This window comes from Glycine max, chromosome 10 (assembly GCF_000004515.6).
Source record: "Glycine max cultivar Williams 82 chromosome 10, Glycine_max_v4.0, whole genome shotgun sequence".
Taxonomy (NCBI): domain Eukaryota; kingdom Viridiplantae; phylum Streptophyta; class Magnoliopsida; order Fabales; family Fabaceae; genus Glycine; species Glycine max.
Genome location: NC_038246.2, coordinates 25,095,158 through 25,167,246, shown reverse-complemented (window position 1 = coordinate 25,167,246; position 72,089 = coordinate 25,095,158). Strand labels below are relative to the sequence as shown.

The 72,089-nt window shown below is 33.8% G+C and overlaps 2 protein-coding genes across 13 annotated transcripts; both read left to right on the top strand.

The window, feature by feature from the left end:
• The first annotated feature begins 14,108 nt into the window (after window positions 1-14,108).
• LOC100781123 (amino acid transporter AVT1C) lies at window positions 14,109-41,846 on the top strand. Of its 4 annotated transcripts, none has more exons than XM_006588881.3 (13): window positions 14,109-14,234; window positions 14,713-14,932; window positions 16,283-16,575; window positions 26,960-27,174; window positions 27,303-27,326; window positions 27,964-28,144; window positions 32,481-32,706; window positions 34,085-34,220; window positions 34,861-34,880; window positions 35,551-35,696; window positions 37,469-37,512; window positions 37,790-37,852; window positions 41,437-41,846. In XM_006588881.3, the coding sequence occupies exons 2-13, from the start codon at window positions 14,754-14,756 to the stop codon at window positions 41,536-41,538; spliced, it is 1,629 nt and encodes a 542-aa protein (XP_006588944.1). In that variant the 5' UTR covers window positions 14,109-14,234; window positions 14,713-14,753; the 3' UTR covers window positions 41,539-41,846. The 4 variants fall into 4 exon arrangements, with proteins under 4 accessions (XP_006588944.1, XP_040861977.1, XP_003535879.1 ...); XM_041006043.1 differs by lacking the exon at window positions 14,109-14,234 and adding an exon at window positions 14,340-14,425; XM_003535831.4 differs by lacking the exon at window positions 14,109-14,234 and adding an exon at window positions 14,372-14,528.
• Window positions 41,847-56,512: 14,666 nt separating this feature from the next.
• LOC100781669 (uncharacterized) lies at window positions 56,513-64,191 on the top strand. 9 transcript variants are annotated; one of them, XM_006588884.4, is made up of 7 exons: window positions 56,571-56,667; window positions 58,350-58,433; window positions 59,428-59,479; window positions 59,607-59,758; window positions 60,346-60,387; window positions 62,615-62,687; window positions 63,744-64,146. In XM_006588884.4, the coding sequence occupies exons 3-7, from the start codon at window positions 59,440-59,442 to the stop codon at window positions 63,929-63,931; spliced, it is 495 nt and encodes a 164-aa protein (XP_006588947.1). In that variant the 5' UTR covers window positions 56,571-56,667; window positions 58,350-58,433; window positions 59,428-59,439; the 3' UTR covers window positions 63,932-64,146.
• The last annotated feature ends 7,898 nt before the right edge of the window (window positions 64,192-72,089 follow it).

The following is a 72,089-nucleotide window of genomic DNA, read 5'->3' as shown; positions in this document are numbered from 1 at the left end:
AAAGATTTCTTTAAAACTATGAAACTGCAGTAAGAGGGAACGAATAAAAGAAATATAACCTTGTCCAGTTGTTCATAAATTTTTGCCTCAAAAGGCCTTCCACATTGCGTGTGTAGCCCCATTGTCACCATCCCTAGAATAAATATTTTAAGAGCTCAAAAGTGGTTATTGGCTGCAAAAAAAGACTTCAATTAACCAAATTTATTCAAAACTATCACTAAGCAAATTTCTCTCATGTACAACATTGACAAAAATGTGTTCTACTTCTATGTGGCTATTCCAATTTCCAAATTCAGTTTCTAAAACTTTGAAGAGCTTGAGTGAATAGTGACCTTAAAAATTCATATTTTCAGAGCCAAAAAGCAGTGAGTTATGGCACTCTATTACTTACAACAAAAAAATGGAAAATACTTGTTATCAAAAGGGAGATAATAATTTGAATGCCAAATAACTGATGTAGTTGAACTCTGTTTAGCAGGGTCTTCTCTGGCATTTTGCTAATCTACAGTTGTTGCTTGCACGACTTCAGAACCTACACCTCAAAAAAAGAGACTCAGCAAATAAATTTTTATCATGATCAAAAGTCAAAACAATATAATGTATCAGGTGTCAACGCAGCAACTCTTGTTCATGTAATACGGTACTTAAGCCATTCTGATATAGGATTTCAGCATTTTGCTTAAAGGCAACAACAACTTAGCAATAACTCTATCCAATCATGATCCATGTCGTAAAGGTTCAACCAAGTTTTAACTTGTTCGTAGGTTATTAATTGCCTAACACAAGCTAGGAATCAATTATGTAATAAAGAGGAATTGACAATCAAACAGAGGACTGCAAAGGGGAAGAAATCATCAAACAAACTATGGAGTATGGAATCTGTTTCGTAGCACACAATGAAGATTAACGTAGGTAGTTAATCTATAAAAAAAAGTAAGCAGGAAAATCATGCAAATCATGGGAATTAAGAAACAACGATCACAAGTTTCATGTCAATTAGAATTGTTACCTTCCAAAGTTTTTAATGATTCCAATCACAGTGCGGTTGTTACGGTGTCAAGTGGTGTAGTAGCACAAAGTGGAAGAGCTTCACTTTCTTTTTGTATTGGTAATGGTGTGAGAAAAGACATGACCAGTGCCTCTGTACACATTGCAGACTCGTGTACCAATGAAGAAACACATTTAGGCACCAATAATGAAAAACTCGAAACACAAGCAAAAATGATTATGAGGTACCTTTTTAGTATGAGTTTCACTTTAGAAGAATAAACTTGCCCATGATGAATCCACACCTCATATTAGACCCATGATGAAATCTGCATGTTTCCCAACACCTGCAAAATTTGGAAGTTTGCTTCCAAAAAAACACATATCCTACCCCCGAAAACACTGATTCCAAGTACAAGCCATTGGCTCAATGTTTTGGTGCATACCAAAATAAAATGAACAAATATCTATTTTTATTCGCAGATAATAGTCATTACAGCAGCAAAATTGTTTATAACACTTAAAAAAAATACATGAAAAATACCAAAGTGGTTGTTTGCATCTCTTCTAAAGCTTTCTACATTGGATGCTTCTAAGTCCTAAAAAAAATGCAGCCCATTTTTTCCGTAATGTTGTCATGGTCTCGATGTCTAGTGGCATGCCATCACCAAATCACTACACATTATAAAAAAACAAGGAATTAGAGAATTTCATTTAATAAAGGAATAAAACATCAAGATTTCCTGTCAATCTTTTGGGGATAGAAAATTTACCATCATCCAATCATTCTTCAACTCCCTGTTGATTATGTTCCACATCCAATGCATGACATAATAGTCACACTCATAGCCTCCGCTTTGAATATGACTCTACATTCAATGGGAAAAATAATTCAATGTTACAATTAAGATGTTTAATAACACTATCATTTGCAAACATTGTTTAATTGTATGACTAACCTTCACTTCAATCCACTAGGGTGTAGTTTGTTCAATTCTTCCGTCAGAAGTCGTCTTTAATGTCTTAAATGCATTGCATTGAAAAATTAATATGATATAAATGTGGGGAACAATATTTATGTATCCATGTTTAAAATACATTGAATGATTTAAAATTTATTACTTAACTTGTTAATTGCAGCTTTTATATGAACATCAGGCTTTTTACGCAACGAGCAAAACCACACCACAACATTGTTTGTAGGACACAAAACAACCACCTGCTAATGGGCCCTGCAATTGACACAATAGTTACGTATGACTGACACAAACATTCTTTATAAGGATACTATAAATATACTTTACTTACTGGTTCAAATAAGCTTCTAGGTAGACCTCTCGGTGCGATTCCTTAAGCCATTTTTCTATGTAATCTTGACATTGTCCACGTCTATCCTGTGCATTTTGTATTGACTGAGGCTTAAGAAATTCATACACCGATCCATGACCCAAGCTATTACTCCACTCATCCATATACCTAAATGGGGACATTTCAAAAAATAAATTAACATCATGTATATAAAGAACCAATTTGCAATTAAATAGTCAATGGCATGAATTTTACTTACATGGTCCACAACTGTAGTATAGCTATGTTCAAACATTTGTCGCCTGATATTATTTCAGTGACATCAACATATGTTATGAACAAGGGTGCATCTACATTTGGAATCCCAAATTTACTAACATCCCACATTAACTAAATAGGCTTGTCAGAAATGTCAACCAGGCTCCTAATCAACTCATGCAAGGGGTCATCTCCAGCAACATCATTCACCCGTTGAACAGCTTGCGTCACTTTATTTCGAGTAATGCTTGAATCCTATATGATGCAAAAAAAAATAATTAAACTAATGTCAATAAGTAATTTATATATATGTACAAATTTATTAATCTGGAATACAACAAAGCTAAAATACCTCATATGATACTAGTTTTACAAGATGTATTGGCCATGTAATGAATGTGTCAAGGGTCTGCCTGACGTACTGAATTTAGGATGTTGGCAACGGGACTTCAGCGTCACCGTCAATAACTTTTTCAACACTGACCCTTACGTCATCATCTACATAAGCCACACCGAGTATGGTAGAGCCTCCCTCATATATTTTTCCCAAGGCCACCAACTGTGTAGAATGTTGATGTTGGACATACAACCCCATAGTCGATATGACATGAGCAACATGTTCTTCCCCAAATGGGTTCACACCAGTTTCAACATTGCTCCCCTTTGTGCTCACTCGTGCACCTAACACATGTATATCTGCCTCAATAGGTACTGAGAACTGCGATCCCTTTTGCGACATCTCAATTATGATGGCGTCCTTCAACTCTTGTTTCAATATCTCTAGACTTTGTTTGTTTTCTTCTTCAAATTCATTCCTCCACTCTTCCTTAAGGCTTCCTATGATTTCAGCCACCTGTTGTTGGCTGATAGATGTGGATGAGCTACTGGAGGCTGTGACACCCTCTACCCCTCACATATATACTAATAAAGGAATAAAATTCAAATATTAATTAAAAGTACTTTTAAAAAAAAATTGACACAAGTCTTTCAAAGGGGAAAAAGGATTACATTCATTTTCTTCTACATCATATTAAAACTTGTCCAAATAAATAATAAAGTAGTCTCGACTCAAACAAGATCGTCTAAGCTTCATACAATTAATATAGAGTCTACATCCTAATGTCACATCCTATCAGAGCGTTGTGTTCCCGTGTCCTCTAGCATGAGGTTCTTCATAGTCATCCACCTATTCATCTGCTCCCCGAACACAAGTTCAAGATCATCACAGGATCCAAACACAATAACACACAGGGAGTGAGTTATCACATTCCTAGCTAATAGAGAAACAAGACAATTAAATATACATATTATATAAATGAGATACCACTTGCTTAAACATAGCTCACGTAATTTTACCACTTTGTCATTCAACATTCACTTTTCAATCATCAATCACATTACACAAAATCCCACACTCCGATCAAGATATAATAACACATCAATTTCATAATAAATAATTAGCAAGCGTATGCAACAGTTATGCTAAGACTCAATCCTATATGCAATATGGTACCATGTCAGTGAAAAACCACCCTAGGGCGCTTAGGAGTACATAACAAGACACACCACATAATGGGTTTGTCAGGTCACTCTCACTAAGTAAGATCATAGGGAGACCAGTCAGGGTCACGATGTTTTGTGAGAATGCTCCAACCATATGGGATCAGCATAGGCTTAAAGGAGCACTCAAACCGGTGACCCCCAAGGCCTACACTCCGAAGAGTCCGTCAGGGCCTCTCCCTCCTGATTCAGGTCCAACCCCTAAAATCATTTAGCACACAGACTCTATCTATGAACTGTACAAAACACACGACTCCTCAATTATTCTCAAAATAGTTTTAACTCGTCGCCCTTTAAAGGTCTTAGCATTAACTCGTCGCCCTTAAAGGGACTTAACATTAACTCGTCGCCCTAAAAAGGACTTAACATTAACTTGTCGCCCTTAAAGGGACTTATAGTCGTGTGATTGTACAATTCATAGTTTATAACTCAATGCACACAACATCTCAATCACGTGCATACTCAGTTTATCACATACACTTGATCTCAATCACAATGGTATAATCTCAATAACAATACTATAATCTCAAAGCAACATGTTATTCCACAATTCATCAGATATTTCATTCATAGACACTGTTCATGAATTATACAATACTCACGACCTCACACTCGTGTTTTCAAACACGTTTAACACATTGCGCTACAATTTAACAATGGTTCCTAAATAGGAAACCTACAATTTCTCTTTAACACTGCGCATCAACACTTCTTTTCAATATCAACACTGGTCGGGTTATTGTACAATTCACAGCTCACAATGTAATCATTGTCACATAAGTGTTAAACACACACACTTATTTGCAACCAAATATTATTCCCACAATTTAACATCTCATAACTCATATACACATCACACAATAATCATATTTGCATGACACAAAACATATATATATATATATATATATATATATATATATATATATAATAATATATATATATTGAGAGAGAGAGAAAGAGTAAATCAAGCTACATTATTTTCAATCAAAAGAGTTTTATAATAATTAATTTAATGTTACATCAAAAGAAATTATCACTGGGCATTAACCTTACAATTTTATTTAATTTATTATTTTAGTATTACAATAAATATATACACACAACATGTTGATCATGATTGTGGAAAAATATAGAATAAGGTAATAATTCATATAAAATAAGTCATTAAAAATAATATTTTAAATAAGTCACTTTCTCTAACATCAATGTTTAAAATTTTTAGAAGCTGGGAAGTGGATTATTGCCACAATAATGTGCTAACCTTGTCAAGTAGTACATATATGAGATGCAGTGATATTCAACACCATATTTTGCTTCTCCTGGTCATGAATGAATTTCAAGAGCTTTGCAAGTTCATGAATTATATTTATTCTCTGAAGCCAAATCAAGTTATCTGCCTCAGCAAAGTAATTAAGTAAATCATTTATCTTTGTTTCCTATCATATATCAAGAATTCAAGGACCAAAATAATTATTGTGAGGAAGCCATCGAAGCGTTCAAAATGCTAAACCCTAACTACCGCAAGAAGAAAAGGGAGGAAATGGGACTCACCGAGGAAGAGTTCTACGCGAAGCTTTCATCCAACTTCGATCCATGTTTTTCATTTGCTATAACACTTTATCAAGTTATCTAACATGCATGTAAACCTCACTTTTTTTTTATTAAAAGTGTGGTCCTATCGGGAAGACTTTTTTTATAGTAGATTCAATACTACAAGTTAATTGTCTTTTCTAAATTTGTCAAAATTTTGGCAGCATTTCACCTAAGTCCCCAAGTACACGAGACGCAAGTGGTGGCATGTCATCATTCACCATATTCAAGTATGCACTCGGAGAACAAAGTGAAATGAACTATACCGAAATGTTGACAAATTTAAGAAAACACAATTAACCTATACGTATTAATCTACTATAAAAAAAAATGAGTCTTCCCAAACTGTCCAAACGGACAATTCAAGATTGAATACCTCGATTAATGCAAACTTTCCGTATTAATCTTTGTATACAATCTCAAACGAGAAACTAAGGTTCACTCTCAATGCACATAATTGATTATATAATACAAAATAATCATTATAAAGAACCATGTAATTATCATTGGTGTGAGACAAATAAATACATACCTCAAAAATACGGTCAATAACAACAACTACGCGTGGGATCAGAGTAGTGGCAAACCAAACATAGTAGTCTAAATTGAAGTCCTAAGTAGGTGGGACAAAAGTTGACTTCCTATGTTTTTGTGTCAAGCTAGTACCTACAACCAAAAAACACATTCTCAAATATTCAAACACATTATCAATAGAAATGAAGTGTGTGTAGTGCAATGCAATGATGTAACATAAATATAAAGGAAGAATATTAAGCATGCTATAGGGGTTTATTGTGTGGTAATTCTCAGGAACTGAATTATTAACCTACTTTATTGTCATCATTTAAATGCTTAATAGAAATTTGTTATAAGAAAGTATAAAGGAATAATATTAGGCATGCTATAAGGGATTCATATTATCTTTCTCTAAAGGAAGGAACCTTGTAAAATCTCTGTTGGGACACTGACTTGTGTTTGCAATACTGTGTGGTATATTGTGTTGACTTTACATGTATTTGAGTCAAGAAGTTAATTTTTGGATGAAAATTTATGACTTTGTTCTTCTTGCGTGATCTTTTCTATTTTTGGTTCATGTCATGGACTCTACTTTTTTCTTTTATATGGTATCTTAACCTGTATTGTGTATTGGTGCATTGGCTATATCATAGGTTATAGAAAGTAATAGAAGGTGTATTATTCAACTCAAAAGTTACATCCAGAATGCTTGGATACTTATAGGTATTAAGCTAACAAAACAAAAACAGATTCTATGTAGGAATTAACTAACAAAGTGAAATAGCTATTATCACAAAAACTGAAACAAATGCTATTATCTACAAGTATTTGAAATAGATGCTATTACCTAAAAGGAAATCAGCAGAATAATAGAATCATAACAGCATGATATGATCTTATGATGTACCCAGTGCACCAATATTGTGTCCAAGCGGTGATGACACTATAGTGTGGGTATTCTTGGCTTCAACCTTTTAATACACATTCTTTGTTGTGAAATTTAGTTTTTCTACTGCGGGAATGGAACCACCCCCTTCCTTCCTTATGCTTTTTGGTACAATCCTTTCCAATTTTTTTTTGAAGTTAGACGGTTGAAATACTTTCAATCGTAATAAAAAAGCATTTGTTGCATCTTTTTGTTTTCTATGTTGTTTAAATATGCTTAGTTTCCTTTACTTGCTTCACTTGAGGGTGAAAACTATAGATATTGCAATTTATGGTGTATATTGATTGCTAAACCAATAGTAGATCCATTCATAATTGAATTACTAGTTATAAGGTTGAAGGTGTTCCTCATATAATGGCTTAGGCTGGTTTTTGCTACAAGTATCTCTAAGGATTCTAAATTGCCTTGCTATTTCCTATTTAGTAGCCAAAACATAACCCAACATTCTGACTAAGGATAAGCAGGTTGTAAACTCTTGTAGTTGACCATATCCTTATGGCAATGAGTAATGAAATAAACAAGGAAATTCGATGCAACGTCAAACGGATTTGACAGATATAATTTGTAGTTGGTAAATGCTAACTAGTACTGTTAGGGTATCAGGATGAGATGAGCACTCAAGGTAATGGTAAGTGCGTGCGTGTATCTCTAGAGCTTAGCATGTTTGGGCCTTGTGATTGCTCCCCAGGTGCAGAGCAGCAGTGGTAGTCATCTCTAACAATACTCTTTTAATAATGCCCATGCTGAACTTAGTCAGTGATTTAACACAGAAGCAACAGAATTGAATGATGCATACCTTAACGATAGTAGATTTTATAAGCGTTGGGTGGCATGAATTTGTAAAAAAAAAAACAGAATTATAAAAGGGACAGACCCTTGTCTTGTGTTATTAAGCTTGAATAGTCATCTACTCTTTAGAAGTATTGAAATATTGAGTTGCTGGTTCATCCAATGAGCTATTGGATGAATCGATAGAATCACACATACACACTGAAATTAGTATATATATTGTAGTGATTTTTGTTAATTTTGTCGAGTATGTAATCGACTGGTCTCAAGCTCCATGTTCTCAACTATGGCATTTATATTAAATATCTATTACAACCGGTTCAATCATGAACACTAACAGCTACTTAATCCAATCGAATTAAGGCCAGTTCATACTAATTCGCATGCACAACCAGTCAAATAAGCTACTTGGGTTAATTACTTGGCCAATTCAGATAACATATTTTTTATCCTTTTCCTGCATGTCTCAAATGTTTAACATTTTTAATGCAATTTGATTTCCAATAGAACATTGATCACAAACCTTTTTATCTGGGAATTAGGTTAATAAATTGTTAGGAAATGATGCAACCATTGTTGTTTGTCTGAATCAATCATCATCAGAAATTTAGTGCTTATAATATTCCTGCCTCTACTGCCACTTTTCTGCATTCTCAGACTAGGAGCATATTTCCATTCAAATCCTCAAATGTTATGATTGGTGAAGGTTCAGTTGAAGGAAGCAATGAAAGCGTTGACAGTGTTAACATGCTAAACATAGAGGTGGCATCTTTGACGGCAACTACTGATTCAGTGACAACAATGGTTGCAGCAAAGGAGGAAGTAAAGCAGGGTGTTGCAGATGATCTGAACTCTACACATTCAACACCCTGTGAGTGGTTTGTCTATCATGATGACAAGAGTGCTACAAGGTGTATCGCTATTCAGGTAGGGAAACTTAATTGAGTACATACTATTGCTTTTTGAACTATAATTGTACTTGTTGGTTGCACCTTGCAAGTTTGTTGTAATTTGCGAGAATTTGCAAGCTTAAATATGATAAAATCATTATCATGGTGGTTCTCAACATTTATTTGCATTGGAGAGAATTTGTGAGCTTAAATATGATAAAACTGACCTTTTAATGGTGTAGTGGAAAATCAAGCTAAACCTTCAAATGGGTCAGTGGAGAGAGAAGCTGAACCTTCAAATGGAGAAGTAGAGAGTGAAGCTGAACCTTCACAAGGTGCAGTACATAGTGAAGTTGAACCTTCAAATGATGCAATGGAGGGTGAAGCTAAACCTTCACAAGGTGCAGTGGAGACTAAAGCTGAGCCTTCACAAGATGCAGTGGAGAGTAAAGCTTCTCTTTCAAATGGTGCATTGAACCGTGAAGCTGAAACAGCAAGTGGTGCAATGGAGAGTGAAGCAAAAACTTCAAGTGGTGCAGTGGAGACTGAATTTAAACCTTCACATGATGTAGTTGAAAGTGAAGCTAAACCTCCAAATGGTGTAGCTGAGACTGAAAGTGAACCTTCTGTTGATGTGTGTCAGACGAAAAAAGATGTAGTGAATAGTAAAGCTGAAACTTCAAGTGGTGCCCTGCAGAGTGAAAGAGAGGCTTGTGTTATGTCTGAGATGAAAAACAATGCAGTGGAGAGTGAAGCTCAACCTTCCGTTGATGTAAATCACAAGAAAACAATCGCAATTAATAGCGAAGCTGAACTTTCAGTTAAAGGTGGGCTTTTTGTTGAAAGTGAAGGTAGTAATCAAGGAGATGAAGATTCAAGACTTGCCTCAGATGCTTTGGATGGACAGAATGTGGGTACAAAGGTAGTGAAAAACCCATTCTACTATTTGATCAGGGTTCCCAGATATGATGATGATGAAAACATAAAAACGCTCTTCACCAAGTAGAGGAGAAGACTAAAATTCAAGATGCTATTCGAATCGAAAGGCAGACTATAAAGGTAATATTATTTTGAAGGCAACAAAAGATGTTTCTTTGTAAAACAAAAGTTTGAGACTAATCTTCATAATTATTTTCAATTCTACTATGTCCAGGCCACTTGTAAGGATTTCGACCAATAGCTTAGGGCTACAATAGCAGCCCATAGAGCTGCTCGTGACTTGCTCAAATCCAAACGGTGGGAAATAGATTTAGTCCAATCCATAATGAACAGATTAAACAATGCAATTTATGTTGGGGATATAGATGGCAAGGTATGCCTTCAAATTTGATCCTGTAGATATTTATAAGGATTTGAATCTTCTGCCTGTTTTGTTGTGTTTACTTGTCTAGATATATGACTTATTGGCATATAAGAAGCATGGAACACATGATCGAGCATGAAACTTTGCCTCTAAATAAAGAATAGCAATTGATATGCGAGATCAAACAATTGAAGTAGAACTGTGAGGAGTTGTCTTCTAATATGAAAAAGCGGGATCAATCACAACAATCTGTAGACAAGAAGGATGACAATATTGAAGAGCACTTTAAGGTACCATATGAAAGCTTCTCTTTGCTAGATTTCCTGAATTAAATACCTGATTGCATTTCCCAAGCACTATTGATATCAAGTATGGGGACTTATTTTTAGGGGATTTGTAATATCTTTGATAATGCATTAATCAATATTTCACTATTTTCAGCATTTACAGCTTTTGAAGAAGGAAATGGAAGTGTTTAGAAATAATGTTCTAAAGTCAGATACAGAAACTAAAGCCGCAAAGAAGAAATATAATGATGAATGTGATAAACTGGATAAGTTCCCTTTTTACTATACACACTAACATTGGTTTCCACCTTCCATCTCTTGCAACCACGCTCAAAATCGAAACATAATTATGGCTATTATTCCAAAAGTTCATGTTAGTATTCTCAAATTACATAATTAAAAGCAGAACACTACATTTTGCACCTGCCCCTCTCCCTTTCAACAATAAATAATAATAAATAAGACATAGCAAAAATCTGAAACACAAAATGTGGCAAGCAGATACTGGAGAATTATGAGTCCAAATAGATTCTTACCTGCAGTAATGATAATAGCCACACCAGCCCATAAAGTAAGAGTGGAAATAGCAAATATGGCCAATGATAATGCTCCGATATATATAGCTATCACAAAAGCAAAGAACAGAGCCAAGAAGCCTCCAGCCACACCCAAAGCAAAAGCTTTGTCACTTTTGACTCCCTTCAAGAGTGTTTGTCTTCAAGGAAACCTTCCCCAAATGCCTCTAAAAAAATATTAGGAATTTTCACATTAAATAAGCACAAAGGCCTTTTCATGGGCATTTATTAAAATTGGACAAAAGCATAACAGAAAATTGCATTCCTTATAGATCTCAAAATGTTAGTCATTCACATATGACATTCTTCCCCTCATTCCATTGAATCATCACTAAGTTCACTTATTAATTTCATATAAAACTTATATGAAAATAAACTAATATTCAAGTAAAACAAAGATAATAAATAAACACCAATTGCCATCATTGTATGTTAACTTATAGGAATCAATAAATTACAGGCATTAGCTACAACTGGTGAACACCTCTCAAATGCATAATCTCATTCAAGCTCCCTACTATATAAACACAACATATTTTTATAAAACCAGATAACTAATTGACAATTTGACACAGATTAATCTACCTTTTACATGATACTGCTACATCATAATGTCAAAATAAATGAAAGTAGAATTATATCTCACACAAGAGATTCATCCTTCACAACTATATACAGCTGAGGTTATGGATTTGAGAGGGACAAATAGAGAAATACTTATTTGTATAACAAATTTTACAATTAAAAGACAAGGACAGAAAAGTGTAACATGTAATAAATGAGGTTATGGATTTGAGAGGGACAAATACAATCAATAGAGCAAATCCTCCTAAAGTCTTAAATTTGTGAGCATTGTCATAATAATGTCTAGAATTAGAAAACATGAAATACATTCCTGAAATTAAAATGCACAACTTTGAAAATATCAGATAAAGTCTTAAATTAAAATTACTGCCATTGTGGGTCCTAGTTATCCTAAAGAGATGTTCATCTTACTATGATCAGGCATTAGCAAATGTTTCATTATGATACATGATAGCCACCAAAATGTTTCAGTCACGAGATACCTTCATCGAGAACCAAAAATAGCCTATAATCAACGCATTTGAGTGTGTGTTCTACCCTTTAGGCTTTGGTCCAATGGATATATGTGTCATTAGCTAACATTATCAAGTAGTGTTAGACATCACAAGGGTGGTTTTATCCACATGCCTTGGATCTATATGAACAATATGTTACTAACCTTTCCCTTCTCATTTTGCAAACAAAATTAGTGTAGTGATAAACTTGTCGTGAACATATAATGTAGATATATTTAAAAATAATAATAAAACACAGATTGAAACTACCAACAATCAACAACACCCAACAAATATTGGCTATAGCCAAATTAAATTTCATTATTGTCTTACCAGACATGATCGCACTGTCCATAATTTTTAGTTACTTTTGCTTCAATGCTTCAATAGAATGTCAAATATGCAGGTCCCCAACTGCTTAGGAAGCTACAAAACGAACATAAATATACGGTGAAGTGTACAAAATCATTGTACCTTACCTGAAAAATAAAGCAGGACAAGTGTTCTCATACCTGGGTACAGCTAGCGACCTGAGCTACAACCACTACGTACGACGCAACCTAGGGTGACGGCCACGGCGTGAGGTCCAGTGAGGTCATGGCGAGAGCTTGGGTGAAGCACGACACGTGGTACATTGAGGGTATGGTGGGTTATGAGCGCGGGAATGTTAACATTCATGGGTATGAGCACGCAACAGAAGGAGGGAATTTGATGAAAACTATAGTGAACCAAACACGCCAGATGCTAGGTCACAAACTAATTAATTAAAATATGTTCAAAATTAAAGACGGGTTTTATATTAAGACCGTCGTTGTCTTCTTTCCTTCAAAGATGGTGTGAACCAAACACGTCTTAATTTGTTTAGACTTAATGGATTCTAAGACAGTCCTGCAATACTCGTTGTCGCACTTTTCATTCGAAGATGGATTAGTGTGACATCGTCTTCGTATAGCAATTCAAATTTAGGAAAATGTCAGTGCCGTATTTATTGAAATGGTTTTCTAATGACCGTCGTAGAATATGCATCGTAGAAAAAACTTTTTTTAGTAGTACACCTATGCAATAAAAATGTATAATATGTATAATTATTATAAATGATTGTTAACCATCTTCATTATTATGATTATAAAAAATCCGATTGCAGCTGATTAATATGTTTACATTATTATATAATTTAAAATAAATTATTTAAAAAAATCAAATTGATTTATTGTTAAAAACTCTTAAAAATATAATGTGTCAACGTTGATTTTAAAAAAACATTTTCATATGTATTATTATAGATTAAAATCAATTTCCCCCATTTCAAAACAATATACCCATGAATATGCCCACCAACCAAATGTTATAATGCATAAAATGAAGAATTTCAAATATCTAACTAATTATTATTCCTTTTGACTGCATTAATTATTGTTCTTTTACCGTAAGGAATAATTGTAGAAATTGTGCCAAGATCATGAAAATAGTACTCTGCAGTCTGCACAAATCCCAATTTTTTATACCAATCATTAGATCACTTGTGGTGGTCCACTCCACGACATGTACTAGTACTGATGTACACGTGACTTCGTAAATATAAAACTTTGCGAGGGACATCACTGTCTCAAAATCAAACTTGGCACACACGAACCATTCTGTTCTTGTAAATAAAACGTCACATATGTGATGGCCACTAATCAGTGCACGTGATTGTCACATGCAGTATATGACCATCTAATATTAGAAAATGCAACCAACGGTTGATACAGATAATAATATATTATGTTTCTTAATTAATAATTAAGTGATTTAGAATTTAATTAATTCTTATATATATAAAAAATCATATTAAAAAGAAAATAATTATTTTATATAAGTTCCAAGTTTTCGATAAAAATAAATCACCATTTTTTACTGGAGTGACTCCTATCCAATAATTTTTCTTAAAAAAAGAGCATGTACGGTTCAAGATTTATTATTTTATTCTTATGTTCCACCGGATTTGGACATAAAAAATAAGAAAACAAGTAAAGTACGCAAGCTTTTGTGAATTAACGTTCGCGTTCAAGAGGAAAACCTTCGTTGTATATATTAATTAGGCAGAGACGTTAGTGATCCAATCCAACATTGGACAAAGAGAAAAAACGAAGGGCACATTGAAAAGGTGTAGCTCATTGTTTCTGATTGATCTGAACACACCCTTTGGCGTGATTTGGTTCGCTGTTTGTTTTTATTCATAATAAACAAACAAAGCGAAGATAAGCATGCACGTTATATATTAACACTTGAGAAAACTAGCCTCGTATATTTCTGACTTGGATCCATGTCACATTATCACACATCTTTATAAGGAAGGTTTGAAATTTTTACTTATAAATAAATTTGGGTCCTACCCACGTTAAGTTTTCATTTTGGAGTGGCATTTTGATCCAAAGGGGACAAACCCAGATTTTGAATTGTAAGTTTTGTTGAGGTATATAACAAATCTGAAGCCAGAAAATTTTCTCTGATCTCATTCGCAAGGGCGAGATTTTGTTCTGCTCTTTGTTTTGTTTTGTGATTTGTGATTTTTATGATTCTGGGTTGTTCAGTTTTTGTGATAATTTTATGCAGTGAATTGATTTTTTCCTTGTGAATCACAGAGAGTGTGTTATTGGTTGAGGGAACCAAAGCCTTAAAGAAGATGAAGAACTCAGCTTCAGAGAGCGGTTTGTACATAATTGAGAGCGATGAAGATGTGGAGAAGGATATGCAGAAAGACGAAAACGATGGAAACGATTCGGATTATTCGAATGATTCCAATGGAAACCTGTCAATGAGGAAACCCAGCAATTACAGCATCGCATGGCCTCAAAGTTACAGGTCAGCAATTACAGATGTGTGTGTCCTGTGTTTTTCGATCTGGCATGAGTGTTTGTGGCCATCATTTGACTTTTTTTAATTTGTCTGTTTTTTTAACGTGAAAGGGATCCTTTACTTTCAACTTTCAAGGTAAAGTGGCTATTTAGGGTTAGATGGAAACAGGGGAAAAAGTGATAGTGAATTAAAACAAGTGTGAAATAAAGTGAAATTAAGAGGGTTTGATTCAAGAGAAATAAAAAAGAGAAGTGATGGAAAGAAATTAAAAAAGATTAAAAGAAAAACTCAATTGTTAATCTATTATTTACTATGTTCGCAGTTGATTATTACTTGTCATTTGTTAAAATCAATTTTTGCCAATGGATGATTATGTGTTTTTGACTGTTTATAAAACCATCTTTAAAATCATCTTTTCAGTAGTTTATAATCATGCCTAAAATTGTTCCAAAATTTTTGTGCTAATGGGCAATCAACTAGAATAACCAATTATTGTCATTTGAAAAATATATTTATTGTTCTTTTTCGTGCAAATTTGCAAAGAAATAAAATGGTGTCAAATTCATAACTTTTTATTTCTTTGTCCCACTTTTTTCTCTTTATCAAACATACTTATTTTTTATTTCTCACCTATTTTTCTTTCTCGATCTCCTCTATTCCCACACCATTTCTTTCATACAAGACAAAGTGTGAGCATATTTAAATAAATCATAGAAAAGGACTTACATTTATTTTGACCAATTGACGAATAGAAAATGATTTTGTAAAATAAATCATAGAAAAGGACTTACATTTATTTTGACCAATTGACGAATAGAAAATGATTTGTAAACACCCACTTGCTACGGTACATTCATTGAGAGATAGAAGAAAGACAAATGTAGATGTAATAGGTTATGCAACGTGATAAGAAGATACTGCCGGAGAGAAATGAAGGATGTCTATATATTGGGTGCATGTAGTGCGAAAATGTTCAAATATCATTATCCTTGTTGAATTTAGGGAAAAGTGCAGGCTCACACCTTAAACTTTATGCCTTTTAGAAATAGGTGCCTTCAGTTTTCTACCCTTAAATTATAACTATTGTTCCAAACGCTATTCTGGGGTACTAATTTGAGACAAGACTTAAACAACTTCTTAACAAATCAGTTTATTAATTATTTTACTTTCTTAAATGATGAAAAGTGAAAACAGAATCTGCCTTTTTTTTTTGTTCATAACTCTTGCTGATTGAATTTTTTGTTTCTTCATTTCTCATTTTGGCATCTTGCTTATTACAAAAGGAAAGGAGGGGAGAAATGAATCTGATATGTATCAACTTAAGTACGTATTTTTATGTAATTCATAATGTTTCAGGCAATCCATTGATCTATATGGTAGTGTGCCATCACCAAATATTGGGTTTCTGGGCACCACATCACTGTCAAGATTAAGCAGTTCTTTTATTTCTTCATCTTTGACAAGAAGGCACACTCTTGAAGTATTACAACCAGAGAAAAAACCACTCTTGCAACCCACAGAAGAGGAGCAACCGCGACATACCTTGCTTCCTCCCCAAATATCTAGGAAGTCTTCCATTAAGATTTCCAAGGTTTCTCATGAACCTCACATTCCTGGCCAATGCACTTTTGGACAAGCTGTGCTTAATGGTAAGTACTGATTTGTGGTTCTTGGATAAAAAAATATAAAACAAAAACAAATGAAAGAAAGTAATAGTGAAACTATATTAAACTAGAAATGCTAATAACATATTCTTTAATAGTCTTTCATATACATTATTTTTTATTGGTTGAATTTCATGTGAATTCCACTTATTGAGAGTAAGACTCACTACATAGGAAATGATACCCACATGAATTTTGTCTCATAGTAGAATATGATTATCAATCTCTCGAGTTAACTTGTTAACTCTTACGAGTTTACGAGTTTACTTATCTTCTATGAGTTGACTTGTGTATAAACTTTTTTTTTTTAAATTTGATTGACTCTGTAGTTTATGACCAAGTCAACGAGTCAACAAGTTAAAAACATTAAACCAAAATCATGCTATTTTGTTTTTTCTTGTACGTTTAGGATTCAACATATCTCTTTTTTGCATGATGTTTCTAAATCAAATAACACTCACCTCTAAAAACATGAAACTCTTATTCTCTAACAACATGAAATCATTGATGAAAATGCTCTACCACTAATATCACCTCCACAAGTTATTATCTAGTATTGATGCATTACTAGACTTGATTATTTAACTATTGTGAAATTTATATTGTTGAAATGTTTATTTGGAATGTAATTTATAGGTATTTTTGTTATTATTTTTATATGAAGTAAACTTTTATGAGTTTATGAGGTAAATTTATGCAGCTCACCTGGAAAGTGTGGCGAAGAAAATGTGTTCATATTATTTTTCATATCATAATGAAAAGACAGGGAGTAATATTGATAGCAACAATCCAAGGCCAAGAAGAATGACGAAAAGGCCCTCAGGATGGGAGAAGTTCATTCACTAAGCAATTAACATCAAAGGACAATATAGGAATTTATCGTGTAGTGCTTGATTTCCCTGAGTATCATTAGTGCCTATCCCTGCTAGTGCTTGTCCCCCATGATCCAATCTGTTATGGCTTGTCCCCTGTGTGCTGGCAAGACCTTTAGGATTAATCATTATCATTTTCATATACACTCACTATAAATATATGAAATGAATAAAGGGAAGGCAATAAGAAATTTTAGAACTTCTATCTTCTCACCTTTCGTTCTAGAGGAAGTTCCTGGCATCTAATTCAGGAACAAAGCTTTATCTATCAATTGGTGCTCTCGTTGATCCCTCCCATGGCCAACAACACCCACTCCCAAACCTTATCCCGCTTAGAAGAAGTCGTTACCCTCCTTATCCAAAACCAAAATACTCTTACCACCACCCAGACTTCCCTACACTCTAGGCTCGATGAGATTGTATCTCGCCTTCAAGCACTGGAAACCGCCTCTCCCACCCATTCACCCAGACCACCTCCTCCTCGCATGAATCTTGATGTTCCTCGATTCGACAACACCAATGCTCCTGCCTCGATATTCAAGATCAATCAATTTTTTTGAATATCACCATACTCCAGAGGACGAGCGCCTTTGGGTTGCTTCTTTTTGCTGCACTAAGTTGGTTTCAGTGGATGTATCGCAATGATCAGTTGCCTTCCTCCAAGCTTTGGAATTGTGTTTCACTCCATCCCTGCACGATGATCCTCGAGGAGCCTTGTTCAACTTATCACAACACGGGTCAGTAAATTTATACCTTGCAGAATTTGAAGCTCTGGCAAATCGCATCGTGGGTCTCTCTACCCCTTTCCTCCTTAGCTGTTTCATATCGGGCCTCTCACCGAACATATGTTGTGAGGTGCTTGCCTTGCAACCTTTGTCCCTAGTCCAGGCGGTAGCTCTAGCCCAGCTTTAGAAGGATAAAATTAACGATGGCCATCGCTTTTCTCGTCCTTGTCCGTTAACCCCCTTTCTTCACCAGCCCTTCCTCCCCTTTTGTCGGCCCCACCAAGAACCACTTACAAACGCCTTACCCAAGCGGAGATGGCCTCTCGCCGCGAGCGCGGCCTATGCTACAACTATGATGAGCGTTACGATCCAAACCACAATTGTCGTGCCATGTTCTTCCTCCTCGTTGCTTCCGAGGATGATGAGCCCTTGAACTCAGACCCTCTTGCTTCTCTGAAGGAAACCCAGCCCTCTCCTACCCCAATAGACCACCCACCAGCTCAATTAAGCCTTCATGCCTTGTCCGGCCACCCTGTATCAGCAACATTGCGCGTCAAGGGCAACATCTGGGGTCATGAGGTTGTCATCCTCGTCGACGGCGGGAGTACACACAACTTTGTGCACGACCTCCTAGCCCACTTCCTTCACCTTGCTACCCAACTTATTCCCTGATTGGCCGTCATGGTTGGCAACGACACCGAGATAGCTTATGACATGGTGTGTCGTGACATTGCCATTTTGATTCAGGGCCACGAATTTAACCTAGACTTATACGTCATAGTGTTAGGTGGTGCAGATTTAGTTCTGGGTGTGGCCTAGCTTAAACTCTTTGGCCCAATCACTACAGACTATTCACACCTCACTATGATTTTTGTATACCACGGACATGCCATCACTATCCAAGGCAGCATCACACCAGGCCCATCTGAATCACTCATGGATAGGTTAAGCGCCTCGTGTCCACACAGCAAGTTGCGACCCTATTCCACCTCCAACTTCAGGTAAGCGACCTAGTTACTTCCAGCAACCCCATTTTTCCACCACCACTATGTTGCCTCCTTGCCAAATACTCCCACCTATTTTAGACACCAACCCATCTACCTTTATCTTGTCCTACAAACCATACCATTCACCATGAACCAAATTCGAAACTCGTCAATGTCCGCCCCTACCATTATCATTATTACCAGAAGTAGGAAATTGAACGGCAAGTGGACGATATGCTTCGGCGCCAGCTAATCCGCTCGAGTCACAATCCCTATTCTTCTCCGGTACTGTTAGTGAAGAAGAAGGATGGCACATGGAGGTTTTGCGTAGATTACCGTGCTCTGAATACCATAACCATTATGGATCGCTTTCCTCTACCAACCATTGATGAACTTCTGGACAATCTCGGCCATTCCTCCTGGTTTTCGAAGATGGAATTGGCACAAGGTTTCCACCAAACGCATGGCTGAGCATGATATCCTTAAGACAACTTTTCGTACTTATCAAGGTCACTACGAGTACGTTGTTATGCCCTTCGGCCTCTGCAATGCACCCTCCACATTCCAAGCTACAATGGACGCTGATGTGATACTGACTAAGAGCGGATCGCTTGATACAGGCTACGGAGATTTTGGATGACGCCACTTCCAGTGAAGGAAGATAAGTCAGGATAGACGCCACGAGGATTACCTTGATAAGTCTGAGATTGGTTCAACAAGGAACCCAGAGAGAAGCTCTCACCAAATTTTATGAAAATGCCAAAAGTTCTTTTTTATTGAAAACAAAAACCAATACTTATAGCGTATATGAACAAATAGATAAAAATAGACATGGGCCTTTAAAACAATTTGGGCCAAAAAAAATTAGAACATATTTATTATGGGCCTTCAAATTAATTTGGGCCTTCAGTAACAATTAATAGTCTTGATAGTGTCTCTGCCACTTGCCCTTCATCCTTTTCCACTTGGGCCTTCATCTTTCTCCACTCGGGAGCTTTGTCCTTCTCCACTTGAGCCTTCGTCCTTTTCCACTTGGGCCTTTAGCCTGTATTTGGCCAGTTTCAGGATTCTCATCAATCCCTCCTTCTTGGAAAACATTTGCCCTCAAATGTCCAGGATCATCACCGGGTTCAAGTACCACTTCCTTCCTTTTCTTGTTGGCTTGCTTGGCATAGCTTTCATTCTTCTTTGCAATTTGCACCTTCACTTGGTCATACAATCTTTCACATACTCAACTTTGGCTTGTGCATCCTTATGCTGAGTCTCTTGGGGCTTGTTGTTGTAAGTTGGCTTGTTAGGCAATGAAGCTTCTGGAAGGAGATCAACTTGATGTTCTATGCTTCTTGAAGGTGGCAGTCCATGAGGAATCTCCTTGGGAAAGACATCTTTAAATTCCTGCAATAAGGGTTGAACACTAGGAGAAACATAAATAGTTAACTAATTAGAATTATCACTCTCTCTCTCTTGTGTATCACTCCATCTCTCAAGTGTATCACTCTTCCTTTTTTTATTCCTCTGTGGTGCCTCACTATTGTCTCTCTCTTGTTCTCTCTTTCTCTCCTTATGATTTGGTCATCACACACTTCTCTGAGGGATAGAGGTTTAAGAATAATTTTCTGGTCATGGTGCTAGAAAGAAATCTTGTTGGTGAAGCCATTATGCACTGCTTTGGTGTCCTCTTCAATGTTGGCCCTCCCTAGTGTCATCTCCATCTCCTTGTCCTCAACAATCAAACTTCCCTGGGATAACCTCTGGAGTTTCTGTCGCATGGTTCTACTGTAGCTAGTTGGAACATACCTCTTTCACATAACCCTTCTCATCTCAGTCCATGTATCTATCTCCCGCCCTTCTTCTCTCTTCATCTCTCTTTGATTTTTCTTCCACCAAACAAGGGCATAGTCTGAGAATATAGCTGCTGCTAACTTCACCTTCTGCTCTTCAGGATAATCATTGTAGGAGAATGCATGCTGAATCTTCATCTCCCAATCAAGGTAGGCGTCTGGGTCACTCCTACCTTTAAAAGAGGATACATTGAGTTTTACTCCCTCAATTATGTCTTGCCTCTCTATTCGGTTCGATCCATCATTGACCCTTCTGTTGCCACCATAAGGTCTCCCAACATTTGGATTCATTTGGTGCTCTAGTCCTTCTATTCGCCTGTAGAGCTCTTCATTGTTACGGTTCAACAAACGTTGCATTTGTGTAGTCATCGCGTCCAGTAATAAGCGCTGAGATCCGTCCAGTTGATGATATACACCACCATTGTCATCAGCTCCTGCCATGATTAAGGAACAAAGAATTTTGTAGTAATTTAAAAAAAAAATCTAGGACCTCACCACACTCTACTCACGTGTTTCTCTCTTTGATGGTAGTTCACTCATGTTTGATGCTCTCAATATAGGCTTTTGTGTGATGTTTTCACTCTTGCCTTTTACCACTCACTCCCTCTTAAGTTCCTGGATGAATTAAATTAGACACACAAGGTATATAACAGGAAAAATAGTTTAATTATCACAGACTGTGTAGTAGATTTAATTTGGATAACAAATCAGATTTGATTTTGGTTAACAGATTAGATTTGATTTGGATTTAGATTTGATTTGGATAACAAATTAGACTTGATTTGGATAACAGATTGGATTTGATTTGGATAACAGATTAGACTTGATTTGGATAACAGATTGGATTTGATTTGGATAACAGATTAGATTTGATTTGCATAACAGATTTGATTTGGATAACAAATTTTGATTTGATTTGATTTGGATAACAGATCAGATTTGGATAACAAATAGAATAAACAAGGAAGATAACAAATAAGATAATAGATAAGATAACAAATAGAATAAAAAAGATTTGAATAACAGACTTGCAAAAAAAAAATGCCTCTAACTGCCTCAATTTCGTGTTCAAAGATCAAACACCCACTTTTTTTTTCTTTTCTTCTCTTTTTTTTCAAAATTTCTGCAACTTTTTTTTTAACTTGAAACAAAACTCAAACGGATTTTTTTTTACACAAAGTCTGAAAGAAACAAGAAACAAGAACAAGAACAAGAACAAAAACGTGACAAGAACAAGAACAAGAACGAAACAAAGACACAAACAAGAACGCAACAAGACGCAAACAAGAAAACAAATAATAGAACAAGGACAAAACACGAACCTGGACAAATTACAAAGAAAGAAAAAAAGAATTGGATAGGATAGAACTTGTATAAAGAGCCGAAGCTCTGATACCAGATGATGTGATCCTAACTAGTGGCGGATCGCTTGATAGGCTACGGAGATTTTGGATGACGCCACTTCTAGTGAAGGAAGATAAGTTAGGGTAGACGCCACAAGGATTACCTTGATAAGTCTGAGATTGGTTCAACAAGGAACCTAGAGAGAAGCTCTCACCAAATTTTATGAAAATGCCAAAAGTTCTTTTTTATTGAAAACAAAAACCAATACTTATAGCGTATCTGAACAAAAAGATAAAAATAGACATGGGTCTTTAAAACAGTTTGGACCAAAAAAAATTATAAATAAAAAATTAGAACATATTAATTATAGGCCTTCAAATTAATCTAGGCCTTCAACAACAATTAATAGTCTTGATAGTGTCTCTGCCTCTGGGCCTTCATCCTTCTCCACTTGGGCCTTCATCCTTCTCCACTCGGGGGCTTTGTCCTTCTCCACTTGGGCCTTCGTCCTTCTCCACTTGGGCCTTTAGCATGTATTTGGCCAGTTTCAGGATTCTCATCAAACGCCCTGTTCTGACCATCCATACGTAAATTCGTATTGATTTTCTTCGATGATATCTTGGTCTACAGTCACGATCTACAGTCACCTCGGCCATCTCGATTGTGTCATATGAACTCTGCAATAGGGGGCCTTTCACCTGAAATCGTCCAAATGCATTTTTGGCCAACGTCACATCGAATATCTTGACCATTTTGTCTCTCTATAGGGCATCGAACCTGACCCCTCTAAAATTCAAGCCATGTTGCAATGCCAGTATCGTCTTCCCCCAAATCTCTGCACAGTTTTTTGGACCTGACAAGGTTTTACCGGTGCTTCGTCAAGAACTATGCAGAGATTGCAAACCCGTTGACCCATTTACTGCGTAAGGACCAATTCAAATGGTCTCCCGAGGCTCAAATGGCATTTGATGCTTTGAAACAGGCCATGACCACCACACCGGTGCTATCCCTGCCAGATTTTAGCGTTCCATTTATCGTCGAGACCGACACGTCGGGGACAGGAATGGGAGCTGTGTTGATGCAACAGGGCCACCCAATTGCTTTCTTCAGTAAGCAATTTTGCTCCAAATTTCTCCGTTCTTCAACGTACATTCATGAGCTGCATGCCATCACCACCGTCGTGAAAAGATGGTGTCAATACCTTCTAGGTCATGCCTTCGTCATCCTCATTGACCATAAAAGTTTGCACGAGCTCATGACACAACTAGTACAAACACCAGAGCAGCACATGTACCTTGCTAAGCTCCTCGGATATAATTAGACAATTCAGTACAAGGCGGGCCATAATAACATGGTCGCCAACACTCTTTTGTGCTTACATGAGACTACCCCAATGGCGGAAGCTTTTTTCATTCTGAGTGCCACACTTCAAATTTCTCAAAGATTTAATGACTGAATTATCTGCCTCGGAAGAATTTCAGTCCACCATGACCTGCGTTCGTGACGAGCCTCAGCAACACCCGGAGTTTGATATCAGGGACATCCTCCTCTTTCACAAAGGACACATTTGGATTAACTGCAACAATTCTTTTATCCCTCTACTCCTGGAAGAATATCACAAATCCCCGTTGGGCAGTCACATGGTCTTGGCCAAAACTCTCAGTCGCATCAAACAAAACTTTTTCTGGGAAGGAATGTGACATGACACCCAACAATTCATCAGGCAATGCACTGATTGCTTACAGACCAAATATGTTCACCAAAATCCGGCGGGTCTCCTCCAACCAGTTCCACCGCCGTCACAATCATGGGAAGATTTGGCCCTGGACTTCATCACAAGTCTACCAAACTTCAAGGGAGCCACGGTGATTATGACCATCGTTGATCGCTTTTCTAAAGGCCCCCACTTTGGTACACTCTCTACCCATTTCATGGCTCACATGGTGGTGCAACTTTTCATCAACCTTGTCTGTAAGCTTCACGGCTTTCCTCGGAGTTTAATATCTAATCGGGATCCCATCTTCATAAGCAGGTTCTGGTGCGAGCTCTTCCGATTAAGTGGGACCAAGTTGCGAATGAGCACCGCCTATCACCCTAGAGCGACGGCCAGACGGAGGTGCTCAACTGCATCGTGGAACAGTACCATGTGCCATTCCTCCACCAATTTGTCCCCATACGAGGTTACTTACAACAAGCCTCTTTCGGGAATTCCAGATTACCTTCCGGGTTCGTCCATAGTGGAAGCAGTGGACTTCCTTCTCTCCTCTCGATAGGACATGTTCGAAGCCCTCCACCGGAAACTTGAGCGCACTCAGACACAAATGAAGAGCTACGCCGACTCTAATCGTTGGGAAGTCTCTTTCAAAATTGGTGATTGGGTCTATGTCAAGTTGCGACCATACCACCAGACTTCCATCGCTGACAAGTTTCAAAAGCTAGGCAAGCCCTACTATGGCCCTTACCAAATCACGAACTTAGTAAAAAAAAGTAGCCTATCGACTGGCCCTACCACCAATGGCCAAGATCCACCTTGTGTTTCACTGCTCCAAGTTCAAGCTTCATCAAGGCCCATTAGCGTCCGAACATTCCCTCCCTCCAACTTTATGGGACAATAACCCCGTGGTTGAACCTTTGACCATACTCGACCATAAGTGGGACAGCCACACGCCACCTCGCCTATCCGTCCTGGTCCAATGGTCTGGCTTGCAACCAAAAGATTCGACTTGGGAGAACTGGTCTGAACTCCAAGACATCTATCACCTTGAGGACAAGGTTTTCCTCGATGGAGTAGGGAATGATAGCAACAATCCAAGGCCAAGAAGAATCACGAAAAGGCCCTCAGGATGGAGGAGTTCATTCACTAAGCAATTACCAGCAAAGGACAGTATAGGAATTTACCGTGTAGTGCTTGATTTCCCTGAGTATCGTTAGTGCCTATCCTTGCTAGTGCTTGTCCCCCATGATCCATTCTGTTATGGCTTGTCCCCTGTGTGCTGGCAAGACCGTTAGGATTAATCATTATCATTTTCGTATTCACTCACTATAAATATATGAAATGAATAAAGGGAAGGCAATGAGAAATTTCAGAACTTCTATCTTCTCACCTTTCGTTCTGGAGGAAGTTCCTGACCTCTAATTTAGGAACAAAGCTTTACCTATCAAATATACAAATTAGTCTCTCATATAACTTCTCTAAAAGATGAAAGAAACTTCTACAAATTAGTCTCTGTATAAGTTAGTTTGATCTTATGAAAATATTTATTTCATTTTTTCCTTCTTATTTTATTCTCATAGAATAAAAAAAATATCGACATGTGAATAGATTTTGTATTTGGAAGGTATAATTCTTAACTATTAGTGGTCCCCTCTTTTTGTAAGGAACTTATTTGCAGAATATAGGCTTGAGGGAATGTTGCGAGCTTCAAGTAAAATGTGGTAATAAAGCATTATAGAAAATTGATTCATGCTTGTTATCTTATTTCCATGTATCGTGAAAAAAAAAAATTATTCAATTGAAAAAAAATTATTTGATTGTCCCTAGTAACTTGAAATAATAATACACACCACTGTTTAATATTCCAATCAACAATGGTTATATGAATATAATCATGGAACATTTCTGTATCCTGCATCTTGTGATGCTAGTCCATCTCTCAAAACCTCAAATATAATTCTTCCCTTTGACTGAAGGGACCATCTTAGTTATCCAATGGTTTAAATTATGCAAGTTTATCAGCCCCAGAATACAATAACATTTATAGAATTTACAACTTTCAACAATGCCTGTAGAGAAATTGTACATGAATTCATTCCCTCATTAGTTGAACATCATTACACATACAAACACTTAGGTAACCTTGAGCCTCTATTTGTTCTATTTTAACTACACGTTTATGTTTGTGAGTGCATTATTAGAAAATGCAACAAATCAGAGAGACAGAAATCATACTGTACTACTTAACATATCATATTTATATTTTCTAAGTTACTGTAGCCATTTATCTTATTCTCAAGAACCAATCAAATATATATGTGACAATGAAGTGATTATTTTGAAGTGAGCTAATCCGGTTCCCACTAAGAGGACACAAGTCCAATTATGAGTCAGAAGGTTTTGAACTCCGGTTGGCAGTCGCAATCACAGTTTTGTCTCAATTCTTAATATTACTCACAAAAGCAGCCAATGCTACTGCAACTGCAGTTGTGTTGTGGTCGCAAAGACCCCAAAAACCTCAATGTTATGATCAAAATTGTGTTGTGAATATTTTTTTAAACCTTGGAGTCAATGTGTATCTGAATGTTGATGACTAGTATAGATTTTGTTCAACTTTCTTTGGGCAATTGAAGATTTCCTATTGCTTCTTGTCACTATTGGCTTAAATTTGAGTTACATAGTTAATTGAAGTTTCAGAAACCCTTGATATCATAACAAATTGTGAATAAATATTTTTTTTATCTTAGGAATTAAAGATAGGTACTAGGTGTTGTTGCAATTGTTCTTGCGAAAACCTTGATATTGTAACTGCAATAACAATTGCAACCTCGATATTTTGGCTAGAGTGTATATATGATTTATTAATTATTGTTTTGGCTTTTTGTAGGGATAAATGCCCTTTGTGGCATTGGAATCCTTTCAACCCCTTATGCAGCTAAAGAAGGTGGATGGATTGGTCTTTCTATATTGTTATTGTATGCAGTTTTTTCCTTTTATACCGGGTTGCTCTTGCGTTACTGCTTGGATAGTGCACCGGGTCTTGAGACATACCCTGACATTGGCCAAGCAGCTTTTGGTACTACTGGACGTGTCATCATCTCGGTAATTCTTGCTCAAATATCCTTAATTTTGTTTGAATATGCTTTAATTTTTCTTTCTTCAACGGTTAATTTCAAAGCATTAGTCTCTAACTGGTATTGTTTTTCAATTTTCTCTTTTTGTGGATGCAGATAATCTTATACATGGAATTATATGTAAGTACATATTTGCCTTCACTCTTTGAGTATTCCTTTGAAGTCTCACTTATGATGTGTTTAGTAATTAGTAGGAAAGAAAAATATAGGTGAGAAATAAGATATATGCAAATGGAGAAGACAAAAATAAAGTGAATGGGAAATTGGAAATAGATGAGAATAGAGTGGAAATATAGGCATTTGATTTTAAATAAATAAGGAAGAAATAGAAAAGAGAAATAAAATAAGAAAAAATGAAAATGAAAAATCATTGTTCATTGATTGTTGCAACAATCGATTGCAATGTGTGAATATCAATTAATATAGGTTTGTGGTAGTTTTAAATCGGACGGTAAATGCAAAAAAAAAAAATGTCACTAATGCATTATTTCTAAAAATTAGAACCAATAGAGAGGGAAAAACAACTGTGGCTAAACATAAAAAATTGTCGATATATTTATAATTTCTGATGATTTTTAACCACAAATAAATAAACTGACTCACAATGTGTGGTTGCATCTTTTCAGCTACATTTCTGGGTATATTTTTTATTTTGCTCCCCGCCTATTTTCGCACAACCAAGCAACTTCATTTTTTTCACTTGTCCATTTAAATATTTTTATGGGAATCACTTCACCTACTAAATATTTTTATGCAGGCTTGCTGCATTGAGTACATAATTGTGGAGAGCGACAACTTATCTACATTATTTCCAAATGCGCACATTAGTTTGGGTGGAGTTGAACTCAATGCACACATTTTGTTTGCAATATTGACCGCAGTGGCTCTTCTCCCTACTGTTTGGCTACGTGACCTACGCATTCTCAGTTACATCTCAGGTACAAGTTTTTTTCTTTTTCTTTTCTTTTGCAAGTAAATGTTATATAGCAATTTTCTATACATGAATCTATTAAGAGCCTTGAATATTTTTCTTAATGTATGTTACGTACAATCAAATTTTACTTTGACTATCTATTTTTATATGATAAGTTTAAATACTATTAAATTTCCATTGTCTTAATTATATATATATATATATATATATCGTTCTCCACACAAAACTTTTTGAGAATGAAATTGATATTTTAAAATTTTATTTATTTTTTTTTCAAAATTTAAATTATTATCCTTACGAGTATTTTTTTTTCAACAAATAAATTATATATTATAAACACGGGCATATGAAATACCCAACCAAACATCACAAAAAAAGTAGTTCCAGATTGGCTCAAAAGGTTACATCATATTTGTCATGTTATAAATGACAATATTTAGTAACCAATCACCATCTACTATGCCTATGTCTCCATATAGAATTATACAAAAATTAAAAGGCATATTTACCCATATCCTTTCCAAAAAGTTAGCATATTATGAGTATGTTATTGTGTGTAAATTTGAATTAAATTATATTTTATTTTAAGCTCTAACAGATCATATTATCTTTGAAATATTATTACATGATTACATTAAAGGACTTTCACATTAGTTTTAGAGAAGTTTTAACATCGATTCTAAATCTAATATTGAAAATTATTATCTATAACGGTTGTGATTGAAATTGATGTAGAAATGTAATCAAAACGGTATATTCTAAAGTGCTTTCTATATTAGTTCTAAAAATTGATGTTGAAAGTTATATAACATTGATTTTTTGTGAAATCGATGTTGAATGTGCTTACCACATCGGTTTTGACCAAAATCGATGTTGAACACGCCTTTATAACATTAATTTTGGTTAAGATTGATGTTGTAAAGACACTTCCTACATCGACTTTAGACTAATTGATATTTTTTTCAACAAATTTAATAGTAATAATAATAATAATCTTCAAGTTGCCTGGTTTAATATAGAAATAGATTAATAAATACAAATTAAAAAAAAATAAGAGATAGATGACCATAAAACTTATTCTTTTGCTAAGAAAAACAGTACATTTTATTGATATTCATGTTTCTAGAATTTACCGAATCCTAGCACCAAATGCAAAGAAATGAGTCTCGGTAGAAAAAACATATAAAAATAATAAAATGAAATAAACCGCATAATTGTTCCAAACTAAACCATTAATTCTCCTAAAATAATTATATATGTGGATGTGTTTGACAGTTAATAATAAACCCCCAGTCAAACTAGCATATTTTCCACCAAATGCTAAAAGATAACAGAAGAACACAAGCACCAACTCTCAAAAGTCGGAACCATCAAAATACCTTGTCCGGTTGTGAAGTTTGCATCCGTGTATCTGCAAAAAAAATCAAGAATGGAAAAAGAGAAATATACATGAGTAATAAAAAAATCTTTAAAACACTTACAGTCACTAAACTGTAATAAACCCCATTCTAGTCCCTTAGATTGTAAATGTCTATCATTTTAGTCCTTCACTTCACATATCCTCATTTTAATTCCTAACTTGGAAAAAATTCATTCATTTTAGTCTTTTTCCACTGTCATTTGCACCAAAAAGGAATGATGCTTTGCAAGCTAAGGGACTAAAGTAATGAATTTAGGAAATACCATTGTATCTTTTGGCATGTAGACTTGGTAATCTTGGTTTTGGTTTAGGTTTACTTTGTCTAAACAAGATGAAAAATTGTCATACAACTTAACTATTTTCTTCAATACGATAGTATCACTTACACGAAAATAAAACTATATTCAATACAACACTTCTAAAGGGAAAGCATGTAGAATTTCATCACAACTTAGCCTATAGTAATTACTATAAATTGTTTAAAGGGCCACATATTGAAATTTTGTTGGGAAAAAATAAAAAGGAATGATCTAGCACCTAGAAAGCAATAGCAGATAAATCAAGAAATCAAAGTAAGCACATGCAACAAACTTACTTTTGCAAATAGGAGAACATTCAGTCCTTCCTCTGATGACCCTAACAAACAGGCATCCTTTTGAAGAAAAGAGACTAAAAGAAATGGAATCAGTTTATAACAAGTAGGTCTCATTGTAAAAACTATTAGCAATAACAAACTTAATGAAAATTAAGTAACTATGTTATCCAGGCCTACCAATGTGCAGGGAACTCCACAAATAAGAAATCTCATGTTCACATGATCATCATATATCTTTATAGTAGAAATAGTCTCTGATGAACCTTCCTCTTCCTTCATGTCTGCTACACATGGACTAACATCAATGTTCGGGGGAACACCAATAATTTGTGGCCCCAGCTTTCTAGCACCCTTATGGTTGATAGAAGGTAAGACATTGTTTTGTATACAATATAGTCTAAAAGATGCCAGAGCAAGCTGAAAAGCATCCCATGTATAGTTGGATGTACTACAAATGCATAATATCAACAATTAGAAACATAATATTGTAAGATACGTGCATGTTATAGTGATTATACAAGTATGTTCTAACCAATACCTAAGTAAATAATAATAAATAAATAAAAATAAGAAAACCCTGTCCAATTGTTGGAACTTGCCACATTGAAAATTAAATAGACCAAAATACTGACATTCCTAAACATTTTATTGTCAAATTGCTTCATTGGTAGAAGCCAAAGTTAGTCTGTAAGAAGTGTGGTGACTGTCATTTATTGCTACCCTTCAAAAACAGAAGCACAACTAGGAATTGTTCATATATGCAAAGCATGACAGCCAAGAAGATAATAGATAACTATACCTCTCTGCCACAGAGAAAAAATAATGTCGAAAATGCAAAGTTGGATACTTTGAAAAATCATTTTTCCAATAGATAGTGTATGGAACTCCATGCAAAACCAAAAAAAAAAAACCTTAATTTAATTATTTTCCACGAGTAAAGGAACATAAAAACCAATATATTGGAGTGTAATGTCTTTAAAGTTCTCATTAAGTCAGCTAGTTTAACCCATATTTACTAGGTTCACAATACTCTTTGGTGGTACTGGTACACGGTATGTGGCCTTACAAAGTATTTGTAAATGAGGGCTATACACTATACATAGTTAGCAGGTACGCTGTATAAGTTCACAGTATGCTCTAATATATTAATTGATACATTAACAATAAAATAATTTCACCTAATTAAAAATTGCATAATCCATAAGCTAATTTGGGAGTATCAGTACCTTGAATTGAGATACAATTACCAATTTGCAGTCTAAGGGAAAACTAGCGATTAAGCATGCTGATATTTAATTAGATTAACTAATTATAAGTCATCAGTCCGAGTAATACTCGACTCGGTCCTCTTAAGTAGGATTTTAGGTTAGAATTTTGTGAACGAAAAAAACATGATTGAGAGAGGAAAGCTCTACTAAAGGTGATCAATCAAATCCTCAATGGAGATTAGTCATTGACAAAGTTGGTGGATACTTCACACAAATAACATGGTAATAAAAAAATTAGATTAAAGAAAAAATACAAAATATATTTACAATAAAAATCAATAGTAACTAATTAACTTTTTTCCTGAATCTGGAGGGGAAGAATCTGAAATAGGGGTTGAGAAGAGAAAGAAGAAGTGTATGGAAGGAGTAAAAGGGGTGTGGGAAAAGGGGGTAAAATAGGAATTTTAATTAAAAAAAGATATAGGATGTGAGGATAGAAAAGAATTGGTGAGAATAATAATTTCCTTCCAGATCATAGGATCCTTTATGCCTAGATCCCACAATTGATTCCAGTCCTTTCAAGTCCTATTATCTAATTAATTAAGAGCCAAAACTTGGCATAAAATCAAATCGTTATTCACCATACTCCTATCTTAGCAGTTTGGTCCTTAAAAATTAGCAGTTTTTTTTTTTTTTGGTGTAACAACTCTCGTTGCAAATGGTTTGATGGAATTGAGACACTATATGCAAAATTGGTATGTTAATTTGTATACCTATATTTGTATATATAGTTTATTATCTTCTTTCTATAATGTACTATTATCCATATATTTATATGATTTCTTATTCAATATCCATCTAATCATCTCATATTGGATTGATTCATTTTGAAATATGGTGATATTTCTAGCTGCCACTTTATTATGTCAAGCCCGGATGGAATCTTGGACTTTGGTTAAAGAACCCAAGTGTGAAATTATTTGTACCAACAACTTTTGGTTTATTATTCATACATTTGCTTGTGTTTTATAGGGACTCAGCAATCAGATTATTTTACTTTGTTACCATTCGTTTGGAAAGACCATTATAACCATTTTTAACATTGTTGTTGTTGTAGCTTGCGGAGTTATTGCAACGATTCTAGTGGTTCTCTGCTTGTTCTGGGTTGGTTTGTTAGACAATGCTGATATTCATACCCAAGGAACAACAAAAACATTCAATTTGGCAACTTTTCCTGTTGCAATAGGTCTCTATGGTTACTGCTATGCAGGGCATGCTGTGTTTCCAAACATCTATACTGCCATGGCAAATCGGAATCAATTCCCTGGAGTGCTCTTAGTATGGTAAACATATCAAAATCTTCTAGATTAACCATTGACAATCGTAGCAAGGGGGTCTTTTTTTCAATGTAGAGAAAAATAAATATTAATTATTAGAACTTATCATAAACAGTTAAAAGATTATAATATACAGGTCATGGGTTTTTTAAAAAAATCGTACAACTGATTTAATAGTTAAATAATATTAAATCTTGACACTAGTATAACAAAAATCTTCTTTTATATCAATTAAAACGAACCTTTACATCGGTTGTAGGTAAATACTTAAAATGTAAAATGTCAAAAAATTTTAAATCGATTCTAAAAAAACTGATGTAATAGGTATTTTTCTACATCGTAATACTTTTCAGAATTAGGAGAAGATTCACTTATGCTTTCATCAAATATTCTATATAGGGAATTGCCTATCATATCAGGGTTATAATAGAATGGAGGGATTTTAAAAGCTTTTTTTTCCACATTGGTTAAACTTTTAAATCGGTCTAAAAAAAGTATTTTACATCTGTTAAACGTTTAATCGACGTAAAATGATTTCTTATATCAATTAAAAGTATAATTATGTAAAAATGTTCACATAAATCACAAAAATACCAGCATGTAAAAAATGTTGGATTTACACTACTAAGACTATCCATATAAAATTATATAACCGGGATATATTTCACCTACCTTCATATAAGAAATCTTATTATTATCACATAGTTATTAAAAAATATGAATTTCAAAAGAAATATATATTGAATTGGTGTAATAAAAGATTATATCTCATTTTTAGAACATGATAGGTGTAGTTTTTTAAATCTAAATTCATTAAAACTAATTTTCATGCCAACCTGGATTAGTGAGACAGAACCACTCTTGAACACTAATTGTTAGATTGCTGAAACTAGGGTTATTCTAATTTACCTAGACTAGACAATAAAGAAGATAAAAAGAGAAATAATGCCATATCTTTTATTTTTTTTCATTCATTAATTTCTTCATAGAAAAATATATTTATATAGTCCTAATTGATGCAAACCAATGAATATTATCTATTCATGGGTCAACATTTCATTATTTAAAATAAAAATTATAATACAAATATCTAATTTCATCTTATATAGTCTTTTAATCATTTAACTTTAAAATCATATTTGAGTTTTTTTAGGCCCATCCTAACACTAATAGGTCAGTTTGAATGTATAATTTGTAAGTCCTCGTTGAAGAAGGGTGTATGTTAGGACTTTGGAATGGAGCAACCTTAAACTCTCCCTAAACTTTAACACAACCCATCGACCCCCTGAAAAAAAAATTAATTTTAATAATTTAATTTCTGTAGAATATGTTTTTCAGCATTTAATATTTATCTAATTCCATGTGCAATTCCTTTTCCATGTAGTTTTGCTATTTGTACAAGTATGTATTGTGCAGTGGCTATTATGGGTTACACAGCGTTTGGAAAAGCAACACTCTCTCAGTATACTCTTAACATGCCCCAACACTTGGTGGCCACCAAGATAGCTGTGTGGACTACGGTAATAAGCTGATTCTAGATTCTATTGTACACATTGTTTGTAATGAACTAAGATAGTGACCTTCTTCCACATGCTTTATTTATGAATAATTGATCACCATTGGTACAATTGGGTTAGGATTTTAAATAAATTATTCATTCAAAATATTTAAGAAAGCCTTTTTGTTTAATATTAAAAAAAGTGATTCTGGTATAAAACAATCTAGTAATTGTTTTTTAGATATATATATATATATACACACACACACACATTTGTTTACAATCGTATAAATCATTTTTTTAAAAAGAAACAGATATTTTATGAGAAGCTAGTAAGAAACTACAAGAAGTATTAAAAAGGTCTGTTCTTTAAAAAAAAAAAAAAAAAAACTAACTGTAACAAACAGCCCTTAATGGGTTTACCCAGTGTCTTACCAAATTGCTACTTTTAATTTTCATATGTTACCTTAAAGCTAGTGAAGAGGAAATGTATTGTACAGCAAAAAAAAACCAGACTAGTCTTATTCTTTTTCTAACTTGATTACTATTCTTTTAACTAGTTTGAGTTGTTAACCTAATCTATATATATCACCATATTATTGATATTTTTTAATCAGTCATATAAATTGCTAATTTTATTATCATGTGGTTTGATTTTGCAGGTGGTTAATCCATTTACCAAATATCCTTCATATGCGTCGTAGAAATTAAAGCATTTCTGATTGCTAACCTAAATAATGCGCTCAAGAATAATAAGCGACACAAGAATAATATAATTTGTGTCATAAATGAAAATATATATAAGAGCCAACAAACTTGTTTGGTTGGCACTAGCCAAATCCTTCCATTTTGCACCACGTAAGTAAGGAAAGGTACAAAATTAAGAATGTTTTTCATTAACATTATTTCAGACTTTGATTGTTCAAAAAATCACGACCATATAAAAGCCCAAGATATTTTGCATAGTGTTCCTTTTCATTTAAAAATAATTGAAGAAATAAATTTGTGGCATTTATTCGTTGAGTGATTCTACATTAATAGGGTGATTAGAGTCAATGAGAGAACCACAAAGTAAACACTTACATGTTTTAAAAAACAAAGGAGCATTAATTAGCTTGAACTGGAGCACTTCTTGAAATTTCATTGTAATTTTAATTAACATTTTACCTGATTCTGTTTGTTTCCTCTGTTACGGCAATCATGCAAATAGAGCATTCAAATCATGTGGACATCCTAACAATACCCTTTTAATTTTGAAAATGAGTTAAGACAGAATTAAATTATTTCCGTTTTTATTTTTTGTACCTACATTGTGAAGATAAAGATAGATGTTTTTCTTAACTAGCACCCACATATGCATTGAGTCTATCTCCAGTAGCAATGTGTCTAGAGGAGTTGATACCAGCCAACAGTCCCAACTTTTTCATATATTCCAAGCTCATCAGAACAGCTCTAGTAGTTTCTACACTGCTTGTTGGTCTCTCAGTTCCCTTTTTCGGTAAGTTTTCTTCTTCCTGATATTTCATTTTTATAATTTTTAGTGCTTAGAGAAGTGTCTTAACAATATTTGTCAACTGACTCAAGAAGTAGTGCATATAAGAAGGAAATATGCTAAGAACTAATTTGAAATAAATTTATTGAACCAAGGTTTCCTGTTTTTTTTTTTTCTAGTAAATACACATTTTTTCTCCTGTTTTTTTTTTCAATCTACATTATGTAATTTAATTTTCAATATACACTATTTGAGACTTTCTCTTTCCTTTTTTTTTAATTTAAAATATTATATTATATAATTTTTTAACTGGTTTTAAAATTGCTTATTTATTAAATTAAATTTTATATTTTTTTAAAATTTTCTTAAAGAAAATAATATTATTAAATATAATTATTTTATTTTATTATTTAATTTACTTAACATATTTTTTAGGTGAATATTTTTATTTAAAATATAATTTTTATAATATAATTATTTTTAATATAATTATATTACTAAATATAATTAGTTTGTTTATGTCATTAGATTTAATTAAAAATGAGAAGACTTTTTTTTATTAATTTATTTATAGAAGAACATTATATTCTATTATCAATAAAATACTTGAACAACACTTGGTTAAAGAAAAACTTAATGGATATATGTTAGAACAATTGTTTCTGTTATGATTATGTTGTCGGTAAATTTCACATTTTTTTCTACTTTCCCTACTTACTAGTAGGAATGCGAGTTGAAACGGGACGACACTTTGCAGTCTTCTTTCTCCTTGGATTAGGACCCCACTTATCTCGTTCATATTCTTACCGACCCTTTTATTTTCAATATAGGAGTTACTACTCTTTGAAATTTTATATAGATAGATGTATCAATTATTTTTTTACTGTATTTTTTAGTTTATTTTAATACTACTAACTAATTTTCTTATTTTTCTTAATTAACGAACATAACAAAAAAATATCAACAGCATATAAATTTAACTACAAAACTACATACAAAGTAATTAAAAAATTGTACTTTAATTTTATTCAATTTTTTTTATTTTTTTATCTGTATATTTTTTCTTTAAAAAAATAAAAAAACAAAATTATAAAATTTAATTTAATAAATAAGTAATTTTAAAACCAATTAAAAAATTATTAATATAATATTTATATTTTATAATATTTTAAATTAAAAAAAAAAAAAGAAAGAAAGTCCCAGGTAGTATATATTGAAAATTAAATTAGAAAGTAATGTAGATTAAAAAAAATCACCAGAGAGAACGTGTATTTACTTAAAAAAAAACCAAGATTTCCTTCCATCTTCTCATTCTTATATCCTCTCAAGAGACATATCTACGTTGTCATTCATGGGGGAAATTGCCGCCATTATTTTTTTTACTTAAGTATATTAAATAATTAGTATTTTCTTCATAAAAAATAAATGTTGTCTCCACAAAATATTTTTTTAAAAAAATAAAAAAATATAAAAGAAAAAAATAAATTGATACCAATTTAATCCACTTTATTCTTTTAATTAAATCTGTAGAAACTAAAATATTTTAATTTTTTCATGAAATTATATATTTTATAAAAGCTAATAATACTTTTTTGTCTGTGAATATATTATAAATTATTTTTTTCCTTCACTAAAAAAATTTCTGATCCGTCACTGGATCCTCTCGCCTTTCTTTATGGCCTGCTAGTCCCCAGTTACAAATTTCATTAACCTATTAGCTTTGCCAAATCATTTTACTATTGCATAGTTGGATTATGAGTCTCATACTTTTGTTGTAGGTTTGGTGATGTCATTAACTGGATCTTTGCTCACAATGTTTGTGGTAAGTGCTGTTTAGTTCATTTTTTTTCTTTTTTAGAAAAAAATTATATACTAACTGTATAAAAAGTTTACATCATTTAATCATAATTCGATCATATATGATAAATTTATTAATTTTTAAAATAATTATTTTAAAATAATTCAAATTATAATTTATAATTAAATGACATGATAAAACTATTTTACAATATGTGAGTACATAAATATTAAACCTTTTCATTTTATCCAAGACTTAGTAGCCAAAGTTTTCATTTGAATGTGTTCAACCTTGGATGCAGTCCTTGATTCTTCCCGCTGCTTGTTTCTTAAGCATAAGGGGTGGCAGAATCACGCGCTTTCAGGTATGATTATTACCTCTTCACAATAATATCAAATACAAGCTTCATAGAAATTTAAGATTTTTTTTTTCATTTCATGAAACTAGCTTTCAGCAGCCAAATGGCTAGAATACAGAACAAAACATCCTACATGTAATGTTACAAGATAGACATTTAGTTTGTCCAGATGTGTGAAGGCACCGAATAGTAAAGCCACCTTTTGTGCCATAAGTTAACAAAGTGAGGATGAAAATTTTAACCCCTACGTGCATAGATCTGTGAAATGGTTGGGATGTAGAAATTTTCTACTATGCATTATTGACCAAGATTCATCCTTTATTATACATAGCACCTCCCCCTTCCATTATTTTGTATCCCACTACAATTGTAGTAATTCCATTTGAGAGAGTTAGGAGTACTAATGAGGTGTCTGTTCTCCTATTATAAGAGAGAGTGAAATTGTTCTCTCTTTATATTTAGAGAGAGATTGTAATTTTCTTTCACTTAGTGAAAATATTTATTGGGTCTTACCCGTGGTTTTCCCCTTATCTATTGAGGATTTTCCATGTTAAAATATTGTGTGTCAATTCTTATTTTTCTCATTTCTTATTTTAGTTGTGAGTGATTATTTTGTTACTTTGGTACCCAACAGTGATATCAGAGCTAATAGGTTGCTGATATTATTCCGTTGCAATACACGCTGGTATGCTTGTATAGTGTCGAAGAAAATTCTTAGTATGCTCTACGGTTAGGGTTAGTCTAATCTACCACATTAGAAAAGAATTATTCTGGTTACTAGATATATAGAGTGGTAGTGAAAGTACATGTCTAGGAAAGTTTTGGCTAAGGAAAAACTCGGTATTTAAGCAAGTTCATTGCTAGCACACCTCTCTTTCTTGGGAACTTACCTGGTGTACTAGTTCACGGTCTATAATCACTGTTCTAGTAGGCAGTAATACTGTACATGACAAAAGTTGTTTGAAATTATGGCAGCAACATATGAGATAGAGAAGTTCAATGAGGGTAAATTCTCCTAGTGAAAATTGAAGATAAAAAGGAAGGACAATTGCTCAGATGCAATTGAAGGCATACCAACGCATATCATTGATGAAAGGTCGAAGGAGATGGATGAAAATGCAATCGCCAATTTGCACTTAACAATGGAAAACGTGAAGGATATTTGGGATACTTTCCACAAATTGTATGAGATCAAGTCACTTCAGACTAGAATATTCTTGAAGAGGAAACTCTGCACTCTTCGAACGAGTGAGTCCACTTGGGTGACATACCACATGAAAACCTGAATACTTTATTTTCCCAATTTCCCTCATCAAATTTTAACATAGAAGAAAACAAACGGGTAGAGCTTCTACTTTAGAGTCTACCAGATTTATATGATAAACTCATTATCAACATAACAAATAATAATAATGTCACTTGTCTAACCTTTAATGATGTTGCTTAAGCTATTCTTGAAGAAGAATGTAGGCGAAAAAATAAGAAAGATAGACTGGAAAATTCCAAGCAAGTAGAAGCTTTAACAATGACGAGAGGTAGATCAACAAAACGTGGCTCCACTGGGAGTCAAAATCATGGTAGGTCAAAGTCTTGAAGAAGGAAAAATCTCAAATGCTATAATTGTGGCATGAAAGGACACTTAACGAAGGATTGTCGGCATAAGAAGAGTGAATGCAAGAACTTTGAAGCATAAATCTCTTAAGATTGTGTTGCTAGTACATCAGATAATGCAAAAGTCCTGTGTAGTGAAACAACAATTGGTTCTAGAGGCGGAAGACAACTCATGATTATTGGATATTGGATTTTCATGTGCAACTTGGCACATGACTCCATGTTGAGAATGATTTTGCACTTATGAAACTATCTTGGAAGGATTTGTGTTCATGGGGAATGATCATGCCTTGGAAATTGTTGGGGTCGGAACTATCAAATTAAAAATGTATGATGGTATCGTACGCACAATTCAAGGGGTACTCCATGTAAAGGGTTTGAAGAAGAATCAATTGTTCGTTGGGAAATTGGATGACCTCGAGTGCAAAATCCATATTGAAGGTGAGATCTTGATGGGAAGCTTTATGTACGTCATGATTTGTACTAAACCAAACATTGCACAAGCCATGAGAGCGATTAGTAGGTTCATGGTAGATCTTGGTAAAGAGCATTGGAGTGTTGTGAAGAGGATCCTTAGATACATCAATGGAACCTCAGGTGTTGCATTATGTTCTGAAGGATCCAAATTTATTGTCATGGGCTATGTCAATTCAGATTTTGTAGGTGATCTTGATTAGAGAAAATCTACTACTGGCTATGTGTTTACACTTGCAGAAGGGGTAGTGAGCTGGTGGTCCAAATTATAGACTGTTATAGCTTTGTCTACAATAGAAGCTAAGTACATGGCAATTACCGAAGCTTGCAAGGAAGCTATTTGGATTCAAAGTTAATGGAGGAACTCGAGCACAAGCAATAGAAGATTAATGTGTGACAATAGAGTACCTTACACATTGCAAGAATTTCGGCCTTTCATTCCAGGACAAAGCACGTATGTGTTATCACTTTGTCAGAGGAGTAGTAGAGGAATGAAGCATGGATATGCAAAATATCCACACCGAAGATAACTTACTAGATGCTATGATGAAGCCGATTAATGCAAACAAGTTTGTATGGTGTTGATTCTCATTTGGCCTATTAGAAACATAAGCAACAAGGAAATGACAAGATAGAGAGATCATTTTTTGAAAGCACACAAAAGTAACTTTAAGTGGGAGATTGGGAAGGCACCAAATAGTAAAGCCACCTTTTGTGGCATAAGTCAACAAAGTGAGTATGCAAATTTTAACCCCTACGTGCATAGGCCTGTAAATTGGTTGGGGAGTAGAAACTTTTGACAATGCATTTAATGACCACGTTTCATTCTTCGCTATAAATAGTATCTCCCTTCCATCATTTTGTATCCCACTACAATTGTAGTAATTCCATTTGAGAGAGTTAGCAATACTAGTGAGGTGTGTGTTCTCTTATTATAAGAGATCCAGAGTGTCAATTTGTTCTCTCCTTATATTTAGAGAGAGGTTGTAATTTTCTTCCATTTAGTGAAAATATTTCTCTGGTCTTTCCCGTGGTTTTTTCCTTATTTGTTGAAGGTTTTTCACCTTAAAATATTATGTGTCAATTCCTATTTTTCTCATCTCTTATTTTAGCAGCGAGTGATATTTTGTTACTTTGATACCCAAGAAGATGAATGTCAAAACATCTCCACCATATAATATTATTGAATATAGAAACATAATATTGTCTCATCAAATTTAAGTAAGCTACTTGAGGTTTTTTAAACTTACAAAGTTGATTCAATGAAACTTAATGGGAAAATAAATAACGAAAAATGAAAATTTGAATTTTAACATGTGCTAATATCAATACAACTTTAAAAACATGATGCACTTCGATTATGTAGCAATGTTAGACTATAAAATGTTTTTGTTACCGAACCAAATAATTTCAAGTTTTATTTGCTTGTTCTCTATTATGATTTTATGTTTACCTCCAATGTGACTTAACCCCCCCCCCCCCCCCCTCCCCTCTTATTTTTGCAGGTATCAATTTGTGTTACAATTATTGTAGTAGGCATTGTTTCAAGTTGTTTGGGATCATACTCAGCCCTCTCCGAGATCATTCAAGAATTGTTTAAATCCTAGACATTGAGACATGTAGCAACCAAAGTCTAGTGAACCTATTATTCTACAAATTTTTATTTCTCATTCAAAATGTTGAGTAATTTTTTCTTGATAGTTTATTTCCCATTGTAGCTTAAACTATGTTATCTCCTCCCTCATCTTGAAGAACAATATGCATGATCTTAGCTGGAAGCCAATGCTTCTACCCTTGTTGGGTGTAGCACATGTCTATTTCCATGGTTTTGCTTTGTTTCATTGTTCTTTCTTCCTTTATGTAGAACATATAGACATGGCTATTTCAAGATGGAAATAACATCACTTTAATGACAGGAAATAGCATGTATGGGAGAGCTAAAATGTAGATATGCATGGAAAAGAATTCATGTCATTGAATTTAAATTTATAATAAAATTTAAGCAGGATTTCTATAGTTAGCATAAATGGAAGGGAATGGAATTATTTAAAATTGCATGAATTATTTCAAAAACAATATAATAAAAAACTATTTAATGAAATATATTTTATTTTATTTTTTATTGCTAATATTTTTAATTTTTTCCAACTTGGAGAGAATGGAATGGAATGAAATGAAAGAAAATTTATTTATTTTTTCATTTTCACATCACTTTTAAAGCAATGCACAAGATATGTTCCAAAATGAATTTTTAAAATGATCAATTTTTCCAAAACATATTTAAAACAAAGCTATTAAGAAAGCATATTTGGCACAAGATATGTTCAAAAACATTCATGCAATCAACAAATTACAAAACAAAGTATGAAATGATCAATTGTTGACCAACACCCGGAGCACCAAAAGAAAATCCACCAGACCAACGAGGTTGACATAAGTGATAATGACTTGTGTTTCTTAATCAAATGGTCTATGGTTTATGTGATAATCCTCGGTTAGTACCTTGGTGCATTTTCATGTTTGATGGCCTCCTCCGCATTCTTCACACATGATCAATTGTTGGGGTTTCTTGGAGATTGTTGGACAAGTGGCCTCGGATATCTTAAGAAGGGGGGTTGAATTAAGATATCACAATCTTTTCTTAAAAAAAAAACTATTTTGATTCTATCCCAACAACCCAAGATTCCTTTTAAAAATGAACTCCTAAATAATCATGCAAATTAATCTTACTAAATAGAAACAATAAGCAATAAACAATAAAGGAGTTTAAGGGAAGAGAAAATGCAAACTCAGATTTATACTGGTTCGGCCACACCCTTGTGCCTACGTCCAGTCCCCAAGCAACCCGCTTGAGAGTTCCACTATCTTGCAAAATCCCTTTACAAGTTCTGAACCACACAAGGACAACCCTTCCTTTGTGTTCAGATTTCTTTACAACAATAGACCCTCGATCTCTTAATCCCTTTTGAGAAATAGAATGAAGAGAAGAAGAAATCTCTCTTGAAAGAGATAGATTGAACAATTGAGCACTCAAATAATTCCTTATTGGATTGCAAGTGTATTGGCCAAGGAATTTCTTAAGAGGATAAAATGATTTTTCTTTTTGAGAGGATAAGACTTTTTGTTCTGAAAAACTCTGAGCAAATTCGTGTTCCAAGTCACATATAAAGAGACCTTTGATGGCCATGTAAAAACCATTTGAAAACATTAATTATTATCTAGTTTTTGGCTTAAATCTATCATATAAACATTGTTAACTCTATACCCTATATGCTTTATATTTGTATCATGTTTATGTTCAATAAGGTATTTTTGAGAATCAAATGATACTAGATAGCCCTTATCACATAATTGACTAACACTAAGCAAGTTGTGCTTAAGGCCTTCAACAAGTAGAACATTTTCAATGGAGTTTGAAGAATATGTACCTATTTTCCAACTCCAAGAATTCTACCTTTGTTGTTATCACCATAAGTAACATGCCCACTTTTCTTGGGAGAGATATGTGTGAATTTTGATGAATCTCTCATCATATGCTTTGAACAACCGCTATCTATGTACCATTTCTTCTTCAAAGATACCTACATAATCAAGTTTGTGACTTAGGTACCCAAACTTTATTGGGTCCTTGTGTGTTAGTATTGACTAAAGATCCTTTTGGGACCCATATCATTTTGATATTGTTGCAATTTTTCTTAAAATAACATGTGGATGTGTCATGCCCTTTTCTTCCACAATAAAAACATGTAATGAAAGGAGAATTGTATTTTTGTGAGAAAGAAAAGAAACTTTTGTAAAACTTTTGTTGTTTTTCTGGTTTGTATCCAATTCCTGCTTTATCAAAAATACATCTTTGATTTCCTAATATAACATCTAGGTTATTCTTGCCAATAGAAATTTTTGCAAGTGAGTTATTCAAATTTTTAATTTCTTCTACATATTTGCTACAACATTTATATGAATTTACTTTTTCATTAGTCATAGTAGAAACATGAACTTTATCACTAGATTTAGAGATTGAAACTTCAGTTTTAAGAATATCTATTTCTTTGTTTAATTTTGAAATTTCTTTTTCTAAATATGAAATTGTTTTCTTAGATGAAGAGACAAGTTTTGCTAGTTTAATTGATTCACTATGTAATTCAGCAAATGCATCTTGTAACTCATCAAAAGAAATAGATTTGTTAGAAGATGTTACCTCTTTGTCGCTTTCATAATTTTTGCCCATTAGAAATAGATTAACCATTTCTTTTTCAGAATCATCAAACGATTCTAAGTCGTTGTCATCCCATGTGATATAGGCCTTCTTTGCCTTCTTATCACCAATAGTCTTCTTTTCAGACTTTTCTATCTTTTTCTTAAAGATTGGACAATCAGCCCTCAGATGTTCGGGTTGATTGCACTCAAAGCATTTTGGGATTTGAGATGACTCTTCAGTTCTTCTTTTAAGTTTGAAGTTTTGTCTTCTTTGATTTCCTCTCATTCTAATAAATTTGTTGAATCTTTTGACAAAGAGGCTAAGATCTTCATCTTCATCTAAGTCAATTGAATCTTCTATGTCACATTCCTTTTGGATTGAAGATGAGGCTTTAAGAGCAATTCCCTTCTTCTTCTTATCATTTTCTTCATGTTGATTTAGTCTTTGCAACTCCATTTCATGTTCCTGTAATTTTCCAAATAGAGTAGCAAGAGACATAATAGACAAATCTCTAGATTCTGTGATGGTTGTTACCTTTGGTTGCCATTCTCTACTTAAACATCTTAACACTTTATTTATGAGATCCTCATTTTGAAAAGTTCTTCCTAATGATGCAAGATGATTAACTATATGTATGAATCTTTTCTGCATATCTTGTATATTTTCATTTGTCTTCATCCTAAATAATTCATACTCATGAGTTAGAGTATTTATCCTAGATCTTTTGACATCAGTTGTTCCCTCATGTGTAACTTGTTGAGTGTCCCACATACCCTTAGCACTCTTATAATTTGACACCCTAAAATATTCATTCATTCCTAGGGTAGAAGTAATGATGTTTTTAGCCTTTAAATTGTACAGCACTAATCTTCTTACTTCTTCAGACCACTTTTTTCTAGGTTTCTCTATTGTTGTATTTTCGGCCACCATGGTGGGTACATAAGGTCCAACTTCTATGGCTTCCCAAATGTTTAAGTCTATTGCCTCAATGAAAATTTGCATTCGGGTTTTCCAGTAGTGGTAACCCTCTCCATTAAAAATAGGAGGCCTATTTATTGAATTTCCTTCTGGGAATAAGAAGTTTGCTGAGGCCATTATTCTTGAAGCTTCTAAACTTTATACAAGAATGAAACTCTGATACCACTTGTTAGACAAGTGGCCTCAGATATCTTAAGAAGGGGGGGTTGAATTAAGATATCACAATCTTTTCTTAATAAAAAAAACTATTTTGATTCTATCCCAACAACCCAAGATTCCTTTTAAAAATGAACTCCTAAATAATAATGCAAATTAATCTTACTAAATAGAAACAATAAGCAATAAACAATAAAGGAGTTTAAGGGAAGAGAAAATGCAAACTCAGATTTATACTGGTTCAGCCACACCCTTGTGCCTACGTCCAGTCCCCAAGCAACCCGCTTGAGAGTTCCACTATCTTGCAAAATCCCTTTACAAGTTCTGAACCACACAAGGACAACCCTTCCTTTGTGTTCAGATTTCTTTACAACAATAGACCCTCGATCTCTTAATCCCTTTTGAGAAATAGAATGAAGAGAAGAAGAAATCTCTCTTGAAAGAGATAGATTGAACAATTGAGCACTCAAATAATTCCTTATTGGATTGCAAGTGTATTGGCCAAGGAATTTCTTAAGAGGATAAAATGATTTTTCTTTTTGAGAGGATAAGACTTTTTGTTCTGAAAAACTCTGAGCAAATTCGTGTTCCAAGTCACATATAAATAGACCTTTGATGGCAATGTAAAAACCATTTGAAAAGATGTGGCCCTTGGAAATAATTTTCTGAAAATCTCCTCTGGTAATCGATTACAAGACTTGTGTAATCGGTTACAGACTTTAAAATTTGAATCAAAACGTTTAGTAACTGCTGGTAATCGATTACCATCCATGTGTAATCGATTACACAGTGTAAAATTTGAATTCAAATTTCTAATAGTTGTTATAAATCATTTTGGCCACTGGTAATCGATTACATCATCTAGTAATCGATTACATCATCTAGTAATCGATTACCAGAGAGTAAATCTCTTGAAAAAGACATTTTTGCTTAAATTTCATGGCCAAACCTTTTGCAGTTTCAATTTGGAATTCTTTTCCTAAAACACTAGAGATCTTCTTGATGTTTGTATCTTGGATTTTTGTCTTGAATTAAACTTGAGAAGCGCATTTTCATAAGGCATCAAAACATCACAAACATATGGCATCATCAAAACATCAAAGGCAAAGTCTTTGCTTCTACAGAGATGGCCCTTTGGAGTTGTTGTGAGATTTGTTGGATTGCCTTAGTCATTGCTTCTATTTGCACTTGCATCGTTTGTTGAACTAAAAGGTTATCTTGAGCATTAGGTTCACACATACCTTTTGGGGGATTTGATCGGTTTGTTTCTATGATTCTCTCACTAGCCGTCAAATCTTCAATTATGGTCTTCACTTGAGTGGTGGTTTTATTGAGGTAGTTTCCTTCGGCTGATGCATTGATCATCCTCCTACGGTTGTTGGTGATTCCTTTCATGAACATTGAAATTTGTATGAACTGGTTGTATCCATGACAAGGGAAACTCCTTAGGAGGGCTTTCTATCTCTCCCATGTGTCAAATAGCAATTCAGTTTAAGCTTGTTTAAAGTTGACGATGCGCTCATTAATAGCTTTGACTCTAGCCTCGGGGAATAAGTGATTGAGGAGTTTGTCTTTGACTTCCTCCCATGTGGTTAGTGAATGATGTGGGTGCAAGTTGAGCCAATCGACTGCACTTCCCCCAAAAGAGAAGGGAAGGAGTAAGAGTTTAATATGTTCATTGTTAATACCTGGTAGCCTTACCCATACATATAATTGTAGAAATCTTGTGAGATGAGCATAGGGTCCTCGGTGCTAGCTCTAATGAATTAGTTGTGCTTGAGGTTGTTGTGGACCCATGAGGGGAAATTGATTTGGTTGTCCATGATGTTTGGTGGTCTAAAAGGTTGGCTCACGTTAGTTCCTTGACTAGTTGCTAGTTCCACTATGGTTTGCTCTAGTTCCGTCATTCCTTTGTCGTTGTTTATTTTGGTTGCCTCGGTTGATGAGCTTAAATAGGATCCTTCTTTGAACAGTTGTTTCTATGTGAAGCTTCTCCCTTTAACTTTTGATAATTTTTTTCAATTTTTAGATCAAGAGGAGTTAGAACGTTCATTTTGCTTTTTGTATCTAGCATGTAAGCATAAAATAGAAACTTGACATAGGTGTGAGTATAGTGGTCAGTTTAATTAGTTAAAATATAAAATAAAAGATATAAAAAGAATATTAAATTTTCAAAAAAATAACTAAAAAGGAAAAATATTAAAATCTGGAAATAAAAGATAAATATCGTAAGCACTAAAAAAATAAAAATCAAAAAATAAAAGATATATTTTTAATTATAAATTTTTTAAAAAAATTATATGAGAGATATAATTTGAAAAGTAAAAAGCTAATTATATCCATATTTATTTAAGGAATAGTTAGCATTTTAATTAAGAAAAAAGATAACAAAAAATACAAGATGTATTAATTTTTAGATTTTTTCGAATTTGATATACTAAAAGATAAATAAAATCTAAAAACTAAAAACTAATTATCCTGTAATGAACATAAAAATTAAAAAGATATATATTTTTCTAATTTTTTAAAAATATTTTAAATAAAAGGAAAATAAAATCTGAAAAATAAACTACTCTAATTGGATAATCTAAAATATGTTTACTAATAGATAAAAATAGGAAAATAAATTATATATCTAATATATATTAGTTGGTAAAGATAACTACTATAATATTCTAAATTATATTAGTTGGTAGATATATATTAAAAACAGGAAAATAAAATATTTATATTTAATATATATACACAAAAATTTGAAAATAAATTAAAGATATCACCAAACTAAGTTATACATACTATATTTACTAATAGAGATCAGAAATAAAAAAATTTAAAAATTGAAAATTAAAAAGATATCTACATGTTATTCAAACATTAGGAGTAATTAGGGAAGAAAAAAAATTAAATGTTGAAACTATTTACAAGATAATTAGATAAGATAATTACGAAAGTATGTTAGTAAATGTATAAAATCTGATTCAACTTATAGACCAAGTATAACTCACTCATGATGTAGTAACTGAATTATCGTTAGGTTGTCTCCCGAAGGAATAAATGAGAGATTTCGTGTAATTATTTAACTAAGAACTAAGTTTTTGTATTTTGGTTCTGTGATTGTAACAAAATAAATAACATAAAATAAAATACAATAAAAATTAAAAAACAATAAAATAATTAAGTAAAGATAGACATACTAGACTTTGATGGTTATGTCAATCTTGATGAATGAATGTCTAGGTTTGGACTTGAAATCCGTTCGATTCACTGTAATTTCACAATTCTCTACTCATCTCTCTTGCTCATCCCCAATTCACTCATGTACTCTACCTCAACTCTTGCATGGTCGCAGATTCTAAACTACTTGCTCGATACCCAATCCCTTGGACCTATCGACACAAGTATCCAGCATTAATGGTCGAGAATTAACAAGACTTAACCAAGATTATTTTATCCCCAGAAATAATCTCAATTAAGTATTTAATTTATGTTCGGGCTTCAACAAGGCTTGTCAAAGCGCAAGTTAATTCCTAAATTCATTTATAAGATGGTTAGTCAAATAAAAGCATTAAGTATAGAAATAAGTAATGAACTCAAGATGAAGCATTGAATTGATAGAATTAAAGCGCAACAAGGCTCATCCTTTCCCCTCCTAGGTGGAAGGGATTTCACTCATAAAAATAATACTATGAAACCTAGAGTGTCTAATGAAATAATGGAGGTGTCTAGTAGGTGGAAGTCTAAAATATAATTCTAAGAACTACTCGGGACTTCTACACCGTTACAGTGAATGTTTAGCTTCTTATTTATATAATTGTAGCTAGGTTTAATTAAGGAGATAATCACAATAAATTATAAACAAATAATATATCTAATTAATTCAAGTAATTATCTTTTTCTTCAGCTGAGTTATCCTTGAAAAATATATTGCTCTTGATTTTCCTAGCTTATAGCTTCAATTTTCGCAGTTTTTCCTTCCAGAACTTTTTGTTGATTTTTGGCCTCTAGAGCTCCAGCCAAAATAACTTGTTTTAGTTTAAAACTATAAAAACATTTATTAAAATAACTAAAATATAAAATTTTACCTAAGACAAAATAAAATAACTAAATTTTAAGCTAATTTGATTCAAAACAAGGCCTAAAGTTAACTAAAATGCCAAATAAACACCACAAAATGCATATGGAAATTTGATAAATTTGACGTTTATCAATACCTCTTTTTTTCTTTTGGTCAATGGGCTTCCCTTTATCATTTGCACTAAGGTAGCAATTTGTAGGCATAAGAGTTGCAGCCTCCTTGCTTTTGTCCATATCAAACTTCTTGAGAAGTTCATTGCAATACTTGGTTTGATGGAGAAAAGTTTCATGGTTCATTTGCTTCACTTGTAGACCAAGGAAGTAGTTCAGCTCCCCCATCATTGACATTTCAAACTCCCCCTACATCTAATGCACAAAATCTTCACAAAGATATTTGTTAGTAAAACTAAATATAATGTCATCTACATACACCTGGACAAGCAAGATGTAATGATAGGATTTCTTGATGAAAAGTGTCTTATCAACTTGTCCTTTTTCAAATTTTTTATCAAGGAGGAAGTTGGTAATGCTTTCATACCATTGTCTTGGTGCTTGTTTAAGTCCATAGAGATCTTTCTTAAGCTTATACACATGATTAGGGTTTTTATAATCCTCAAAATCAGAAGGTTGAGAAACATAGACTTCCTCTTCAATGTATCTGTTTAGAAAAGCACTTTTCACATCCATTTGGTACAATTTAAAGTCCATAATACAAGAAAATGTAAACAACAAACAACAATCTCACAACTTCTAATCTAGCTACCGGAGCATAGGTTTCACCAAAGTCTATATCCTTTTGTTGGTTATAACATTTGGCTACTAGCCTTACTTTGCTTCTAGTTAACAAGCCATGTTCATCTAGCTTATTTTTTAAAACCCATTTTGTACCTATAATGTTTGTTTTACTAGGTCTACGTACTAGTTCCCAAACTTCATTTCTTTTAAATTTATTAAGTTCATCATGTGTAGCCATAACCCAATGTTCATCAACAAGCACCTCTTCAATAGTTGAAGGTTCTACTATAGACACAAATTCATAAAACTCACAAAACAAATATAGTGAGTGTCAAGTAGAAAATCCCTTTTCAATATCACCTATGATGTTGTCAATAGAAAGGTCTTAGGTGTTTTCCACTCCTTAAGAAGATTGTTGTGTTGTAGTGGGTGTCCTTCAAGAGGGTTATTGTTCACTACCTTTTCACTTATAGGAGAAGATTCTTTAGGACTTCCTGCATCATCATCATAAAGAGGTTCTTTTACCAATCTTTAGGGGTTAGTTTCACCAAAAACTACATGTATAGATTCTTATATTCTTAGTGTATGTTTATTAAAAACTTGATATGCTTTACTATTTGTAGAATAACCCAAGAATAGGCCATCATCAACCTTTGAATCAAACTTTCCAATTAATTCCTTACCATTATTCAAAACAAAACACTTACTTCCAAAAACTTTGAAATGTGACACATTAAATGTGACACATTAGGTTGTGCTAACAGTATCGGCCTAAAAGTATTTAGGCATATTATTCTTGTTAAGCATGGTCCTCACTAGTTCCTCAAAGGACCTATTTTTCCTCTCCACAACCCCATTTTGTTGTGGTGTTCTTGGAGTGGAAAACTTATTATTAATGCCATTTTGTTCACAAAACAACTCAAAGCCCTCATTTTGAAATTCTCCTCCATGGTCACTTCCCAAGCTTTTAATTTTGAAATCCTTTTCATTTTGAACAAGCTTGAAAAGTTTTTGAAAGGCTTTAAAAGCGTTACTCTTAGAAGATACGAATAAAGTCCAGGTATATATAGAGCAGTCATCTACAATAACCAAAGCATAGTAATTCCCTCCGTTGCTCATCGTTCTAGAAGGACCAAAAAGATCTAGATGTAAAAGTTCAAGCGGTCTAAAGGTAGAAACAACATTTTTAGATTTGAAAGATGCTCTAGTTTTCTTTCCATTTTGACATGCATTACATAATTCATCCTTCACAAATTTGAGCTTTAGGAGTCCTCTAACTAACTCCTTAGACACTAGCTTATTTAAATGATTCATGTGGATATGAGTTATTCTCCTATGCCAAAGCCAAGAGAGATCATCACTACTTATTAAACAAGTCATGTTTGAGTGAGATGCACATTCTACATTAAGCATGTAGGTATTGTCAATGCGATTACCAACAAACTTAATGGTGTTTGAAATATTGTCAAATATTGTGCAGCACTCTTGATTAAAAACTATTTAAAAACCTTTATCACACAACTAACTTATGCTTAGCAAGTTGTATTTCAGCCCTTCCGAGTATAAGACATGCTCTATGGAAGTAGTTAGGGAATTACCGATACTACCTACACCAAGAATTCTTCCTTTGTTGTTATCTCCATAGGTTACAAATCCTTCTTCTTTAGCTTTTAGAGACACAAATTTTGACTTGTCTCCTGTCATATGCCTTGAGTCATCGCTATCAAGATACCATAGTTTCCTTTCAGCTATTAGGCACACCTATAAATAAATTTAGAAGGTAGATTTAGGTACCCAAATTGTGTTGGGTCCTTTTTGGTTAGCAACCTCTTTAGTTCCCTTGGGAACCCATTTATACTTCCCACTTGGAACTCCATACCTTTTTATCATGCACTTAAAAGAAGAATGTCCCTTGTTCATACAATAATGGCATACCGTGAAGGGTGAGCTAGAAGCTTTTGTGAAGTTAAAGAAATTTTTGTAAGCTTTTTGCTTCTTATTATATGTATAACCTAGTCTAGGCTTTTCGATAGCACATTTTTGTTGTCCAAGTAATGCTTCCAAATTGTCTTTACCCATTGTGAACTTGAATAATTTTTTTAGCAAGTATTCTACCTTAGCTTCTAAAACTTTACATCCTTTCACACAGGGAAGTCGCATTAGTGGTGTTAGTGCAATTACAAGAAGAGTTGTTCTTTTCTTTTTCCAAAACTTCATTTTTTTTGCTCTTTCTTCCAACAACTTTTTTTGAATTTCCACTAGCTTATCCACATGCCTCACTTTTCCCTTTAGAAGATTATTGGCAACGGACAATTTTTGTGCTTCTTGATCCATTTCATTAAAAGAATCTAGTAGTTGATCATAGTTATCATCGACTTCTAAATCATAAATGTTTACCTCACTTTCAGCATTGTTGTTTGCCATCAAGCACAAGTTTCCTTCTTCGTCTTCACTACTGCCACTAGTTGTGGTTGATTCATTGTCATCCCAAGTTATATATGCCTTCTTCTTTTTTAATGAACTCTTATTTCTCTTCTCTCCCTCGTGTTGCTTCTTTTGGTAGATGGGGCAGTCTACTTTTTATGTGGTTTGCCTTTTCGCACTCGAAGCAAGTAAAGCCATTAGAGGAAGATGGTTCACCCCTCTTGAGATTCTTCTTTGGTTGAAAGGTTTTGTTTCCAAAGTTCTTCTTTTTCTTGAGGAACTTGTTGAACTTTCTTACAATCAAGTTCAAATTTTTCAACATCCGACCCTTTCACATTGTCATCCTCACTTTTGTCACTTGATGGAATTTTAGTCTTCAAAGCTAAACCTTTGTTCTTCTTATCTATCGCTTCTTCTTTAGCCATTCTTATCAAGTCCATTTCATATTCCCTTAGCTTCCCAAACAACTCAGCATGTGTCATAGTAGCAAAGTCTTTTGATTTAGAGATAGTTATGACCTTTGGCTGCCATGTTCTGTCGAGGGACTTCAGCACCTTGACATTAATCTCCCCTTCTTCAAAAATATTTCCAAGACCCTTGAGATGGTTTACAATATGTGTAAATCTTTTCTATATATCTCCTATAGTTTCCCCTTGTTTCATCCTAAAGGTTTTGTATTCTTAGATGAGCGAATTCTTGCGAGCTCTCCTTACTTCTGATGTTCCTTCATGTGTGACTTGAATCAAATCCCACATTTCTTTAGTGGTTATGCACACAGACACCCTGAAAATTAAAACTCATCAAAATTAAATGAAGAATGTATAATACTCATTGCCTTGGAGTTATACTCACATTTTTCTAATTTCTTCTTGAGACCATGATCCATAAGGTTACTCTATAATCTTGTTATCAACTACGTGGTTTGGAACGATATATCCATTTACCACTGCACTCCAAATGCCTCTATTAACAGATTCAATGAAGATTTTCATATGAACTTTCTAAAAGGGATAGTTCGTGCCACAAAAGATTGGAGGTCTATGGACGCACCTTTAACGAATGGCAATTGATTCCCAGCCATGATCAGAAACTTTTGACAAAATCTTGATTAATTTTCAAGACCCTAGCTCTAGATACCAATTGTTGGATCAGTTGGGAATCTAGAAGGGCGAGGGGTTGAATAGATTCTTTCAAAAACTTTACCAACAAGTTCTTTAATCAAATTAAAAACAACCCTTTTGAATTAATCAAAGTTATACCAAAAGATCATATCAAAAAGATCAATACAATCAAGAAAACATTTATGATTATAACAAATGTAAAAACAGAGTATTTATGGCCATTTGAGGTCAATTCCAATACCAAGATGAATTCAAGATTAAGAGTTAAGAGAAAAGGAGCACACAAGAGTTTATACTGGTTCAATCCGATTAGAACCTATATTTAGTTGTTCTAAGACCTTAAAATTTCTACTATTTAGAGAATCAAGTACAAACACTATGCACACACAATTCTCTAAAATAAATTCCAATATTTCCTTTGAAACCTACAAAAAAAAGACCTAGAATTGAAACTATCAATTCTTTGAACCTCTTGGTAACCCTAACCAAGAATCACAACCTAAAATGAATGTAAGAAAAAGGATTGAATACACCTAAATGTGTAGATCTTCAGTATCTTCAAGTTCTTTTCAAGAGATGGTCAATTCATGATGGTAGAATGAATGATTCTTTGATCAACTTCAATCTTCAGACTAAATGTCGTGCAATTCTTTTAGAAGAAGACTATCTTGAAATATTTTTCTTCAAAATCGAACGTATCAAGAGTCTTCAATAAAGAAAACACATAGAGGTATTTATAAGTTTCAACAGTTAAAATAGATCTAATCCATTATAAAATCAGGCAATCGATTCATTCGTTAACATCCCCTTTGTTCTGTATTTCCAAAAACTGGATAATCGATTATCAGAAGGTGTAATTGATTAATTCGCTTTAGTCTAAGTATCTTTGTTTCTTCTGTGTTGTTTGGATAATCGATTGTCACATATGGTAATTGATTATAGAATCACACAGAGAGCTTCTCTTTGTTTCCAATTATTGGATAATTGATTATCCAATGAGGCAATTGATTATCCTAAGCTATAGATCTTTCCTTCTTCTGAAACTGGCTTGGACACTCGATTAGCAAGTTAGGAAATCAATTAATTCTATGCTTCTAGCCAAATTTCAAGTAAAACTAAGTTCTTAGGAAACTTAGAGAACTAGAATACTTCATTCACTTCATATTTGATTAACACTAAGCATGAAAAAGACTTAGACTATATCACACACATGCCTAATCTAAAAACCCTCAATACAAATGTCTCATCTATTAAAGATGTTATGGATTGCAAAATTATCAAACCAAAACTAAAATTAAGGGCTTCAAGCTTTGATCTAACAAATATTATATTATAATCAATATTTTCATACTCAAATTGATCATTGACTCAGTCGGGGTACTGGGTCAGAAGTCAACCTAGTGAGTCATAAGTTGACCAGCATGACCTGTTCTATATTAAAAAATCTAAATAATTTGATAACATGTAAACCTAGACACTTAAGATTTGAAGTTTAATAAAATTCAACATATTTAGAAGCATAGGCATGAACTTGTTTTAAATTTTGAGCATGTAATATTTTTTAAAATTCAATATATATAAACAACCTTAAGTTGGAATTTAAAATATATATTATTGTTGTATGATGACAAACATAATCTACCAAGGAGGTCTAGCTCAATTGGTTGAGTAAGGTGTGTGAGTGTTGTAAACCCCCTGGTACCATGTTCTATTTCTACAAATAAAAGAAAATGACAGACATAATTTAATACACACACAAATTAGTAAGGAAAAATTGAAAATGGTAACAACTTTATCATCTCAAATTTCAAGATGCGGTTATGCTTGGTAAAAAATATAAGCAATTTTTTAAACAACACAAGTGTAAGGTATCAATTTATTTTTCTAACATGAGTGATGTTGTTCAACTGTAAAAAAATGCATGAACCACTTAGTCAAACGAGTTATCGATTTAAGGCCGGGTTGCACTGAGTCAAATTGGGTCACACCAAGTTATATGTGAAATCAATCCAACATGTGACTCAAACCGATTAGGTGCCCGATTCCCGAACCAACGAGTCAACTTGGTTGGTCTGAGCCGAGTTTAATAACTATGATTATAAATATGTAAAGGCTAAATCATAATTTTGGTCCCCCTAGTCTTATAAATTGGTATTTTGGTCTTCCTAGTAGATTATTAACAAATAATTCTAATTAATTGAGTTATTAAGTTAATTATAAATTAATCAAAATCATTAATTATTGAAAAATTGAATAAAAAACTATTATTTCTGATTTTTCACAACATTGTGCTCCTCTTCTTCTCCACAAACACTTTTTCTACCTCCACTGTTGTGCGACTTCACCGACAATAACACCACATTAGGTTAATAGTCTTTTATAAAAGTTTTTAATTATTAATAATTTTATTTAATTTAATATCTCTAATAATCACAATTATTAGTTAATAATCTATCAGGTAGACCAAAATCGTAAATTTATAAAAACTAGAGAATAAAAAATTATTATTAAATATCAAGAAGATCAAAATCATGAATTTAGAAAACTAGGAGACCAAAATTGCATTTCCGCCTTATATAAATTATAGTTACAAAACATGATTAAAAAATGTTTTAATAACTAAATAGAATCTATAACTATTAATAATGAGACTTATTTCATTTGGTGTATACATTTTTTAAACAGTTTTACCCTCCATCAATTTATTTATTTTTTAACAACTATCCCAATACTTTTTAGTTAATTAATTTTTTTCCTAACTTTTTTTTAATTTCTAAACCTTTTCTTAATTTTTATTTAAAATATATTCCCCTTAGTAATTATGATGTTAGCATTGACCTATATTGCCTCATTTTGTTTTATATTTAGACAATTTTTCTTCTAGAAGTATCCAATACCCTTTAATTAAAAAAAGAAACAATAAATAAAGAGTACCGAATACCCCAACCCGGTTTGCGAATCACCGCCATTCTCAAGTTTAGAACTCCCCAATCCAAGGCAACGCTGCATAACTTTGGCCACCAACACCCCCGTCTCTCATACATTCTACGGTAACGCCCTCTTCTCTCCCTTGCGATGACAACATACGTTTTCTACGCAGGTTTCAATTGCGCACTTTTTTTTTTCCGAGTCTTTGTTTTCTTTGCTATCATCGATTTTTCTTTTTTCATTCAATTTTCTGTGTCAATTCATTCGTTTCATCAATATGAGGTTTTCATCACGAGAGACTAAAAAATTCGCAAGAAGAAGAATAGTTTGGGGGAAAAGATAAAACATTTTATGCGTTTTATTTAATTTTAAACCTTGGATATTATTCTTGAACAGAAAAGATTGCTTTTTTTTTTTTTTTTCCATTTGTGTGTTTGCTTGTGCCATTTCTTATGTGTTTTTATTGTTTTGGTGATTGATTATGAGGTGTAGAATTTCTTTATTACACTCGTATTTTTGGTGATTTGATTTTGTTGGACTTCTTTGAGGGACTCTTTGGTTGCTGCTTAATTTTTTGTTGTTCGAGTAGTGTATGAATTTTGAGTTGTTCCGTGTCAATTTTTCCCAACAAGTGCAAGTTTGAGTTGTTCTGTGTCAATTTCTCACAACAAGTGCAAGTGTGCTCTCAATATTCTTGTTTTGGTGGCCAATGAATTGCTTCTGTTCTGGTTTGCATCAATAGTGTTTATTTTTTATTTTTTCAATGATCACAACCACGGTGCACGATTGTGACCAAGCTGCAAGCTCAATTTTATACGCTTTACACATAATTTTAAGTTGTAGTTTATTGCACCACAGTGACCACATGCCCACTGCAATGTCAATAAAGAAAAAGCTCATCGAGGTTAATAATGCTTTCATAGTTCATACCCCTTTCCTTAGAGAATGTTTGGGGGTGAGGTTTTGGGGGGGAAGGGAGGGGAGGACAAATTTTTTAAATTTAAATTTAGAGAGTTATGTAGTGTTTGTAAACATAAACAAAAGAGTAGGATATTAATGTTAATTTATCACTTTGTTTCTTTCATTCTAAAAATCTTTTCGTCTCTTCCCTTCCCATCAAAACTTAACTCCCAAGCACACCCAAGGGAATGTTTGGAACACCTGAAATTTGAGAATTTGATTGAATTTAATCCTCAATTTGTAGTTTATTTTGGATTAGTCTTTAATTCAAGTTAGAAACTGGAGAATGAGTTCTGTGAAAATCGTAGGATTTGAGAGTTGGGAATTCATTTAGCCCTAGGATTATATCCTGCCCTTGTATTACAATTAACTTTACTAATAAATGTGGGACATCCCAATATCTCTTGCTATGGCCTGCAGTGTCTATCTCGCTTACACATGAACAGAGCTTTTTGTTATCCTCTCTGAATTGTGGTTGTCCTCTGTTACTGTCCACAGTTGTACTTATGGAAAGCTTATTCAATGTCAAAGTAGGGATCTTTTTAAATTGTTTAACGTTACTTAGCCATATTTAACTCAAGTTTAGAATGTTGCCCTCTTAACGTTGTATCATGTTGCTATAATGTTGCTTTAGGCTACAAACACAAAATAGCTGGTTAATAAAGTCCGATGTTCTGCGAATGTCCTGTTTGTTGATTTTGATCTGTCTTGCTCAACCAGTCCTTGGCCTCTATGTTCTTATGCTCAGGATACGGTTTTTTCATGCAATGTTTCTTATTAAAAGTTAGCTTCCCAGTCCTTGGAATATTTCATCATAAACTAACAGATATATTTAAATTCCTAGGCAGCAATGCTTTTCTGTAACTGAAAATTTGTAGCATTCACGGTACAGAGAAGCGTTCACCTTCCTTCTTTAGCAAACTACTAAGTAATTCTTTACTATCTTTATTTACTTACAGCTTGTTATGTGCAACTTCTCAAATGATGTCAAACACTAGAATTCATTTAAAACTCAAAAAAGAATTAAACTGAATTCTTGCTAGGAACAGTGTTGTCAAATGGCGGTTATGGTGGCGCCGTGGCAGATTTTTGAAAAAACGCCACCAAATAGCGGTGGTGTTGCGGGTTTCAAATGGCAGCCACCATAGGCTTAACGGTGGTGGCGGAATGGCGGTTATGGCGGAAGAAACTCTTTTTTTTCTGCAGTGGCACCTGGTTCTGTTTTTTTTTTGTTCAGTTTTTCTTTGCACCTGTTTCTGTTTATTTTTTGGGTTCAGTTTTTTTTTTTTGTTTGACACTTTTTTTTAATTTTTGGTTCCACTTTTTTTTTTTCTGTTTAGTCCTCTTCTACTAATTACAACAAAGAGGATTATGTTGGGATTGGAGGAAGATGATTAGAGCTCAACCTTTACTTTGCATTATGCTTTTATCCTTTTGTTTTTTTGAACTCTTGAATGAGTTTATTTGGTGTTGGTTATTGTGTGAACTCATGAAACTTTTTTAGTTTATTTGAATGCAATCCATTGTTTTTTTAATTTTTTATTTATATTTATTTTTTATCTATTGTTTTGTTAATATATATATATATATATATATATATATATATATATATATATATATATATATATATTTTGTCTGCCATGACTTCCGCCATTTGCCGCTATGCCATCCGTCATATTTTTATGGCGGATTTTTGGCCATCCGCCATTAACAACATTGGCTAGGAATTAGTTCAAAGTTCAAACATGGCTTAAATGTACAATCATGTAAAATGAATTAAAGTACAACTCCCCGCGCTTATTCCCATGTCTCTGTTTAATAACTACCTCTTTGTTCATCATATATCTTCTGTTTGAAAATTATATTTAGTTATCTGCCTCATCATGCTAACAGCTAGCTTTTATTGCATGGTCATAATCAAGAAGTGAACGTCAATGGCAAGTTGTGTTGGCACTTCACCTCTATATTTACCAGGTACAATGTTTTATACATCTTGCAGTGCTCAGTTCTAGTAAACATAATGCTGTGACTTTAGTGTCTCGGAAGTTGGAAGTTGCTTAAATCATGGAATAAGTTATTTATTGTTCTTTTCTGCATGCAGTTGGTATTGGAAATTTTCCTCATGCTCATGTTAAGCTTACTAGACCAAACATTGTTGGGATGAAACCCTTACCATATAACATCAGAAAAGGAGAACTTAAGATTGCTACATTGCAAAATCCATCATCCCATGTCAGACATGCTGCTGCTTTGGTAAGTTATTATTATTCTTTTATTTGGCATTTGTTGTGTGTTGTTTGTTCTATTGATGCTATATCTTAGCATAGCTGTAAAGCGGATCCAAACTTTGTATTATTGCAATGCAGAATTAGCTGTTATTGAAAAGTTTCTAAGGTTCTGATAGACCACTGTTAATCAATAAATATTTGCTATCCTACAATAGAAGTTCAGGAGAGTTCAGCTCCCCTCTTTAGAATACAGGGCAGCAGTTGGAAAATAGTTGAGAAAACAAGAAAGATACCCAGAAAATGCAATGAGCTGTACCCAACCAAGGCAAATTGCCAAAATTTTGAATCGCTATGGATGTCATGCTCTCTATATCCCTTCATGCCAGGATCTTTTCCATTCAAATGCTGCTAGTTGTCTGCTCTTTTATGCTTCTCTCTTCTGATCAAACCCCCCACTTCCTTATTTTCTTCATTAGTTGAAATCCCCTTATTACACCTTTCCCATTGATAAACTGGTGTTTGCATATTCTTGTACAAGATTTTTTGCCTTGCTTTTAATTCAATTCATGTGATTTTTTTGCCTTGCTTTTAATTCTGTTAAGTTTGATTCAGCCAGGAATTGGATTGGAAGATGTGAAAATTCTGCGGAAAGAGGTAAAAACACAGAATTACATAAATTTTGCCAATAAAATCACATGAGTTGAATTAAAAGCAAGGCAAAATCTCTTGTAAAAGAACATGCAAAACTCCGGTTTATTACCCATCCTTCTTTCTTCTCACATGCAGGTGCAAGTCCCCATTGAGTCTAACACTCTTCAGTCTGTCCACTATCCTTCCCGCTTTCACTTCTAGAATCAAATCACCTGTCCCCTTCTCTATGTCTCCATCCCTATACCCCAATACAAAAGTAACACCAAAGCAAAAAAATTGTCAATTAAGAGTGAGAATGTTGATATTTAAAGGAGAAATTTACTTAGGGGTGTGCCAGTTTTCTAATGGACAAGCAAAGTGTGCTAAGTTTTTTTTTTGAAAGGCAAAGTATATAATATATTTGATAATCTAAGGGAGCATAATAGCTCCTGTACAAGGTGTACAGATGAACTAGACAAAAAACAATTCAACCTTTCAAGCCTAGGGGTATCCACAAAAAAGGACCCCTATTAAGTCAAAATAACTATTCTATGACAAGCAACCCAAAGGGTTTGTGCACCATGAGGAAAAGAAAAAGCTGCTTTAACTCCCTTCTTGTATAATAACCACTTCCGAGAACAAGCTTTAATATGTGAAAGGATGTCTCTTTCTTCCTGCTGTCCCTGTCTGAATATAATTGAATTTATCAGCCCCCAAATATTCCAACAAGTAGAATGCCAAAAGATGTGTCTTATAGCTTTCAACTTGGTCCCTCTAGTGAGTGCACCCAACTGAGTAAATAGCTGGGAAATGTCTTCTAGCATCACGAAATCCACACCCAACCAACACCCAACCAAGATATCACAGCATACCAAATCCTGTTTGAGAATGGGCAACACAAAAACAAGTGATTTCAGTCTTCCCCTTCTATGCATGTGGCTTGAGGGGCTATTAGGTTTTCAAGTAGAGAGTTGGCCAATTAGTGTTTTGCATTTATCAATGTTTTGATTGAATTGGTCTATTTGTGGTTGAACCAGTAATAATTATATTATATTTAATATTTTAAGTGTAAAATCATGAGAAATCAAGATCTAAAAAATTTTAAATTGATATAAATGATTAAAGTATATGCTTTATAAGATAAAAATTGAGAGTAATTGACAAAACAATTTATACTTGGGTGAAATCTTTGAATTTGTTTTTATTTATCTTAAAAATATTTTATATTAAATTGAAAAAAAATTGAAAAACTAAAAAATGCTTGTTCAAACTGATTTTCTACACCTATTATAGACTGGTTTGACTAGTTCTTACTGGTTTTGGGATGCTCCAATTGTTTTGAAGGTAATTGATTGGTCATCATAATGTATTTTATAAATATTAAAAATTATAGTATTTTGTGGAAGTATTTTTAAATACATAAAATTATAGAATTTCAAATTCTATTTAAAAAAGTGAAAATTTAATATTCATTCTCTCTCTCTGTTCTTTCTTTCTCTTCCTTCTGTATTACTTTCTGCTGTTTCTCTTCTCTCTATCAATATTGATGTAAAACTTATCAATATTTTTATGAATCATCAAATATTTAAAATTATTTTTAAATGATTAAATGTTATTTAATATTTAAATTATTTTTGAATTATTAATTATTTTAAAATTGGCTAATGGTTATCTTTATTAAGTTTAATATTGAAATTTCAATTTTTTAAATATATATTTAAAAACAAAATTTTGCATACAGTGAATTGTGGTGTCCAAACTTAGAATTTGAAATTTAAGAAATTTCAATTGATATTTCCAAAAAAAAAAATATTTAGAAAATAAAGGAAATTTAAGTCAAATCAATTTATATTTCAAGCATTTTGAAATTCCTTGCAATCTTAAAATTCATCATCAAAACACAATCTGCATTTCTGAGATTTTGTGTGATGGAAGTAGATTTAGGGTCTATATGGATAAATTCTCTACAAGCACTTATAAGAAAAGAAAATAGAATGAAAAATGAAATAAGATTTTTCATAAGCTAAAATTAGCTTATTTTAATTTTCCTTATTTTCGTCTATAAATATTTGTGGAGAAGTTTATCTAAACATGCTCTTAATGTTTTTATTTTTGTCCCTAGTTTCAGTCCCATTCTTGAGACTTGCTCGAGTCTTGTTGCTCTAGGTGAACCATTGGCAAGGCAGAAATGCTGGGCTTAATTGTTTAACGATCTAATATATTCTGATTGTTTGTATTGTGAACTCTACAGAATTTTAAATGTGCTGCTGCAACTGCAAGTGCAACCCAAACTGTAACACGCAATTCTCGGTCAATGACTACTGGTAATAACCTCTCAATGTGTTTTAGCCTCTACCATTGGATATGCTAATCATTGTGTTCTCCTTCATTTGATTATATGTATGACTTTTTTCTTTTTTTTTTCCATGCACATCTTTCTGTGTCATTTGACATAACTAAATCAATGTTGGAACTATTAAGGGGTTTTAAGAGTGAAGGTGACAACTAAGAACATACAGTAACAGCTTATATTTTCGAATTCTTGCTTCTTTCAGATAGATGCCCTATATAATTCATAGTTAATGGTTTTCTTGAATCCTTTTCATTATTTTCATAAAACAGAAGTGAGGCCAAATCTTCATATCTTCTTGACTCTGGGTATAAATTTGTTAAACCAGTGGGTGAGAAGGTAAAGGAGCTCTCTTTCGGCAAATGTTAGCAATTAGTAAGTTATGTTAATGGGTGGATTTGAACCCATGGCATCCTTATCACTTCAACCCTTATGTCCTTCTCCCAGCCACCAAACCACCTTATTACTCCCGGGCACTCCCTTAATGGCTGCTGCTCCAGAGGGTTCCCACCAAAGCCATAAGACCAACACCCTTCCGACACTTCTCCCACTTGGGTTACAGGAATGAGTTACATGCCCAATCTCTTGCCAAGTACCTATAGTGTGAAGAGCAACAAAAATGAAAGATTGGCACAACAGTAAATTATGAAGGTCTAAAGGATTTAGAAGGCTTAAAGAAGGTTCTTCTTTTGAAGCTTCAAAGCTGTCTTCTTTGCGGAAAGCAAAAGGAAGAGATGTTTTATGTTTATTTGTTTTTTCCCTTTTGTGGAGGGGTTTCCTAGGAGAGTTTAGGGGCAGTTGTTGTGTTCCCTTCTCTGTTTTTCTTCTGATATTTTATTTTGGAGGTTATCTTCTCTCGTATTTTCCCCTTATCTAGTAAAGTATTTATTTTCTATCCTAAAAGTATATACATAGATGTCAGTAAACTTTGGCCTTAATTATCTGTTATCCTTTAACCATGTTCTGAAGATTTGTATGTTCAATGTTTCTATACAGACATAGAATGCTAATACTTAATCTGAAATGACAGACAAAGTGAAGTCTCCTAAACTTGACAACAATGGACCTGGTTTGCCACCTTACGATGGCGATGGTCATGGTGGCAACGGAGGGGGTGGAGGTAACTTTTCAGGTGGACTCATTCTTTTGGGCATTCTTGGTGTGCTAGATGTTCTCAAGGACATTGAGAAACAATGGCAACGCAAGCACAACAGATGATCTTGAACAGGTTATCTATGGTGGGAGTGAAATTACTTTACAAATCCTGATTTAGCAACGATGAGTAGAAGTCTACCGTCTATGCAAATACTTTACAGAGTTAGCTTTATGAATTCTTTTTTTTAAAAAAAAACTTTATTATACAGGTAACTTGGAACACATAAAATGCTTAGAGAAATTAATTACTAAAGAATTTGTTGATGATTTTTTTTTCATGGAGGTGTTATAAAGATAGGCATAAATAGGCTAAATTGTAATTAGTTCCCCGCGGTTCTCTTATTTTTTCAGAATAAGTAATTTTGGTTATTCCGTCGATTTACTGTCCAAAGTCAATGTCATAGGTGCTTATTTAGGTTGTTGACATAGTGAAAAATAGTATTTTTTTTTTAGGAATTAAACCCATAATATTTTATACAATTACTAGGCAATAAATCAGTACTGTCACTTGATTTCTTTGGTTAATTTTATAAATAATATTTTTTAATTATAAAGATTATAATTAAAAAAAATATATTAATATATATTTCTTTTACACTTTTTTTTATTACCGAGGAAAAAAAGAGCTACACTTTGACCAACCACAGGAAGGTCAACCCTTTGGCATCATTAGAAACTAAAGAAGGGAGATAAAGGGGACAAGACTCAAGAATATGAAACAGAGAAGCGTGATGATGATCGTTATTGGCTAGAAAATCATATATATCTACTGGCCTCTCGAAAAGTATGAACTATCTGAATTCCAATCCTGCACCTCCAGCTCTCTAATAATAATATCCCTCAACAAATGTAGCACATAATGGGATCGAGTTTGTCTATTGATGACCATATTAATTGCAACAGCAGAGTCCATTTCAAAGATGACTTTAGAAAGGTTGATTTGCATAAGTGTATATTGTACCTAGAAAAGTATATTGCACCTCCAGCTCTCGAAAAGTATTTTTGCTTACTACAATTAGGTGTTCTTCGTTTGTTAACTGTAGTTAGTTGTCCGATAAGATAGTTGACAATTCTCACTGTCAACTATATAAACTCTTCCTTTAACTATTTTTAGTTAGGTTGCATAGTAATATGTTTCTTTCTCTCTCTCTCTCTAAATTGTAAAACGGTATATAGAGCTTAGGTTGAAACCAAGTTTTTTCATGGCTTTCACATTGACTCCTTTCCCACCGCTACCATCGTCATTGGCTAGCTATTCCAAAACATCCATGCAATCAATTTCTCAAAAGTTGCATGTGAAGAATTGTCTTCTTTGGATTCAATAGGTGCAACCTTTTAGTCACAATCATTATCTTGAAGGCTACTTTGTTAATCCTCAAATTCCTTCTAAATATGCTTCAATTAAAGATCACAATTTAGATAAAGTCACTAGAGAGTATCGTGTTTGCTACGGACATGATCAATTTCTTCTTGCATGATTGTAATCCACTATTTCTAGTGAAATTCTTCCTCGCATTGTTGGTTATTGATTGTCGCAGTTATGGGATCACATCCAGTCATTTTTTCAATCTCTCACAAAGATTTGTCAAGTTTGTGACGAGCTTCAGAATCTCTCTTGATAATCGCTCTAATTATCTTATCCATGTGCAAACTCTAGTCAATGCGCTCACTTCCATTGGTGAAAAACAGCATCCAATTCTGAGCATCTTAATCTGATTCTTGATAGACTCCCTAATGAATATGAATTGTTGATTTCACTCATCACCAACAAATTTGATCCTTTTCTATTGTTGAGGTTGAAACTTGGGTTCTTGCACGAGAGGTGCGTATTGATTGTTCTTGCAAACTTGCTTTAGGTTCTATCAACCTAACACAACTTAGGCTCCATTATTCTTTCCCAATTCTTGAAATTTGTCTCATGAAGGTGTTGTTGTTTCTGATTTTGTGCAACCTGTGAACCCTAATTCTCAAGGTTAAGTCAATCTGACAACTCAGGTCGTGTCAGATGATAACTCACCCAATGATTATGTTGGAAATCATCTTTTCAATGGACGGGGTTCTAACCAGAATAATCATGGCGGTCAGAATCCTAATTGTGGTGGTGGAGACCGTGGTGGTGGTCATTTTGCTAGTGTGCAATGTCAAATTTGCTATAAGTTTGGACATGGAGCTTGGTATTGTTATCATAGATTGGAGGAAAATTGCATTCCTAACCTTCCACCACCAGCCTATCTTGCTCCTGCTATTATGTAACCTACCCCTTGCAAGTTCAATATGCTTAGCCTATGCAATATGTATATATGCTCAACCTGCTTATTCCCAAGCTATTGTATAACCTTATTATGTGTACATTCAACCACCTCAGATCACTCAACCAGCTTCTAAACATCCTCAAGTTTATCTGGCTAGTTCCTCTCACACGCCAACTCAAGGGCAGAGTTGGTACCCTGATTCTGGTGCTTTTCACCATGTGACAAATGTCATAGAATATACAGCAAGTGACACCTTTCAAGGGCCCTGATCAAATCATTATTGGATATGGTCAAGGTCTCAACATTAATTCTTCAGGTGTTTTCACCTTTTCTTCTTCTCTTAATCCTAAATTCTCTTGTCCTTAGTAATCTAGTGTCAGTTAGTTTTGTAAAGACAATAATGTCTTCTTTGAGTTTCACTCATCTTTTTGTCTTGTTAAATCACATGATTCTAAACATGTTCATCTAAAAGGGCTTATGGGGAGTAATGGTCTCTATCAGTTCCCTCAACTCCTTTCGTTTGTGCCAAAGTACAAGTTTCCTACAAATTGTTTAGAGTCTGTCACCAGTCTTGTACAAAGTCCTCTTGTTAATATTCTCACAAGTAAATATGATTTTTAGCCTTTTCGTCTAATAAAGTTGTTGCAGTTGTCGTGTTGTAAATACAACTACTTGTAATTCCAATTTCTTTTCCGTTTGGCACTTTAGGCTTGGTCACCCTAGTGCTGCACTATGAAAATTGTACTTAGACTTTATAATATTCCAAATATTAATAGACTCAACAGATTTTTGCAATCGCTATTGTCTTGGAAAGTCACATCGACTTCCTACTTCTTCTTCCTTTACCCTCTATGATAAACCTTTTGACCTTGTTGACACTTATTTGTGGAGCCTTACTCATTGTGTATCACTGTTTGGTTTTACATACTATATTTCCTTTGTTGATGCTAACATCAGGTTCACTTGGTTGTACTCACTCAAGAACAAATTTAATGCTTTAGAGGTCTTTAAACTATTTAAAACCATGGTTTCAAATTAGTTTAGCTCCTCTAATTAATGTTGTACAGACAGGGAAGGGAGTTCAGACCTTTCACTAAGTTCTTTATTGATCATGGTATTCAGCACAAACTTATATGTCCTCACACCCATCACCAAAATGGGGTAGTGGAATGCAAACACAAACATGTTGTAAAGTAATGTCTCACTCTTTTGTCTCAAGCAAAACAGCCTCTTCATTAATGGTATCATGTTGTTGTCTCTAGTGTGCATCTTATAAATAGAATGCCCTCATTTGCTATGGGCAATGAGATTCCATATCAAAAATTGTTCAATAAACAAGTTGATTATTTCTTTTTTAAAGTGTTTGACTACTCCTTCTTCCCTTTGCTGAGGCCTTATGAAAAACATAAGTTACAGTTCAAATCTCAAGAATATGTATTCTTGGGCTATTCTCCTCCACACAAAAGTTACAAGTCCGTGTTGTTGATGGCAGGTTATACATCTCTAAAGATGTTACCTTTAATTAAAGTTTTTCCCTATCCTTCTATTTTTCTTGAACCAACTTTGTTAACCTCTGAAGTCCCTGATACTGCAACTGCATTTACCCTCATTGCTTTACCTTCTGCAGTATTTGTTCCAATACATCATCATCTTTGCCACTGAGAATTCCTTTTCTTCCAATGACCAACAACCTCCTTCACCACATATTTCCCATACCCAGCCTTTACTTGTTACCAATACAGCCTTACCAACAAAATCCTTCCTTTATTCCCACACAAACAACCTCACAGCCTATTATTAGACTTGATAATACACATCCTATGTGTACTCAAAGCCAAATATGGTATTATTAAGCCCAAAATTAATCCTACTAAGTCAACCAAAGTTGCATTAACTGATCCCTCTTGGGTCTATGCTATGCAATCTGAGTATGATGCACTCATGAGAAATGACACTTGGAACTTGGTTGATCTTCCTGCTTCCAAAACAATAATTGAGTGCAAATGGGTTTTAAGGGTCAAGGAAAATCCAGATGGGTCTGTTAATAAGTACAAAGCAAGGCTTGTTATCAAAAGCTTCCATCAGCAATTGGGGTTTGATTATAAGGATACCTTTTCCCCTGTAATCAAACCTGTCACAGTCAAACTTATTCTCTCTCTTACTGTCTCACACAATTGGCCTCTTCAGTAGCTGAATGTTAATAACGCCTTCCTCAATGGTATTCTTGAGGAAGTCCTACATAACTCAACCCCCTAGTTTTGTGTCTTCCAACAAGCAACAAGTTTGCAGAATTCACAAGGCAATTTATGGCCTGAAGCAAGCTCCCAGGGCCTAGTTTAACAAGCTGAAAAAGCTACTCTTCTCAGTTTTGGATTCTCTTCTAGCAAGTGTGATCCATCCCTTTTTATGTTTTCTGATTCTGCCTTAGTTGTATACATTTTAGTATGTGGATGATATTATCATCATTGGTAATAACAACAAGTTAATTCATTCTCTGGTTTCTCAAATGAATTTTGTCGTCTCTCTAAACGATCTTGGTGAATTGGACTATTTCTTAGGAATAGAAGTTCAGAGGTAGTAAGATGGTTCTCTTATTCTAACTCAGTCCAAGTATATTTGTGATCTCTTGACCAAGACCTACATGGATGAGTCTAATCCTATATCTTCTCTTATGGTTAGAGGATGTAAAGTCACAAAGTTTGCTTCTGAGGATTTTTCTGATCAACTCTTTATAGATCTATTGTTGGTGCCTTGCAGTATGCTAACATCACTTGACCAGAGATTAGTTTTTCTGCCAATAAAGTTTATCAGTTTATGACTAAGCCTTCTTACCAACATCGGTTGACTGTGAAGAGAATTCTGAGGTACCTCAAGGGTACACTTGCTTTAGGGTTTCATTTCCAAGCTACTTCCCTGCAGCAACCCTTTCCTCTTCATGCTTATTGCTATGCAGATTGGGCATCTGATCCTGATTATAAGAGGTCTACATCTGGAGCTGCTATTTTTCTTGGACCTAATTTGATCTCTTAGTGGTCCAAGAAACAGTTAGTGGTTGCTTGTTCTAGTAAGAGGCAGACTATAGGAGCATGGCTCTCATGGAAGCTGAGGTCAGTTGGATTCAATCCCTTTTTTTTAACTTCAAGTTCCTTACACAACTCATGTCATTCTTTGTGATAATATCAGTACTATCTCCTTGGCTCATATTCCTGTTCTTCACTCCAGAACTAAGCACATAAAGTTAGATCTATTCTTGGTTAGAGAAAAAGTCCTCACCAAGCATATCATCAATGTGGTGGATATGCCTACTCTTGATCAATTGACAGATATTTTGACCAAGGCTTTTATCTCCTGCTACTTTTCTTTTTTACAGATCCAAGCTCAGAGTGGTTGAAAGACATGCTTCCAACCCCTCATGAGCTTCCGGGGGGTATAGGTGTATATTATACCTCAAGTATTTTTACATACTATAGTTAGGTGTTGTTAGTTTGTTAAATATAGTTAGTTGTCAGTTAGGATAGTTGATAGTTCTCACCGCCATCTATATAAACTCTACCTTTAACTGTTTTCAATTAGGTTGAATAACAATATGTTTCTCAATTCCTCTTTTCTCTATCTTTCTCTTTCACTTTCTCTGAATTGTAAAAATTCGGGCTAAGCAAATACCCTCAGACCCCAAAGTTTAGAAGATATTGCATTTGAAGTTCCTATATTAGCATGAAAATATTTAATACCCCGACCCAAATGATCTCTGTCATAAGTGGTAGGATCGTGTTCAAGACCTCCCATCTCCACCTTGTGTCTCTCACATAAGAAGCTAACGAAAAATTTCACTATGCTTGAAAATAGAATCTGTGATCAGATTTGCAAGAGTTGGATACCTGGAATCCAACAATTCGTCCAAAAACCTGCCTTGTTGACGATTATTGACCACCCATCTCAATTCAGAATCAATGTGGTGCCTTAAGCTAGTGATAGCTTTCCAAGTATGAGATGTAACATTCCTGTGGTTCATACTAGGAAGAGTATGAGAGCCACACCCATACTTGTTACGAAGAATGCACACCCAAATAGCATCAGCGTCATTTATGAGATTCCATCCAAGCTTTAAGATGTAGCCTTGATTCAACTCCTTCATATTTTGAAAACCAAGTTCGTCGTGCTCCTTCGGCTTGCAGATGTGTCCCACGAGATAAGATGCACTTTCCTACTATCATGGGAGCTTCCCTAAATGAAATTCCTGCAAAGTCTTTCAATCTCCTTATGCACTGAGGTTGGTAATAGAAAAGTTTGCATCACGTACCCTGGTATTCTAATAAGGGAATATTGGGCCAAAGTAATTTTTCCTGCCATAGAGAGTGCGAGATTTCCAAGACAACTTTTTCCTGACTTTATCTATAATACATTGATAATGATGTGCTGACTTCCTTTGACTGAACATCAGAAAGCCCAAGTAACTGTCTATAGAGGTAGAAACAAGAATGTCTAAGCTTTGATTGAGAGAAATGGCCTCCTCTAGTTTCACATTCTTAGAAAAGAATAAAACAGATTTATGAACATTTATTTTTTGTCCCGAGCCACTACAAAAGCATCCATAATAGTTTTGATAACCTAAGCTTGTTGTAGAGAAGCCTCAACCACGAATTATGTCATCGATGAAGAATAAATGCAACACTGTGACTCCTGTACTATTCCCAAACCAGAAGGGTTTCCAATTACCCTCATTGACTGACTTTTAAATGAGATATGCTAGCCTCTCCATGTGCAAGACAAAGAGGTAAGGGGGTGAAGGGTCCCCTTGCCTCAATCCCCATGTAGGAGCAAAAGAATTCCAATTGATAGCTAAAGAAGTGCTCATACAATTAGAGAGAATATCAATCATCCAAGAGGGAATCTTCAGTTGATTAAGAGTGTCAATCACAAAACTCCATTCCATTCGATCATAGGCTTTGTGAAGGTCAAGCTTTAACATCATATGACATTTCTTCCAGGAAGCATGGTTAAAGGAGTGAACCAGCTCCTGAAGAATAATAGCATTGTCCATAAAGGCCCGAAAAGACTTACAAGAATGGGGTCTTAAACCGGAACTTTGGCCTGATGAAAAGGGTAGATACCTGCTGTATATACATTGACAATTACAAATAAGGTAGTTTTTCTTAGAACTTTTTAGGCTTAAAATTTTTGTTTTAATTATTTGTCTTCAGTTAATATGACATCATCTCAACGACTAACATGTTAAAAAGAAATATTCTCAAGGTAATGACAAATTCAAAATAAAAATATTAATATATTAAGAATATATTGTCACGAAAATTTTTTATTAGCTGATTAGTTATTCGAACCTCAAACATATATATAGAATACGACTTCTTTGAGAACACTTTCTTACATGACAACAATTAATAACAACTATTAGGCTATGATTAAAAATAATAGACAGTTAAGACTAAAATATTTAAAAATTAAAATATAATATAACCATTAAATTTTTAAAAGATTCATCAAACAAATCACGTCCTAAAATATCTTAGTTATAGTTAACCCATCATCATTACCAAGATTGTCACCGCCTTTGTCAGTATGACTGTCGTCATCATCCCTTAGGCATGGCAAGTGTACCCATCCCTAAGGGGATTGACCCATCCCCATGGGGACTGACCCGAACATGCCTGATTTTGACGGAAAAAAATTGAGTCAATCGAGGTTGGTTTTTTTCTGATTGAGAAAGTTGGGTTCAAAGATGGGATCAGGTATGCTGGGACTCGCTCCCATCCAACTTCTATTTGATATATAAATACTTTAAATTACTATTATAACCTTATAATTTTAATGGATTAATGCTTTTTTATGTATGGCATTATTGCTTTCCTTAGCATTGTGTATAATTTTTACGTAATTTCATGTTGAACTTAAAAAATAAAAGGGAGAAAGTTATTTTTACTTAATTTGTTGCTAAGTACTTGGAATTTCAA

What these genes read in the sequence shown, in the direction of transcription:
- LOC100781123 (XM_006588881.3), top strand. Translation starts at nt 14,754, where the DNA reads ATGAAGAACTCAGCTTCAGAGAGCGGTTTGTACATAATTGAGAGCGAT. An exon ending in CTGGACGTGTCATCATCTCG is followed by an intron (nt 27,175 to 27,302) that starts GTAATTCTTGCT and finishes TTGTGGATGCAG; the next exon opens with ATAATCTTATACATGGAATT. An exon ending in CTTTGCTCACAATGTTTGTG is followed by an intron (nt 37,513 to 37,789) that starts GTAAGTGCTGTT and finishes CCTTGGATGCAG; the next exon opens with TCCTTGATTCTTCCCGCTGC.
- LOC100781669 (XM_003535832.5), top strand. Translation starts at nt 59,440, where the DNA reads ATGGCAAGTTGTGTTGGCACTTCACCTCTATATTTACCAG. An exon ending in TCAGACATGCTGCTGCTTTG is followed by an intron (nt 59,759 to 60,345) that starts GTAAGTTATTAT and finishes AGTTTGATTCAG; the next exon opens with CCAGGAATTGGATTGGAAGA. An exon ending in TGAAAATTCTGCGGAAAGAG is followed by an intron (nt 60,388 to 62,614) that starts GTAAAAACACAG and finishes TGAACTCTACAG; the next exon opens with AATTTTAAATGTGCTGCTGC.